Raw genomic sequence first — 72,089 nt, 5'->3', positions numbered from 1 at the left:
TGCATTAATCATTCGACATATTCATTGCAATACTTGTGTTCTTATTTACGTTCTTATTTATATTCTGCTTAGAATCATACGATCCTGATAGAACTTTGTTCTAACACATTCCTCTCGACTCTGTCATCCTGGTTTCTTTGTCAAACTATTGGTGGGTTGACTTGATGAACAGTCCCACTGTAGTTCCCTCTTTCTGACTGTCCATAGTTTTATTCGGACTGTTCAACTGGCATAGTAGGTTCCTCTCGGTTCTGTTGGAGCAGTCGTCTTGTCTCCTCCATCTGACGATCCAACATCATTTGGATCATCACTTGTACTCCGACCATTGTGATGGGCTTTGGAGCATCTGCTACAACAGGTATTTGTTCAATGACTGGTGATTGATTCGTGTTCTCATTTTCATTCTCGGCTCCATTTCGGGCACTCTCCATTTTGATCTATACACTGAATAGGGTGAATTTAGATATTTACTTAGGATAGACGTTTAAATCATCCTTATCCCTCCGAAACATTTACATGTTAGTTCTAATATCGTAGTCATATGTTTAGAATCATAAACACATCAGGTTTTTAGATCCAGTCGGCAACAGACCGTAGATCCGAACCAATAACAGCATATCAGGCACAAAGCATTTAGCACATAAAAGCATTTTAGGCATAATTCCTAAAATAAGCTAGTGCTCACATCTCACAATCCTCGCTTAGCATTCTAATTTTAATCTTGAAATCCAACATATTCCTATTTCGCTTAAACTAATGCTCTGATACCAACTGTGACATCCCCATTTTCACGGACAAAAAAGACCGATTTGTTTATGCTTTGTTTAAAATCAGAGAAGCATTTTAAATAAAAGAGTTGTGGAATTTGTTCCCAAAACAAAATATGATAAAGATTTATCAAAGAATTTATGTATAAATGCATTTCATTAAAAGAATCGGTATGTCATGTACGATACAGATCAAAAGGATAAACAGTACAACATAATCCATACTACATTATTTCGTATTTACAGGCCTATAATCCTTTATCTCTTGTCCAAACATATATGCTCATGGGCCACTACCTGTAATACAAGAAACTAAGTGGGTCAGGCTTGGGAGCCTGGTGAGCACATAGGGTTTTCGACCCACAATAAATAATTATATTATTTTCATCAACCAAACAGACCCAATTACTTATTCCCATTATCCTGACTTTACGTCCCTAAAACATCTAACATAAGGGACCTAGCTTAAGGATTTTCATCGGGGTGACAGTACATGCTTCTTGGGTTCCTCAGCAATTCATGTCAAATAAGGCAACCATGTGCGGGATGGAGTAGTGCTGGTGAGCACACAGTTCAAATAAACACCTACAGGTTGTGAGCCTGCTAGCATTCCACTGGACTGTCTAGAAAAGTCTGTGGTCTTCATCTATACTCCGCTAGATGACTGGATCATCAGTAACATCTATAACGAGGCCTCTCATTATTTTATTTTGTCACACAACAACTATTACATGTACCCATGTTTTAGCCAACACATTTTGTAGATATAAAATACATATACAGTTTAAATCATTTAAAACACGTTTAAAATCATTCATCCAGCATAAATACCAAGTTTACAAATAATATGCACTCACAGCATGTAAGTTATATAAAATACTTCATATCTATGTGTAAGATGAAAGTAACTATGCACTCACCTGATAAGGTGGTAACTCGGTATTCGGACAACGCTTCGTTATCTCAAAACAATTTTCCCTTGACAAAACCTAGTATCAATACGACTAGGGTTTAGTCTAATCGTAACCACGACTAACTAATATGCGCATGCAAAACCCTAATGCTCGGATCTAGGCTTTCTAATTAAACATGCTTTGAATCCAAGACTTCTAATGGCTAATTAGGTTAAATAACAACATTGAAACAGATCTAGAATCATACCTTTGGATTCCTTGTTGATCTTGTTGTCTTGGAGCTTCTAGAGTCACAAATGTCACTCCTCTAATGGCTTACAAACACCAATAGCAAGCAAGATGATTTAGGAGAGGGAGAGGGGAGGAATTTGGCCAGAGGTTCCTTACTTTAGGTTGTCACCTGAATTCCTTATGCCATGGGGTCTATTTATACTTGTGGACTCCTTAAGGATTACAGATAAGTCCCTATCAGATAATCTTCTCTTAAGGCTATCCAAATCCATTCCTAGATAAGCACATGGACGATTTTAGCTATCCTAAAGCTCTTAGAATCCGTCCAAAGTATATCCAAATGGATTCACAGTCTAAAGTTTAACTATCAATCAATTGACAGTTTATACCCTCTTATTTAATTAATCTCTTTAAGTCACCAAATTAATTCCAATTAATCTATGACTTATATTAATCAAATAACCATATATTATTCCTTATAATATTTACTCTCTTTTAACAAATCATCCATCAAGTTGCTATGGTGAAGGCAACCCAAAAGGACCATGCACAACCGGATCAAATACTTGCCTATTATAGTTGCAGCCTTATACACTATTCCAACAGTTGTATGTTGTCATAAAGCCTCTATGATCTCGAGTAAGCCTTAATGATTCGATCGATACCCATCGTTTCTTCCAAATCAGGCTATTTTAACTCACTCGGTCTGGAGCTACCTTACTCTTCTCATTTGAGTAAAGAGTTTCTCTACTCTGTCACGCTTATCTAGCAGAAGGTACATTCGGTTCCTTAACCACCTAGTTATATTCTCCATCTACCTTCGGTTCACTAATGTAACCCTTGAGACTCTCGGTCTTTACCACTGAGGTTTATGGTTACACAACATCTGTGAAAATGATCTTAGATACGATTACCACGTTCTAAGTGAAACCCAAAATTCAACACCAAAAATGAATTGACGGTGAGTGAAATACTTAAGCTTTAACTGGTTACCTAAGGAAATCTCTTTTTGTTTTGCGTGATCTTTTACGAAATCGTCTACAGCTAAGACATTTCTTCCCAAAGAGGTCCAGTTTATTTTTATTTTTTTTGAGATTTCTGCTTCCTATAAGTCATAAACATAGTATATCCCACCTACCTGTTTAATAGATCACATCGGTCTCACAGGTACCTCTACCAATGATAGGTTTTATGTTAAAACTCGATGTTCGGTTGGAGGAAAGCCGCCCAATGCATATGATCAAAAGAAGCCTTTCATTGTTTATTGACAAACAGTTGATCGTATTTTCGGGAAACCGCACAAGCACTTCAAGTCTCTCTTGACTTTGAAGGAAGTGATTCTTGCCCGAAATCCTCTGCTTTCTGTCCTCTAAAAGGACATCACTCACATCAAATACATACTTGTTTTATTTCTATATCTTTCACACTCTTATGCACAAAAATTAATATTTTCCAACATTCTAATTACTGATTGGTATGAGTTTTGGTTATCTGTTGTAACAAAAACACGGGGTAATAGGTAATTTCAAACGGTTCAAAGATAAGATTTGGGCACGTGAATTTGATCCGTTTCAAACCCACACGTGCTTACGTTTTCCTAGGATTAACCACCCTGTCAAATCGCGCTTTTTCAGGCGACGTTTTAGCAAACTCATCATCACGCTTTCTCTCTCCAGGCAACCGTATAAATAGGGGTGATCGCTTTATTTGTCATTTACCAAGTCTCAGATTATCTTTCTCATAAAAAGATTAAACTGTTCATCTTCTTCTTCGTTCATCAATGGCGACCTCATCCTCCGCGCATGATCAAACTGCTACATCTTCCTTGCTTACAATCCGACCCAACCAAAATCTGATAATCGAAATGAGTCCAGTCGCATATGACTCATATATGTTGCATGTGGTGGAGTGTCTGAAATATTCACCTCTGGTAATGGCCCTAACCCTAGTTGAAGCAATTCCGATGTCGCTACTATCTCAAGTGTACTCATCAGTGACGTATAACAAGAATAAGGATCACATCTACTTCAGTATTCACGATATGAAATCCTCGATTTCAAAGACGAAGTTTTGTTCCCTTTTAGGGCTTGCAGTTGATTCGTCCATCATCTCTCCAGACTTCATCACAATAACCCAAATCTTCACAATGTTGTACGATATGGGGTACACCGACGTACTTACATCGATGGCGAAGGTCAAGCAGATATTCTTCGGTGGTATATAACATTTAGACAACATGTTCTGGCCATTATACCAAGGATATTTGAAACGGTGAAGAAGCCCACTGGTGTGAAAAGAGAATAGAGTTTCTGCTCCAAGGATGCAAAGGGGGAGATTGTTGAATATTTTAGTGTTGCGTCTTGGGTTATTTGTTTTGTAATCGGATTGGGCTTATCCATCCGTAGTTATCTAGAATAGTTTCCTTTATCTAGATAAGTTGTTAGGGTTTTGTTATAAATATATGCATGCATGTATGCATATATAATAGATTAGTCGTTCACGTTGATTCTTGTAACCCTAATATTTACCTCTACAGATTGAAGTTCTTAATCGAGCTCTTCTAGGGTATTTTGCATTAATCATTCGACATATTCATTGCAATACTTGTGTTCTTATTTACGTTCTTATTTATATTCTGCTTAGAATCATACGATCCTGATAGAACTTTGTTCTAACACATTCCTCTCGACTCTGTCATCCTGGTTTCTTTGTCAAACTATTGGTGGGTTGACTTGATGAACAGTCCCACTGTAGTTCCCTCTTTCTGACTGTCCATAGTTTTATTCGGACTGTTCAACTGGCATAGTAGGTTCCTCTCGGTTCTGTTGGAGCAGTCGTCTTGTCTCCTCCATCTGACGATCCAACATCATTTGGATCATCACTTGTACTCCGACCATTGTCATGGGCTCTGGAGCATCTGCTACAACAGGTATTTGTTCAATGACTGGTGATTGATTCGTGTTCTCATTTTCATTCTCGGCTCCATTTCGGGTTCTCTCCATTTTGATCTATACACTGAATAGGGTGAATTTAGATATTTACTTAGGATAGACGTTTAAATCATCCTTATCCCTCCGAAACATTTACATGTTAGTTCTAATATCGTAGTCATATGTTTAGAATCATAAACACATCAGGTTTTTAGATCCAGTCGGCAACAGACCGTAGATCCGAACCAATAACAGCATATCAGGCACAAAGCATTTAGCACATAAAAGCATTTTAGGCATAATTCCTAAAATAAGCTAGTGCTCACATCTCACAATCCTCGCTTAGCATTCTAAGTTTAATCTTGAAATCCAACAGATTCCTATTTCGCTTAAACTAATGCTCTGATACCAACTGTGACATCCCCATTTTCACGGACAAAAAAGACCGATTTGTTTATGCTTTGTTTAAAATCAGAGAAGCATTTTAAATAAAAGAGTTGTGGAATTTGTTCCCAAAACAAAATATGATAAAGATTTATCAAAGAATTTATGTATAAATGCATTTCATTAAAAGAATCGGTATGTCATGTACGATACAGATCAAAAGGATAAACAGTACAACATAATCCATACTACATTATTTCGTATTTACAGGCCTATAATCCTTTATCTCTTGTCCAAACATATATGCTCATGGGCCACTACCTGTAATACAAGAAACTAAGTGGGTCAGGCTTGGGAGCCTGGTGAGCACATAGGGTTTTCGACCCACAATAAATAATTATATTATTTTCATCAACCAAACAGACCCAATTACTTATTCCCATTATCCTGACTTTACGTCCCTAAAACATCTAACATAAGGGACCTAGCTTAAGGATTTTCATCGGGGTGACAGTACATGCTTCTTGGGTTCCTCAGCAATTCATGTCAAATAAGGCAACCATGTGCGGGATGGAGTAGTGCTGGTGAGCACACAGTTCAAATAAACACCTACAGGTTGTGAGCCTGCTAGCATTCCACTGGACTGTCTAGAAAAGTCTGTGGTCTTCATCTATACTCCGCTAGATGACTGGATCATCAGTAACATCTATAACGAGGCCTCTCATTATTTTATTTTGTCACACAACAACTATTACATGTACCCATGTTTTAGCCAACACATTTTGTAGATATAAAATACATATACAGTTTAAATCATTTAAAACACGTTTAAAATCATTCATCCAGCATAAATACCAAGTTTACAAATAATATGCACTCACAACATGTAAGTTATATAAAATACTTCATATCTATGTGTAAGATGAAAGTAACTATGCACTCACCTGATAAGGTGGTAACTCGGTATTCGGACAACGCTTCATTATCTCAAAACAATTTTCCCTTGACAAAACCTAGTATCAATACGACTAGGGTTTAGTCTAATCGTAACCACGACTAACTAATAGTCTAGCTATTATTACTATTATATAAGGGTTAAGCAACACTCTTATATAACTCATAATAATTGCCCAAATAATTATTTTAAGTTCATAATAATGTTACTATAATTAAATAAAAACTGTATTAAAAATAGCATAGGCGTAGCTAACTAACAACGTGTTTTCTCGAAAACTGGGCTTTGCTTGGAGCAACGTTTCCGAACTGATAGACCATTTTTCTCGGTACTCCGGGAGCCTCGGGGCTTCCTTCGAGTGTTAGGGGGTTTACCTAGGCTTAAATGGGGTTGGGGGGGGGAGGTAATGAGAGAAAGTAGAGAGAAAAAGGAGTTGTGAAATGTGTGGAAAATCCGAGCAACTTCACACCATTTTAATAGGCTCCAGCCTTGGACGTACGCTGGGCGTAGTCCTCGGCTACTTGAGGCGTAGTTCGGATTAGGTCAGCACTTGGCGAACTTCGGATGGTGCGATGTGGAGGCTTGTGCACCGAGGGAAGCAGCTGTACGTGGCGCGTACCCGAGCTCGTAACGTTGGGCGTACCGAAGGTCAGGTGTCATTCATCCGAAGCAAGGCGTGATCAGCAAGCGACGACCTACATCATGCCACATCATCAATTTCGCATCGGTCTCGCAATTTTCCTTCCTGACTTCAAAGATTTATAACATTCATATACGAGCTCCGTTTTCGACGTTGTTTATATCCACGTGTACGCGGGAACATACTCTACAACTTTTGTTTAGACTCCGTTGGCTGATTTTGACTTTATTTTAAATTTATGTTTTTAATAGGCCGGGAAAAGATTGGTCGGTTAAAATTCTATAACTTCTTCATTATAACATGGATTTCGACATTCTTTATATCCCCAAAATCCTTGTTTCGATCACTACAACTTTATACAAAGATATCGGGTTTATCCCACACTTTAATTTTGACGCTTATTTTTATCCTTTATTTATTATAAATTTATAAATAAGTACTAAGCACATAAATGCACATAATTCATATAATATTCAAATAATTCATCTTTATTACTTCAAAAAAGTTACAATAGTTGACATAAACTATTACATCATCTACTACCGCTTTGCCCTGAAACACAGGCGTTACAGACATAAGTTGAAGCTAATTGTCATCTAGATCTGTGGTTCAACACTTTATTGGCGTATGGACTTATCTCCTTAATTTTGGTATTGATAGGGGTGACTGAGGGGTTTTGATAAATTGGGTCTGTTTAAAATTGTTATTCTTTCTTTCTTAGTCAGCCATATGTTGTACCCTTTGCATGATCGGAAGATCTGACCTGGGACACCGCATATGCACTCATCTGATATTCAATGCTTTTAAGTCAGTATATTGTGTACTACAAATATTTTACTCTCTATATTAGTTATATGTAGTCCCCTTAGTGTGATCGGTAGATTTGAATATATATATATATATATATATATATATATATATATATATATATATATATATATATATATATATATATATATATAGGTTCAAATGTTTCTCACATCTATTGTGTGCTAGAATGCACCAACATGAATTTAGTATTAATTATATCTATATTAAATGTTATCAATCCTTATAACTCATTTTTATGGAAACTAATTAAATTCGTCATTAATGTCAACAACAATATTCTTTCAGAATAAATTTATATCTAGAAAAATGAGAGTGTATTCCAGCAGAATGAGAGTGTATTCTATTAGAATACACTCTCATTCTTGATATTCCATACAACTTTATTATATTTTAAGTGATTAAGTCCTGAAACAAAATACGAACTCATATATAAAAACCTAGATGCGAATTCATTCTGAAAGAATGTTATTGCTGACATTAATGACGGATTTAATTAATTTCCATAAAAAGAGAATTACAATTATGGATATATTATTTAATATAGTTAAAATTATAGAAATCATTTAATATCTATATTTATTTAATTAATAATTATTTAAGTTACTAAATTCCTATTGGTGCATTGTAGCACACAATAAATGATAGAAACACAATAACCTAGCCCTCTCTCTCTCTCTCTCTCTATATATATATATATATATATATATATATATATATATATATATATATATATATATATATATATATATATATATATATATATATGTAAAAATGTGTGTTTAATTTTATTTTATTTTCGTTTTGGTTTTTGAAACGTAAAATCGAAGGAAATTCTTTTTATTAAAATTTGGGTTAGTTTATTAATGGGCCAAAATCGGATTAAGTGGGCCATTTGGGTTTTTCTTGGTCATATATATTTACTAAGTTTTCGGGTGGTTAGGGTTTTCCATTGAAAAACCCCAAACAACCATCATCATCATCATCGACGTTCTTCTCCTTTTTTTTTTTTTTTGAGTTTTTCTGCAAAACCAACTCAATCTTTGTTCTTGTTGAAAATTGTTCGGTGAATCAGGTAGATTTTTTATTTTTGATTATGGCAATGTCATTAAAGCTGTTTTTGGTGTATTCGGTTTCATAGATTCGCATGTTTTGAGTGGATTGTTCGAAGGTTTTTCAAAAATATGATTTGGAATAGGTTCCGATGGGATTTTGGGTTTTCGGTTCAACCCGGATCCAACCGAAATCAGATGCAGGCTTTACCGAAAACAGATTTTTTGGCTGAAATGACCCAGCTTTGACCGAAATCATTTGGTCAACATGTGTTTTGACCGAAATCGATGAGCCTTAACCGAAATCGACTAACATCTTGATTTTAACCGAAAACAACTAAAACTTTGACTTTAATTGAAATCAAATTTCAATCTCCATTTAATTAATTTAAAATTAATTCTTTACTTGGCTAGTTTGGTGCAAATAAATGGTAGAGCAACTAAAATTTGTGGACTCTCACAATATTGCGGGATATCTCATGGACCCACCTGTTGCTCATCAAGAATTCAAGTCCATGATGTTGGGTTTGAACAATTATAGGATTTCTCATGCTAATCCAGTCATCCACAGAGATCTGATTACTAAGTTATAGAAAAATGATTCGATCAACAAGCAGGGAGCAGATGGAGCTGATTCTATTGAATCGATGGTGAAAGGAACACAAGTAATTATTTCTCAGCAAGTTATCCAAGAGGTACTTGAATTTGGTGATGCTTCTGCATTCCCAATTGAGTACCCTGCTGATTAAGTCAAGGAAGTTCTTGAAAATATGTGTTAGGAAGGAACCTATCTTCTCACCATGAAGAAGTTACTACCACCTTACTGGAGGTTCCTGACATTTTCTTTTGTCATTTGCATTTCTGGAAGGAAGGGGGGCTCTGATGAGGTTCCTGGCACATTCTTTTGTCATTTTCATTTCTGGAAGGAAGGGGGGCTCTGATGAGGTTAGTCAGACTGTAACCTTAGCCATTGTCGCTCTAGCTATGGACTGGGATTACTACTTCTCAAAATTCGTTCTTAAAGAGATGAAGAGCAACCTTCAGGGATATAAAAAGGATCTATTTTTAATGTACCTCAGATTATTCTAGATGATCTTGAATGAAAAATAAAGTTTCCTATCAAGGATTAAAGGAGCTAGTTAAGTTTAGAAAGTTTGATGAACTTGAAAACACTCTTTTGCTAGTTCCATAAATGTTGAGATTGCCGATGAACATGTGGTACCTAAACCAAAATTTCAATTTGCCTTTATAGAGGTTTAAGTATCTGATGAAGAAGAAGAAGAAGAGGATCAAGAAAAGGACTTATCAGAGAATTAATTTGAAAATTTAATTCAGCAAATTATTTCATTCACAGAAGAAGATGCTGCTGTTAGGCCTCCTATTGTGTCTGACAGAGAAAGTGATACATTGGTACACTCTTCCTCACCAACCCTTGAATAGATGGATGCACTTATTGCAGAACTTCAGCGAACTGTGAGGAAGCATCCCCAAATAGTTTCAGTTGATACTGAACCTCCATCTGGAAGTAATTTAGAAGACTTCTCCCATGCCCTAGTCCTGATGAAAAAAAAACAAAGATCCAAGACCTAGAGTGCTTATCACAGACCCTATTCAAAATGTATCTACTCCGATTGAGCCTAGTCCTATGGCTCAAAACATTGAAATCCCGTTACCTGAGTCCACTTCTATGGATCAGGATTTTGAAATACCTATTGTTGAACAAGAAGTTTACCTTCAGAAAGGGCTTAAGCTTCTAGAAGCACCTTTGAAGCCCCCGAGCTAGACATTTCAAAAGGCAAAAGCAAGTTGCCCGAGTCTGAATTCGTGGATTTCACCCTGCTTCAACACAGAGTTTTTGATTTGGAACAAAGCATGACATTAGAATGAGTGAGCTTGAAAAGGAGAACTCCATTAAAGATGTAATGATTTCAGAACTTCAAGAAAATGTTGGTGGTCTTACTGCTTTATTCTTTGACCTAAAACAGCTCTTACATCCAACGTTTGGTGATGAATTTTAACTATTAAGCACTGAAGGAGAAAACATTTATGCTTCTTGTTCATGTGCTGCCAATCCAACTTCTCACCTACAAGTGAAAGAGTTGTAAAACCTACTCCAGATGCTAATCTTGATTCATTCCTATTTTCTGGTACTAATTCTACTCAAGAAAGAAGAGAGAAGCAAATGAGGGTCGAATAGCTAAAAGGGAAGTGCTTAGTGATGAAGCATTCAGACCAAAATGCCCAATGTGATCACCATGAGATGTTTTTCAGGGAATCAAGAAAGAAATTCACAGATATATATGGGGATCGCTCTGTCATTATGATGTAGGGGTTTGATGCTGAAAAGAAAATATGGGTAGTGAAGCGGAAAAGCGGACGAATTGAATATTATGAGAAGAAAGTCAACTTCTTGTCCTGGACAAAAGTTGATCTTTCTGAACTCATCCACACACCTTTCCATAATCCAACCAATGATCCCATGGCCTGGTCTTTTAAGAATTTTCTTGAGATTAAAGCTAAAAACAAATTTGAAGGCTTGTAGACTGCTTCGTTGTTTACCAAAAAGACCAAGGATGTCATTGATCCTTGCACTAACAAAACCATGGTGAATGTTACGTGGTCGCCCACAAAGCAGGCTAAAAGGATTCCACTTCCTAAATGTTTACGAGAAGGCACTTTGGATTCAATGCAATTTTGGGTTTATGATGAGGCTACTATGTCAGTGGTGATCAAGCTGAAGAGAAACCAATATCGCATTGTTGATCCCAAAGACTTGTTGAAGTTTGGTGAACGTGATATTCGCACTTTGTCAAACTTTCAAATAATCGTTGAGAATGAATTGTTTGAAACTGTTGCAAAAGCCTTCACTGGAATGGTAACTATAATAATTGACAAGAAGTTGTGGAATGGGGCATTTGATCAGGCATACGTGCATCTCATGGAAAACCCTTGAAGTGAACTAAAAGCAATAAACCAAGGGGGTGATTGTTGTGCTATATTTTCTTGTTTATGCTTTGTTTTTGTATGTAATATATGTTCTCGGTTTTGGACCAAAATCACTAGTGGGCTTAGTGTGTTTTCGGTAGGCTTGTTATGTTTAGGCTTTAGGTTATTGGTCTAGTATAAATGTGGTCCATGTTTAGCTGTTCTAAGCGAGAATGCATGAATGCATTTTTTTGGAGTATTCTAGTGACTTGCGTGTAACATCCGGATTTTACCAGGTATCTTGTAAATCTAATTTTGTTGGGACTCGGCGAGTTGGAGCTCAGACTCGCCGAGTAGGGACGCGGATTTGGATAATGGAGCGCGCCTGGACTCGGCGAGTCCAGGATATGGACTCGGCGAGTCTACGCTGTGTAATGAAACCCTAAAACTCCGGGTTTGAGGCCTATTTAAAGGGCCTTATGGCCGTCATTTGTGCTCACCCAACCCTCAGTGAGTGACCCTTGTGTTCTTGAGCGATTTGTGAAGAGAAAGGAGCAATTCTTGAGCTTGTGTGTGTTATTTAGCAAGAAGAAGGAGACCCTAGGCAAGAGGAAGCAAAGGAGGTTGCTATTTCGTGGATTTGGAGCTTAGAGCATCACTCTAGAGGTATTATCTCGGACCATTTTCTGTTTAGTGAAACATGATGCAATTTAGGGCTTATGATGGTCATTTATGGGATGATTTGATGCCCATTGGTTCCCTCTTTGAGTTGAGGGTATGGATCTGGATCCATAGAGGTCCAGAGAGCCTCACTCATCAAGCTTTATGGGTGACAATGGAGTCTTTGACCTTGTGTTGTAGTATTTGAGTCAAAAACATCATATATGGTCATATAGAGGTTGTATGTGCATCAAGATTGTAACTTTACGTGCTAAATGAGCTTGGAGGGACTGGATCTATGGATTAATGGACTGGATCTGACCTTCAGAGCAAGATTGAGTCAGTGCATGGCACAGACTCGCCGAGTCCGAAGAACAGACTCGGCGAGTAGCATGAATGTTGCCCGACCACACAGTGAGTGGCCTCGCCGAGTTGGGAAGGGTGGACTCAGTGAGTCAAGGGTGAGTCAGAATGGACAGGTGGACTGAGTCAAACTGGACTCGCCGAGTTGTTCTTGAGACTCGGCGAGTTGAGTCGTGGTGGCCCCACAACTCGTGCCAGGTGGAACTCGTCGAGTTGAGTGAATGCTCGACGTGTCAGGGGAGGGTTCCAGGGAAATTGGTGCATACGCTCAGACTCGCCGAGTCGCTATAGCGCACTCGCCGAGTCCGGTCAAAGTTGACCGTTGACCGTTGACCAGCGTCGACCTAGATTGACTTGTTATAGTGTAGTGTGGTCAACCCTAGTTGGGAAAGTGTTAATTAGTGATGTATTGTGCTATAGGGGGGACTACAGCTCGGCAGATCGAGTGATTAGCGATTTCAGGTTTATGATTTACCGAGACACGTGAGGTGAGTCTTCTCACTATACTTTACCTTGAGTAGGTAACCAGAGTTATGTGATAGAGTATTTGTATACTATGTATGTTATGTGTGTACTGCATTATTTCTATGTGATTTATGTGGTGCATGTTTATCGTAGCTAGAACCTGAGGGTTCACAGAGTTTGGGTGCACGGACCCACAGAGTTATAGTCTAGAGTGGCTAGTATGTGTTACATGTGGTATTTTGGGGAACTCACTAAGCCTTGTGCTTACAGTGTTTGATGTTATTGTTTCAGGTACTAGTGACGACCGCGGGTAGGCGCCGGCTTGATCCGTACACACACACACGTTCGGAGTTTGATATTACGATCTTGGGATTTTGTATTGTCATATTTGGGATAATTTAAATGGTTGTTTAATGAATATCAATGGAATTATGTTTTATAAAAATTGAAAAATTTGTTTTGAAATTTACGGTGTTACAAATTGGTATCAGAGCCTTGGTTTGAGGGATTCGGGTACACCTTCGGGGGTATTTGAACTCAAACTGAGGAATTGAAGGGATATTTTCAAAATAAAACCAAAATTTTCTAAGAGTAAAAGTTTTTCTAGGAAGAAACGTGTGTACGATCAGCCAGCGCCCGAATGGTGAATTCCCAAAATACCTTTATATTACGTGATAATTATTATTAATGTGATGTGCTTGCATGCTAGAGTAGGCTAGGTATTGCTGATAGGAATAGAGTGGCCTGTTTTGTGATGCCTTAGCCTAGGGAAGGGTGAGCTGCTATGAGATGCCGAGAGTAATTAGGTAGCAGCTAGGGCTTTGTGTGAGACCTGTTACAAAGTGATTTAAGTATAATAGAGTACTTGGGGATTGGGATCCGAAGAGGACGATTTGGGGTGTGTACCGAGACGGTGCGGACAGTAGTATTGGGCCCGTACTACTGAAAGCACTGGTGCGGTACACAGTCTAAATAAGAATCTTGGGATACCAAGAATCAAGGAGGGGTGGATTGTCGAATGTAAGAGTGTTCGAGTGAATTCTAATTATCGCATGTTGTATTTCAGAGGTTGATCATGGTGAGGACACGTCATATGCCAGAGGATGCTGGAGCTAGTGATGAGGAGATTTGACAGATCATTCATGAGGAGGTGGCTGCGGTCATCAGAGCTGAGATACCAGAGATGTTCGGGTCTATTAAGACCGCGTTGATTGAGACATTTGACGAGCGCTATGCCGCTCTTTCTGAGGCTGCGGTTGCAGCGGCTACCGCAGCGATCGCTGCGGCAAGGCCCCAGGGAGGTGATGCGTCATTGTTCAGGGAGTTCAGCAACACCAAGCCACCAGAGTTTGATGGTACGTAGGATCCGGTGGCAGCTATGAGGTGGATATATGATATGGAGGGATGCTTCTTCACTTGCTCGTCCCCTGAGCATTGGAAGGTTCGGTTTGCGCTGAACCAGCTTCGCTTAGGAGCGAAGGACTGGTGGAAGTTTGTGACTGCGCACTTCACACCGACTGAGCTTTCGGCAGTGACCTGGGAGAGGTTCACTACCATGTTCCGAGATGAGTACGTTCCTCAGGTGGAGAGGGAGCATCTGGCACAGGAGTTTCTGACCCTCAAGCAGGGTACCGAGTCAGTTACAGCGATTACAAGGATGTTTCATGAGAGGGCGATGTTCTGCCCTGAGCACGTGTCCACTGAGCAGGCATGTATGAGCCGTTACCTGAGCATTTTGAGACGGGATATTCGGGAGTTCGCTGCGAACTCCTCGTATCGGACATTTGCCGAGCTTCAGGCAAATGCTCGGAAGAGGGAGATTGAGCTTGAGACTCAGGCCAGGGAGGAGGCGGAGTCTCTGGGGAGGGATCGGCGGCCGGCACAGTCCCAGCCGGCAGCCAAGCGGGCCAAGCCCGCTGATCCCAGACCCGGGAGCCAGAAGGGCCGCACTTGTGGAAAGTGCGGCAAGGGTCACGATGGAGTCTGTCGAGCAGGGTCTTGCTACAAATGTGGCAAGGAGGGGCATATGGCCAAGGACTGCCCCAAGGGATTTGCAGTGTGCTTCCACTGCAACCAGACCGGACACCGGAAGGCAGAGTGTCCGCTGCTGCGCGGAGCATCTCAGGGGTCTGCTCCCGCCGCCATCAGAACTACTGCTACAGAGAGTCGGCCCGTGAAGGCCGAGGCACCGAGGGCTCGGGGGAGAGCCTTTCAGCTGACTGCGGAAGAGGTCCGCGCTGCACCCGACGTTGTGGCTGGTACGTTTCCTTTTATTATTTATTTATGGTATTGAGACATTATGCTTATATTATGCTATGCATAGGTACCTTCCTTGTGAATTCTGTACCTGCTTTAGTGTTATTTGACTCGGGTGCGAGTCGATCTTTTGTATCTTTGGCATTTAGTCAGCGTATCAGTGTTAGTCGTGGGGAATTGAGTCGGCCCCTGCGGGTTTCCATAGCCGCCGACAGAGTGATTTGTGCCACACAGGTCCTCCGGGGATGTGTATTGGAGATTTTTGGGGTTGAGTTCCCGATCGACCTGATTCCTATTGCGATGGGTGATGTTTGTGTTATAGTGGGCATGGACTGGTTGAGCCGATTCGGTGTGGTTATCGATTGTGAGCGACAGCTGGTGACTATACGAGATCCTAGTGGGGGAGTTCTTTCGGTTTACGGCGAGGGTACACGTTCTGGATCAGCCTTTTGTTCGGCTGCTAGGGCGAGGCAGTGTTTACAGCAGGGCTGTAAGGGTTTTGTGGCGTATGTGATGGATACGCGAGTGATCTCCGAGAGACCGAGTTCAGTGGATGAAGTTCCGGTGGTGCGTGAGTTTCCAGATGTCTTTCCCGAAGAGTTACCAGGTGTGCCTCCCGTGAGGCAAGTGGAGTTTGGTATTGATTTGGTTCCGGGAGCCGCGCCTATCGCTAAGGTGCCGTATCGCCTTGCGCCTCCAGAGATGCAAGAGTTATCCTCGCAACTTCAGGAGTTGCTGGGGAAGGGGTTTATTCGGCCGAGTAGCTCGTCGTGGGGAGCACCCATCCTGTTTGTGAAGAAGAAAGATGGCTCGCATCGCATGTGTATTGATTACCGGGAATTGAATAAGCTGACGGTCAAGAACCATTACCCGTTGCCGAGGATCGACGATTTATTCGATCAGTTACAGGGAGCATCTTGGTTCTCCAAGATTGATTTGAGGTCGGGCTATCATCAGGTGAGAGTGCGGGACGAGGACGTCCAGAAGACGGCATTCAGGACGTGTTATGGGCATTATGAGTTTGTGGTGATGCCTTTTGGGCTCACCAATGCCCCGGCCATGTTCATGGACCTCATGAACAGGGTATGTCGGCCGATGTTGGATCGGTCGGTGATTGTGTTCATTGATGATATTCTGGTATATTCGAGATCTAGAGAGCAACACGAGGAGCATTTGAGGGAGGTTCTTGGAGTTTTGAGATCGGAGAAACTTTATGCAAAGTTTTCCAAGTGCGATATCTGGTTGCGGGAGGTCCAGTTTCTGGGACATCTCGTTAACCAGAAGGGGATATTGGTCGATCCGGCCAAGGTTGACGCAGTGATGAGGTGGGAGGTGCCAAGGTCACCTTCTGAGATCCGGAGTTTCCTTGGGTTGGCAGGGTATTATCGGAGGTTTATTAAGGATTTCTCCAAGATTGCGGTTCCACTCACCAGATTGACCCGGAAGGGTGTTACATTTTTATGGGGTCCCGAGCAGCAGACCTCCTTTGAGACGCTTCGCCAGAGGTTGTGTGAAGCTCCGGTATTAGCTCTTCCGGAGGGGATGGAAGGTTTTGTGGTATTCTGTGATGCATCGATTTTAGAACTGGGAGCGGTACTGATGCAGAAGGGACATGTGATAGCTTATGCATCGAGGCAGTTGAAGCCTCACGAGACGAGGTACCCCACACATGATTTGGAGTTGGGGGCAGTGGTGTTCGCCCTCAAGATTTGGCGGCACTACTTGTATGGGGTTCGTTGTACGATTTACACGGACCATAAGAGCTTGAAGTACTTGATGGATCAGCCTAACCTAAATATGCGGCAGAGAAGATGGTTAGATGTGGTCAAGGATTATGATTGCGAGATCTTGTACCACCCGGGCAAGGCTAATGTGGTAGCCGACGCATTGAGCCGCAGGGCGGAGAGTACTCCACTGCGAGATGTATGTTTGAGATTGACCGTGATAGCTCCAGTTCTGGACGCCATTCGTGGGGCTCAGGCTGAGGCTGTGCGTCCGGAGATGCAGAAGAGAGAGCGGGTCGTTGGGTTGGTTTCTGAGTTTATATCGGATAGTCGAGGCCTTATGACTTATCAGGGCCGGATCTGGGTACCGTTTGTGGGCGGTACGCGTACTACCTTGATGGAGGAGGCTCATAGATCGAAATTTTCGATCCATCCCGGGGCTACAAAGATGTATTTGGTCTTAAGGAAGGAGTATTGGTGGCCTTGTATGAAGAGGGATGTCGCATGGTTTGTCGAGAGGTGTTTGACCTGTCGAAGGGTAAAGGCCGAACACCAGAGACCGCATGGCAAGTTGCAGCCATTGGAGGTTCCCGAGTGGAAGTGGGAACAGATCACTATGGATTTCATCACCAAATTGCCGAGGACTGCCAGAGGAGTCGATGCAATTTGGGTGATTGTGGATAGGTTGACAAAGAGCGCTCACTTTCTTGCCATCAGTGAGAGTTCTTCGGCGGAGAAGTTGGCGGAGATTTACGTGAGGGAGGTTGTATCTCGGCATGGGGTGCCGATCTCGATTGTTTCAGACCGCGATGTGCGTTTCACCTCCCGTTTTTGGAAGAAATTTCATGAGGAGTTGGGTACTAAGCTGCATTTTAGTACCGCATACCACCCCCAGACCGACGGTCAGAGTGAGCGGACGATCCAGACACTCGAGGACATGCTTCGAGCATGTGTATTGGACTTTGGGGGTAGTTGGGACACGTATTTGCCTTTGGCGGAGTTTTCCTACAATAACAGCCATCATTCGAGCATCGGTATGCCGCCCTTTGAGCTGTTGTATGGTAGGAGGTGTTGGACTCCCATATGTTGGGGAGAGGTTGGGCAAAGGGTAATGGGCAGTACAGAGATCGTGAATCAGACGACAGAGCAGATACAGCTGGTCAGACAGAGGTTATTGACCGCTCAGAGCCGACAAAAGAGTTACGCGGATAGACGCCGGTCCGAGCTAGAATTTCAGGTCGGCGATTTTGTTCTCCTGAAGGTTTCTCCTTGGAAAGGAGTGATCCGGTTCAGGAAGAGGGGCAAATTGGGGCCCCGGTTTCTAGGTCCGTTTCATGTGATTGCCAGGGTAGGCTATCGGCTGGAGTTACCAGCAGAGTTGGGGCAGATTCACAACACCTTTCATGTATCGCAGTTGAGGAAATGTATAGCCGACGAGTCGGCAGTGGTTCCATTAGAGGATATTCAGGTAGATGCAAGCCTGAATTATGCTGAGAGACCAGTGGCTATTAGGGATCGGAAGATCAAGATTTTGAGGAACAAGGAGGTACCTCTGGTATTGGTTCAGTGGCAACATCGGAAGGGATCAGAAATGACCTGGGAGCCGGAGGGTATGATGCGGGAGCAGCATCCGGAGCTGTTTTAGAGCGAGACTTCGAGGTCGAAGTCTAGTTCTATTGGGGGAGAGTTGTGTGACAACCCTATTTTTCCCAAAAGCAGTGTAAACACTCGAAAGCTAAAAACAACGAAATTAACCTCAAAAATAAAGTGTTCAGACATCTAAGTTGGGATGCATCGAATATTAGATATCATGCCCAGGTTTCCAAAAACATAAAGAACACTCAAAACCGAGTTATATTGAAGAAATTATAACCACTCGTATAATTACGACACGACGTTAAAACATAATTTGATGTAAAAAGTAAAATCTCAATAAAATACATTTTTGCCTTAAAGTATCTAAACAAAAGTCGTAGATCTCGTTGAAAGATGAGCGTGCATAAAAAGATCGCCCAATTTGGACCTCGTATGAAGAAGTTACGAATTTTCAAAGTTTCGTAACAGTAGTAAAGGGCTAAAAACTCGGATTGAAGATCGAGTATTATTTAGCTATCGCCACCTAAACGGAAGTTGAAGGTCTCCTCGGTGGTAATAAAACAATAAAAAGACAAACGAAAACCGACGTCGAATAAAGAACCTATGAAATTTTAACGAACTTTAGGAGTCCCGGTCTATTAAAATTATATCATTTAAAAATAAAGTCAAAACTAGCCGACGGAGTCTAAATGAAAGTTGTAGAGCATAATCTCACCTACGCGTGGATATAAAGACCGCGAAAAACGGAGCTCGTACGCGAAAGTTACGGAATTTAGAAGTTGGAAACAGGGATTACGCCCCGCGTAATCTGGGAGTACGCCCCGCGTACTAGACCCAGGGTCGAGTCCCATCGGCCCGCCCAAACTACGCCTAGCTAGCCAGGAGTCGTAAGCCATGACGCCTTATTACGCCCCGCGTAACCGAAGTACGCCCCGCGTACTCCGGAAGTACGCGCCGCGTACGGGGGTTTTCAGCCCTATAAATAGAGGGCATAAGGCTCGAGTTTTGGCACACCTTCACCATTTCTCAGACATTCTCCCAGCTCCAGAGACCCTTTTCTCACCTCGGTTTCCGCACTCGAGCCCCGACGAAAGATTTACGTTGCAGAAGTTCCCAAAGAGCCCGACAACGCAACTATCCGAGATCGAAACTCTGCTCAACTCTAGCCCCTCTCTTCAAACTTAACGGGTGAGTTCATACCCCTACTTTTCAATTCTTTTACATGTTTTAGGGGGGGAAATACAAGTACATTACACGTTAAAAGTATCGTCTTCTAAACATAAATGCAATTTCTAACTTCGAATATCGATACAAACATCTTATGTATACAAGGGCAATTATATCACTAAGTTATGTCTACGAAATGGAACATACTATCTGAAGAACTATAATGGGTATAGTTAGCAAGTCAATCCTACATCTTTATACAATTTGAAAAAGGAAACACGTTCAAAAAGGAGTAAAGTCATTTCATTGTAAATCTATTTATACCAGATAAATGTGAGACATTTAAACTTCAACGTACATTTTTGTATGCATTTCAAGTCCTGTATTATATACCATAATCTCTTGGAGGGAGAGCGTGATACTTGTGTATAGATCTATACGGGATTGACAATCCCGCACCTAAACTACTAGCTATAGTTAGACCGGCAGGTCTGGGGTGACAAATGTCATAACACTGCAACACTTGAAGAATGTTGTTACAGGCCGTCAGTGTCAATAGTATGGTTATAAAACTCACATAAAAAGTATAAAACAAGATTGATTTACAAGGTTCATATGTGCATCGCAGTATTTCTACATTATATTTTCATACTAAATTATTGTTATCAATTGTTTATAAAAGTTACTAACACATTCCAACTTTGGAACCTTTTACATTTTACAAGAAAATATTGGATTTTCTAAAGAACTCGTTTACCAAATTACTACCAAAAGGAATATACTTTTCAACTCGGAACACTCATGAACTCACCAACTTAAATGTTGACACTTTTCAAAACCACTTGTATTTCACAGGGAATCAGTGATACAGGTAAACTACCAGCTTTTGGAAGAAGGAACACAAAGGATGATTTTATCATTAAACATTTATTCATCATATTGTAATATTCTTTTGATAACATGTATAACGCAACAATACACGTTTTCATTGTTATATATATGATGGTTGTGTTACTTTCTTTGCAATATTCAATCGTTGTGATACTACGTGAAGTCATCCACCCCCGAATGTTTCCGCCATTCTGGTTTGGGGGTGTGACAGATTGGTATCAGAGCATTGTTTATAGTGAACTAAGTATATCTAACCACATAAGATATACAAACTATAAATACAACGGGAACCAAAAACCCTCTGATAACAACATTTTCATAGAAATATATTTTTTTAAAATATATACATTTTTACCGCACGTATCAGTCTCGCATCATGACAAGTTTTTCTAAAAAGTAGTATGACAAGTTGCAATACCACGATTGAGCCTTGGGGTATGTAATCAAATTAAGAATAAATATAGCCTGATCAACTATATTTATCCTGGATTTGACCAATATACGTCGAGGAATGGTCGTAGTAGTCAACAAGCCAAAAAACTTATAAAATCTAAATTCGCTAAATTAAAATAATATAAGTCTATTATTAAACGATAAAACATTGCGCTCAGTAAAGATATAAATAGGCTTAGGAATTCGTTAATTAGAAATTCTTTTCTTATAAAAATCTCATACCTCTATCCCAGTACAGACAAATGGCCGGATTTCCTTTACCGGGAGACCCCTACTACCTAAATCAAGGTAACGGCGGCTGGATAGAAGAAGACCCGGAGGAAGACCCAGAGGAAATCGAAGAAGAAATCGAAGAAGAGGTCGAAGAAGAATTCGAAATTGAAGTCGGAGAGGAATACGAAGTCGACGAGGAGATCATGGAAATTTCTAGCGGAACAGATTCCGAACCAGAAGTAATTGACCCTCCCATCCCACATCCTCCAGTGATCAGGCCACATCAACCGGGACCCATTCCCATATGGGGAAGCCACCTCTACTACTAGAGCCGTCAGCAAGGCGTGCGTCCTCCATTTGGCATGTGTCGGGATTTTTACAACGTCAGTGGAGGAGGCTCAGCTGATCGAGCACTTCCCGTTGTCGTGAACGCTATAGCTAACCAGAACTACCAGGCAGACCAACAAGCAACCAGAATTCGAGAGATCAATGCTGCTACCCAAGGTAACGCCTCCAACATCAGCCGTTTGGACGGACTACATGAGAATCTCCAAATCTACACAGGGACACTACAGAACCAAATGATAACAGCTCTAGATGATATAAGAGAGATGAAAGAACAACAAGCGGAATTCGAGAGGCGACTGATGGGAGTCAAACGGTCAGATGCCGAATCCAGCTCCAAACGCCACAAGTAGAGTTTGTTCAAGCTCCAACAAATTTTGATATAGACTAGGACCGCGGATAAAAGTTTTCTCTTATTTCCTTTTGTATCTGTAAAACGGAGACCTCTTAAATAGGTAAAATTTTCCTAGAAGCCTAAAGAAACACACCTTAGGTGTGATATATATATATATATATATATATATATATATATATATATATATATATATATATATATATATATATATGCAGTGCCTCTTTATATACCTCTCGAAATTAATTAAATTGTTATATCTAATTTGAAACCAAAAACTAAAGTCAAAACAAATTACAAGATACGACTAACCCTCAATTACACGATTGTCAAGACATTAGAAACTTATAGTATTCATTCTTATTTTCTCTACCAGAACATGCCTCCTCGTAGAACAACACGCAGAAACTCAACTCCAGCACCACCTCCACCACCTCCTCTAACTATAGATGCAGCTATGTTCCAAACTGCTGTAACGGCCGCTGTAACCGCGGAGATGGCTCAAATGAGCAACAATGGGTCGGGAGGTGGAATAATTAGCTTTACCAACGGCCCAAGCCAAGGTCGTACTGGAGTCTGCACTTACAAAGACTTCACTAATGGAAAACCTATTCCCTTTTATGGAACTGGAGGAGTGTTGGCTCTGTCCCAATGGATAGAGAAGACGGAAGCCGTATTTGAAATTTGCGCATGCCCGGAAGAAAGCAAAGTAAAATTTGCTGCCTATACATTCTCTGAACGCGCCTTGACATGGTGGAACGGCCACATCAAGACACTAACCCTGGTGGTGGCGAACTCCATGGGTTGGGAGAATTTGAAGCGAATGCTCCTACGGGAATACTGCCCAAGGGGCGAAATTCAGAAGCTGGAACAAGAATTGTGGAACCTTTCGATGAAAGGATCAGACATCGCAGGCTACACCAATAGGTTCAGCGATTTGATAACGCTTTGTCCTGGGATGTTAATTCTAGAAAGCCAAAAAGTGGAGAGATACATCTGGGGATTATCACCCCAACTGCGAGGAAGTGTGCTAGCTTCAAAGCCCATGACCTTCGACAGAGCCAAAGAACTGGCGCAATCTCTTGTGGATCATGGCGTCTGCCAAGGAGTCACGACTATCGCAACTGAACCAACCAAAGGGAACAATGACAACAATAACAACAGCAAGAAGAAATACTGGAACAAGAGGAAGGGACTAACCTCTCAAGAACCTTCAAAGAGACAAATGGTGGCGGTTCATGCTGCTACTACTCCCAGCACAACTCCTACAACTTCGACGCCAACAAGACAATATGCAGGGAACTTGCCAAAGTGCAGCAAATGCAACTACCATCACCACGGAAATTGCCGCGAAATGTACTGTAAGAACTGTGACAGGAAAGGGCACACAGCCCGTTTCTGTAAGGCACCAGCGCGGCCATTCACTCAAGTTCCTAGTACTGGGGTAAGTCAAGCCTGTTATGGATGTGGAGAAACCGGGCATTTCAAGAGGGATTGCCCCAAGACGAGGAATGTTGGTGGTATTGGGAGAGTGCTGGCGATAGGTCAAAATGAAGCAATAACTGATCCAACAGTAGTTACGGGTACGTTTCTCCTCAACAACATTTATGCATGCATACTATTTGATTGCGGTGCGGAGAGAAGTTTTGTGAGCCATAAATTCAAACATCTACTTAACCAGAGACCCCAACCACTTAATAAAATATTCACGGTAGAAATGGCTAATGGAAAAACAGAAAGCACAAGTGATATGTACGTCGAGTGCACATTAAATTTAAACGAACATTTATTTCCAATCGACCTTATGCCCATTTCGATAAGAAGTTTTGATATAATCATCGGTATGGACTGGCTGAGTCTTCACCATGCCGACATTCTTTGCCATGAAAAGGCCATTCGTCTCAATCTTCCCAACGGTCAAAATCTCATCATATATGGAGACAAACCTAGTGCAAAATTACAAATCATCTCCTGTATTACAGCACGAAAATATCTTCGCAAGAAATACCATGCCTTTCTAGCCCACGTAGTAGACCAGAAGAAAGAACCAAAGAACATTAAAGATATTCCAGAAGTCTGCAACTTCCCAGACATTTTCCCAGAAGATCTCCCAGGAATCCCACCAGAACGTCAAGTCGAATTCAGAATCGACTTGATTCCCGGAGCCACCCCAGTAGCAAAGTCAAGCAACTGACAACACACTTACTGGGCCAGAAATCATACGGGAAACTACGGAGAAGATTGTTCAAATCCGAGAACATCTAAAGGCATCAAGGGATACACAAAAGAGTTATGCAGATAAGAGACGAAAACCCTTGGAATTCCAAGTTGGAGACCGTGTCCTACTAAAAGTCTCGCCTTGGAAAGGATTGATACGCTTCGGAAAACGTGGGAAACTGAACCCCAGATACATCGGACCATTCGAGATCCTTGCAAGGATCGGTCCAGTGGCTTACAAACTTAGACTACCTCAGGAACTCCACAATGTACACCCTACCTTTCATGTATCGAACCTGAAGAAATGCTTATCCGACGAGACCCTTGTCGTCCCTCTAGACGAAATCGCAATAAACGAAAACCTCCAATTTGTAGAGGAACCGGTAAAGATCATGGATCGGGAAGTCAAAAGGACTAAACAAAGCCGCATACCTATCGTAAAGGTCCGCTGGAACGCCAAGCGAGGACCTGAATACACCTGGGAACGAGAGGATCAAATGAAACAAAAGTACCCGCACCTTTTTCCTAAATTTTAATATTGATCTTAGATTAAATTTCGGGACGAAATTCCCTTAACAGGGGGATGATGTGACAACCCTATTTTTCCCAAAAGCAGTGTAAACACTCGAAAGCTAAAAACAACGAAATTAACCTCAAAAATAAAGTGTTCAGACATCTAAGTTGGGATGCATCGAATATTAGATATCATGCCCAGGTTTCCAAAAACATAAAGAACACTCAAAACCGAGTTATATTGAAGAAATTATAACCACTCGTATAATTACGACACGACGTTAAAACATAATTTGATGTAAAAAGTGAAATCTCAATAAAATACATTTTTGCCTTAAAGTATCTAAACAAAAGTCGTAGATCTCGTTGAAAGATGAGCGTGCATAAAAAGATCGCCCAATTTGGACCTCGTATGAAGAAGTTACGAATTTTCAGAGTTTCGTAACAGTAGTAAAGGGCTAAAAACTCGGATTGAAGATCGAGTATTATTTAGCTATCGCCACCTAAACGGAAGTTGAAGGTCTCCTCGGTGGTAATAAAACAATAAAAAGACAAACGAAAACCGACGTCGAATAAAGAACCTATGAAATTTTAACGAACTTTAGGAGTCCCGGCCTATTAAAATTATATCATTTAAAAATAAAGTCAAAAATAGCCGACGGAGTCTAAATGAAAGTTGTAGAGCATAATCTCACCTACGCGTGGATATAAAGACCGCGAAAAACGGAGCTAGTACGCGAAAGTTACGGAATTTAGAAGTTGGAAACAGGGATTACGCCCCGCGTAATCTGGGAGTACGCCCCGCGTACTAGACCCAGGGTCGAGTCCCATCGGCCCGCCCAAACTACGCCTAGCTAGCCAGGAGTCGTAAGCCATGACGCCTTATTACTCCCCGCGTAACCGAAGTACGCCCCGCGTACTGACTACGCCCCGCGTACTCCGGAAGTACGCGCCGCGTACGGGGGTTTTCAGCCCTATAAATAGAGGGCATAAGGCTCGAGTTTTGGCACACCTTCACCATTTCTCAGACATTCTCCCAGCTCCAGAGACCCTTTTCTCACCTCGGTTTCCGCACTCGAGCCCCGACGAAAGATTTACGTTGCAGAAGTTCCCAAAGAGCCCGACGACGCAACTATCCGAGATCGAAACTCTGCTCAACTCTAGCCCCTCTCTTCAAACTTAACGGGTGAGTTCATACCCCTACTTTTCAATTCTTTTACATGTTTTAGGGGGGGAAGTACAAGTACATTACACGTTAAAAGTATCGTCTTCTAAACATAAATGCAATTTCTAACTTCGAATATCGATACAAACATCTTATGTATACAAGGGCAATTATATCACTAAGTTATGTCTACGAAATGGAACATACTATCTGAAGAACTATAATGGGTATAGTTAGCAAGTCAATCCTACATCTTTATACAATTTGAAAAAGGAAACACGTTCAAAAAGGAGTAAAGTCATTTCATTGTAAATCTATTTATACCAGGTAAATGTGAGACATTTAAACTTCAACGTACATTTTTGTATGCATTTCAAGTCCTGTATTATATACCATAATCTCTTGGAGGGAGAGCGTGATACTTGTGTATAGATCTATACGGGATTGACAATCCCGCACCTAAACTACTAGCTATAGTTAGACCGGCAGGTATGGGGTGACAAATGTCATAACACTGCAACACTTGAAGAATGTTGTTACAGGCCGTCAGTGTCAATAGTATGGTTATAAAACTCACATAAAAAGTATAAAACAAGATTGATTTACAAGGTTCATATGTGCATCGCAGTATTTCTACATTATATTTTCATACTAAATTATTGTTATCAATTGTTTATAAAAGTTACTAACACATTCCAACTTTGGAACCTTTTACATTTTACAAGAAAATATTGGATTTTCTAAAGAACTCGTTTACCAAATTACTACCAAAAGGAATATACTTTTCAACTCGGAACACTCATGAACTCACCAACTTAAATGTTGACACTTTTCAAAACCACTTGTATTTCTCAGGGAATCAGTGATACAGGTAAACTACCAGCTTTTGGAAGAAGGAACACAAAGGATGATTTTATCATTAAACATTTATTCATCATATTGTAATATTCTTTTGATAACATGTATAACGCAACAATACACATTTTCATTGTTATATATATGATGGTTGTGTTACTTTCTTTGCAATATTCAATCGTTGTGATACTACGTGAAGTCATCCACCCCCGAATGTTTCCGCCATTCTGGTTTGGGGGTGTGACAAGTTGTAACATCCGGATTTTACCAGGTATCTTGTAAATATAATTTTGTTGGGACTCGGCGAGTTGGAGCTCAGACTCGCCGAGTAGGAACGCGGATTTGGACAATAGAGCGCGCCTGGACTAGGCGAGTCCAGGATATGGACTCGGCGAGTCTGCGCTGTGTAATGAAACCCTAAATCTCCGGGTTTGAGGCCTATTTAAAGGGCCTTATGGCCGTCATTTGTGCTCACCCAACCCTCAGTGAGTGACCCTTGTGTTCTTGAGCGATTTGTGAAGAGAAAGGAGCAATTCTTGAGCTTGTGTGTGTTATTTAGCAAGAAGAAGGAGACCCTAGGCAAGAGGAAGCAAAGGAGGTTGCTATTTCGTGGATTTGGAGCTTAGAGCATCACTCTAGAGGTATTATCTCGGACCATTTTCTGTTTAGTGAAGCATGATGCAATTTAGGGCTTATGATGGTCATTTATGGGATGATTTGATGCCCATTGGCTCCCTCTTTGAGTTGAGGGTATGGATATGGATCCATAGAGGTCCAGAGAGCCTCACTCATCAAGCTTTATGGGTGACAATGGAGTCTTTGACCTTTTGTTGTAGTATTTGAGTCAAAAACATCATATATGGTCATATAGAGGTTGTATGTGCATCAAGATTGTAACTTTACGTGCTAAATGAGCTTGGAGGGACTGGATCTATGGATTAATGGACTGGATCTGACCTTTAGAGCAAGATTGAGTCAGTGCATGGCACGGACTCGCCGAGTCCGAAGAACAGACTCGGCGAGTAGCATGAATGTTGCCCGACCACACAGTGAGTGGCCTCGCCGAGTTGGGAAGGGTGGACTCAGTGAGTCAAGGGGGAGTCAGAATGGACAGGTGGACTGAGTCAAACTGGACTCGCCGAGTTGTTCTTGAGACTCGGCGAGTTGAGTCGTGGTGGCCCCACAACTCGTGCCAGGTGGAACTCATCGAGTTGAGTGAATGCTCGACGTGTCAGGGGAGGGTTCCAGGGAAATTGCTGCATACGCTCAAACTCGCCAAGTCCGGTCAAAGTTAACCGTTGACCGTTGACCAGCGTCGACCTAGATTGACTTGTTATAGTGTGGTCAACCCTAGTTGGGAAAGTGTTAATTAGTGATGTATTGTGCTATAGGGGGGACTACAGCTCGGCAGATCGAGTGATTAGCGATTTCAGGTTTACGATTTACCGAGACACGTGAGGTGAGTCTTCTCACTATACTTTACCTTGAGTAGGTAACCAGAGTTGTGTGATAGAGTATTTGTATGCTATGTATGTTATGTGTTGTACTGCATTATTTCTATGTGATTTATGTGGTGCATGTTTATCAGAGCTAGAACCTGAGGGTTCACAGAGTTTGGGTGCACGGACCCACAGAGTTATAGCCTAGAGTGGCTAGTATGTGTTACATGTGGTATTTTGGGGAACTCACTAAGCCTTGTGCTTACAGTGTTTGATGTTATTGTTTCAGGTACTAGTGACGACCGCGGGAAGGCACCGGCTTGATCCGTACACACACACACACGTTCGGAGTTTGATATTACGATCTTGGGATTTTGTATTGTCATATTTGGGATAATTTAAATGGTTGTTTAATGAATATCAATGGAATTATGTTTTATAAAAATTGAAAATTTTGTTTTGAAATTTACGGTGTTACATTGCGGTTGAAAGGAGATTGAATGTACATGACAATTGACCAATAGAATTGTGTGCATTTATTGAAACGTGCTCATTGATTCAACTAATTGTCTATTTCACATGTTTGTTTGATTAAGATTCCGCATTAACTAAAACAATTGCAATTGATACCTTGCAAGATCCGAGTTTAGGGACTTACATTGGATAACATGAGAACTATTGGTCTAAGGCCTTATTGTGATGTTCTCATATGATTCTTCAATCTCAGGTGGATCATATGTTCAAATGTGTATATGATCCCTTACACACGATGTGGTATTGTCTTTGACCAAGTTGAACGTTGACTTTTCATCAGTTTTTACCTGGGGTCAAACTTGGAGGATTTGGGTCATTTATTGAAGATTTATCTATCTTGGTGTTAGTCAGTTTGTTGGATTGAGCAACATAAGGTGTGTGAGTGTTATTGTATATTCAGTTCTTAAGTTCATCTGAAATTCTTACTTTGTCACGTATCCTATTGTATATCTTTTGCATGGTAGGATAGAGGTACTGTTATAGTATAAGTAAGCTAGTGGCCTAGGGTGAGGTCTTGTTATGCCTTATAGTTAGAGCAGTTTGTGCTTTAGTATGCTAGACTGGTAGGGTTTTCAGTGTTGATCATATGATTCTGTTTCGAGGTATGTTTGGCAGGGTAACTAGGGAAGGATTGTGCCAAAGTAATGTGTTATGTTAGTTAGGCATGTGTTTATGTTAAGTTGTTATGTTGAAGTGCTAGAGTTGGTCTTATGTAGTCTTAGTTGGATAGCATGAGAAATGTTGGTCTAAAGACTGCTTTTGATGTTCTCATTTGATTGTTCGCTCTCGGATGGATCATCTATTTGATTGTCAATCTGATCCTTGATTACATATGACTTTATGCTGTATATGCAAGACCTCAATTGTGAATTCCGACGTTGCCGGGTAACGATGCCACCAAAATAACGACGACTCCGATAGTGGTGCCTTTTGATTATTAGCTACGAGAAAATAGGGACAACACATTAGTGACAACAAGTGGTTGTTAGGCCGTCTCCAATGGTCATTTAATGGAGAGTTTAATGGGAAAAAAAACATATGTGGCAGTTGAATGGATATAGAAACCATTGTGGAGTGGGTTGATTGAATGAGGGGTTTAATCCCCATTCAACCGTGGTATGGTTTTTCTTATGTTTATTTTTTTCCCTCAATTTATTATATAAGCTTATTCTTTCTTTTTTTTTCTCATTTTGTTGTAAACACTTTATTTTTTGTTTTTCTTTCTCAATAGAAAGTAATATTTAATATTTTTTTTACAATAAACAATATATATATATATATATATATATATATATATATATATATATATATATATATATATATATATATATATATATATATCATACTTTATTTTATTTTATATTCAATAATTTAATTTATTAAGTTACTTCATATTTTTTATTCTAAACAATAAAAAAAATATATAAATCTTAAAAACATTTTAAAAAGATAACATCTTATTTATTATAATACAACATAGTGATATTACATATTAATAAAACGTTCCCAAATATGCTCCATTAAATCATGTCGAAGAGCATGATGTACGACATTATCGTGTAGTTCAGAGTTTCTTTGAATTTGATATTGAACTTCTTTGATAGGTCCTCGATTCACACGTATAGGAGGATCAACATCATCTGACCAATTACTAATTGCATTTCCTTCATTTTCTACGATCATATTATGTAATATAATGCATGTGTACATATATCCTTTATGTTTTTAAGTTGCCACGATCTTGCTGGACCTCGTACAATTGCCCAACGAGATTGAAGAACACCAAATGCTCTCTCCACATCCTTTCTTGCATCCTCTTACATTTCTTTAAACTTGATCCTTTTTGGGTCGACCGGATGTGGAAAACTTTTAACCATTGTAGCCCATTCTGGATATATACCATCTTCAAGATAATATCCTTTTGTGTATGTTCTTCCATTAACAGTAAAATTGCATTCAGGAGCATAACCTTGTAATACATCATTGAATAACGGTGACTGGTTAAGTACATTAATGTCATTGTTAGACCTGGCAACCCCGAAATATGCATGCCATATCCAAAGGTCTTGTGATGCAACTGCTTCCAACATAATTGTTGGACAACCTTGATCACCTCGAGTATATTGACCTTGCCATGCAACCGGGCAATTTTTCCAAGGCCAATGCATGCAATCAATACTTCCAAGCATACCAGGAAACCCATGCTTTTCTGAATGTTTTTGTAGTAAATTTTGGATGTCATTAGCATTTGGTTTTCTCAAATAATGGCTTGAATAAACCTCAATCACGCATCGACAAAAGTTTTATAGACATTCGATTGAAGTTGATTCACCAATTCGTATGTATTCATCAAAGAGGTCACCAGTTGTGCCATATGCCAACTGGCGTATGGCAGCAGTGCATTTTTGCAAAGGGGAAAGACCATTGTTTCCTAAGGCATCTTTTCTTTGTTGAAAATAAATAGAATGGTTAGAGATACCGTTAACTATTTGAACAAATAGTTCTCGCCTCATTCAAAATCTTCGTCTAAACGTTTGAGGTGGGAAAACAGGATGCTCATCGAAATAGTCTTTCCAAAGACGTTTATGCCCTTCTTCACGATTTCTATCTGTATATCTTCGACTTTGCCCAGGACGTCTTGAACTTTCAGCATCTGATTGTTCTGCTTCCAAGCATTTTAGCTCCATATGTAGTTGAAATGTAGAATTACTTGTGAGATGGTTGATTATTAATTCAGAAGCAGAATCGTCTGAGGATGATGATGACATCGTATAAGAAAGATATAAGAAATAGTTTGAATTGGTAGGTATGAAATAATAAAAACGTTGTATTCTTTTATAGCAAAAATATAGAGTCAAATGAAATTCAAATTAAAGTAAAATGAAATCCAAACTATATTCGAATGAAATTGAAATTAAAGTAAAATGAAATTGAAATTAAGGTGAAATGAAATCCAAATTAAAGTTAAATGAAATTGAAATTGTTGTCAAATGAAATTGAAATTAAAGTGGAATGAAATCCAAATTAAAGTTAAATAAAATTGAAACTGGAGTCAAATGAAATTGAAATTAAAGTGGAATGAAATCCAAATTAAAGTTAAATAAAATTGAAATTGGAGTCAAATGAAATTGAAATTAAAGTGGAATGAAATCCAAATTAAAGGCAAATGCATACAAGATGTTCAACTCTATAAATAAAGACGAACATATTATATTCTCATTCACACCTACCAACCATCTGATACACCAATCATGAATCCGAATTACTATACACACTTGTTATCTTCTTTTGATCCCGAAAATCCAAACAATCATCCACAACATCCAAACCCAAATCCAAACAATCATCTACAATATCCATATCCAAGTCCAAACAATTATCCGCAATATCCATACCCAAATCCAAATAATCATTCACAACATTCATACCAAAATGCATACCCAGATTCTACCAGCCCGGATCCTCCCCATATTCCAGAAAATGAGCCAACACCAGCAGAAACTCCTACCAACAAATGACAAAAAAATAAAAAAACCTACTGGAGCAAAGAAGAAGAAATGTTGTTGGCAAAAGCTTGGCTACAAATTTCAGTAGATAGCATTACTGGAAGTCAACAACGTGATAAAGAGTTCTGGAGACGAATTACTGCATACTATGAAAAAAGCAACACGTCGAACGTTGCAAGAACTCAAGCCAACCTCAAAACGCATTGGCATTACATGAACCCATTTGCAGTTGCATTTAATCAAATGTATATAGTGTTGAAAAGTCAACACCTCAGTGGATGGTCTGAGGATGATCTCAAACGTGCAACTTTTGAGCATTATCATGCTAGATATGGTGATGATATTAGGCACGAACATATTTGTAATATCGTTAAAAATGAACAGAAATGGAAAGGTTCAAGCACTGCATCTGGGGCATCTATGTCTTCATCAAATACATAATCTTTCATTAACCTGGATAATGATGAAGTTACAACTCGTCCAATTGGTATGAATGCAGCAAAAAAAACAGCAAAAGGGAAAGCTACCAATTCCACTTCGTCATCTGGTAATAGGCTTGATGAAATACTTGAAAAACATATAGAAGAAAATAAAAAGACTTTTGAACGCTATCAAAACTCTTTGGATATGAAAAATGCATTGAAAGAAAGAAAGATGAAGATTAAAGAAGAAAAGGTAAAGAATGATGAAATTTCAATTATTTTCATGGATCCCACTACCATGTCGGAAGATGGACGTGAAATTTGGAGAAATCATTGTGACAAGATTAAGATAAAATACAATATGAAGTAAAATTTGTATTTTAGATATCGTACTTTTTATTTAGTATATTATTTGTAACTTTTAATTTCTAAATTGTAATCTTTAATTAATATTTAGTAATTGTAACTTTGAAGTTCTAATTAATGTAATATTCTACTTTTATTTATTAATATTATTTATAAAAAAAATTAAAATGATGATGTGGAAATCCATTCAACTCTTAAGAGTTTAATGGAATGTAGAATTTAATAGGTTAAATGGTATAGTTAGTGGAATACTGATGTGACAATCCACTTAAGAGTTCAATGTATTAAATTTTGTATCTTTGGCACTGACAATTGTCTCCTAAATGCTGCTTTTCGTTGTAGTGATATGTCAGTAAATTGGCTAATATAAAAATGAGAAAAAGATATATTTCATAACACAAGAAATAAGGCAGGAGAGAGTCAATTTTATATAATGATATACACCGCATTTACATTATTTTCAATGAACGCGCATGCCCACACAAACACACAGATAGACTATTACATGCATGTAAACATCCATATATACATCCATCTGTGTGTGACTACATTATAGATAAATACGATTCCAGTAATAATAATGCTAAGAGCGCTTGATGCTAATTTTTTGCTTTCAGGAACGACCCATGTAAAATGTGCTGCTTGATGATTGGGTTGGGATGATGGAAGCGACACCATCTGAATAAGACATGGGAGAAGACATGTAAGATGCCACAGGCATCTTTGAGGGGAGTATGGGGAGTGAAGCTTCGCAGTTCAGTACCTGAATAATTTGCCTCATGGAGGGACGAACGACCATGTCAGGGTGCACACACCACAGCCCAATCATCATCAAACGCTTGGTTTCTTCTCCCTCATAATCTGACCCTAGTCTTGGATCGACTGCTTCTAAAAGAGTTCCAGCCCCATAGAGCTCCCAAACCCAATCTACTAATCGTATTTGGTTTTCTTGAGCCTTGTACACGATGGGTTTTCTCCCACAAGCTATTTCTAAAGCAACGACTCCAAAGCTGAACACATCTGATTCTCTGGTTGCCTTACCGGTTACTACGCATTCAGGAGCCATGTAACCTAAGGTTCCAGCCAATAACGTTGTCTGTGAACCTTTCTCGTGGTCAACCAACTTAGCTAACCCAAAATCACCAAGCTTTGCATTCAAATTTGAATCTAACATCACGTTACTCGATTTGATATCTCTATGCAAAACACATTGCTCCCATTCTTCATGTAGATACAACAAAGCAGAAGCCAAGCCTTGGGCAATTTTATACCTTGTTCCCCATGCCAACAAGCTTTTCCCCTTGAAGAGATGCATATCTAAGCTTCCGTTCTCCATGAACTCATAAACAAGCAATAATTCACCTTTCTCATGACACCAACCTGTGAGTTGAACTAGATTCCTGTGCCTCAATCTGCTGATAATCCTCACTTCTGAAGCATACTCCTTGATCCCTTGTTTAGAACTCTTCGACACCCTTTTGACTGCAACATGCATGCTCAAATCTTGCAAGAAACCTCGGTAAACCCCACCAAAACCTCCTTCACCAAGTTTCTGATCCTCTGCGAAGTCACTGGTTGACCGAGCTAATTGTTGGTAACTAAAGTTTTTCGGCCCAGTACCCATTTCAAATTCGTTGTCCATCCCAACGTTAAATCCTTGTTTCCCTTCCCTTCTTTTCTTCCTTCTCCACACACAAAAAGCAAGCACAACCAGAAAACTAATCAGCACAAATAATCCAACCATCGAGCTCACCAGAGCTGCTGTTCTGGTTTTCCCCTTCATAGCCTTTGGGCTCCAACTAGGTGGTTGCACGTTGTTTGCATTATATTGTAACTCAGAACTATTGAATGCCCAAGATTTCACAGAATTATTCTGGAAAGCATCTCCAGTTGCAGCAGAAAACCCGAAAATGACCCATTCGGGTAACACGCTCCTGAGATCAATTATGTGATGAAATTGTTGACGTACAACTGTATTATTTTGAAAACCAGTGAAGGAAACACTAAGATTTTTTGAAACAGAATCATACGTAATCCAAGCTTGACAGGCTCTCCCACCGGTTATATTACTGAACCATTTTTGAGACGTATTAGACACAAGAGAGTTACAGTTGATACCTACATGATCACCTATCAAATCATAGCTAGAGTTTCTTGGATCCCATTCTGGGTTTGAAAATGTATCAAACTCCACTGCAACAAATGGGCTCTTCGTGTGTTCTAAGCCATTGATGGGAAGCCCCATGGACCCACCGGCCAATATCACGGAATTGTTCTCGGCAAGGAAGAATGTGAGACCATCACCCTACTCTGGATCCGAGTTTGAATTAATTGAAAAGGAGAAATTGCTAGTGAAGCTTACTAGTTCACGAGAGGTGTTATCCCAGAGATGAAGCTGTTTAAAGTATGTTGCTCGTCCTGCTCTACCGTTCCTATCCGGGCCACTTACTTGGATTCCATCATCCGAGATATATCCAGCACCTGCCATCGTTATTTCCTTGAACTGGTTTTGTAGACCAATATTTGTCAAATTGAATGTGATTGTAGCTGCATAAGGGATGAGGAGCAGAAGGAAGTATGCTAAGATGAGCATGATTTTGGAAACTTGGTAAAAGGTACAGCTGAAAAACTTGTAGTCCATCGCAATTAACATGAATGACTGTAATCTTATACCTATGTTCCCTCGTCAACACGGCAACTTCCAAATAAATTATTCTAATATTGTTTGAGGAGCTCACAAGCTTGTCATCTAGTTACAAGGACGGCAATTAGGTAATCTTTTGTTCACGACCAGACTTGGCCAACTTTCATGCTGTATGAGTTCTATATTTCAAATTTTAAACCAATTATGTTATTAAGCTGTTTTTTTCATACGATAGTCATTATTAGAATAAGAATTAGAATATACAAATAAACAATTTTTTTATAATAAAATTATTTCTATGAAATTAGTAAAAAATATATATGAAAAGCAATATATATATATATATATATATATATATATATATATATATATATATATATATATATATATATATATATATATATATACACACACACTACAAGAAAAAACATTTACAACAATGATACCTATAGAGACGACACGTCGTCTTTATAGGGTTGACCAAAAAATTTTGACCTGGTAATCTATAGAGACGACGTGTTGTTGCAATAGGTTATGCGGATAGTTGGCGGTTTTGTGAAAAGATATAGCTACGACTTGTTGAGAATTTTGGCGGGATAATGAAAACATATGGGGACAACAAGTTAGGCGGTAATTTTTGTTGAATTATATTCTTTCTTTTTAGACACTACTATCTCCTCCCCTTCCCCGGGCCACTGATGTCATCATCCCTTCATCATTTCCATTTTAACCAAATTTTTTCCTGAGAAAATCTGCTATTGATATTTTTCGAACCTAACCTTCCAGTCTTACTCCACATGTAACGATCGATCAGTAAGTTTTCACTTCATCTGCACACGCTTATACAGTTCTAACTACACACACATATACATATTCTTCTAAGTTTATATTTCGAAGTAGAATGTAGAACGGAAGCTTGATTGCGGTTAATTTGTTGATTATTTTAGTATTTTGTAGAGCATATTTAGCCAATACTGAATTCAACTTATTAGAAAGTAGACATTGGATGATCAAAATGTTTGTTATTCGAACACGAATGATCTTTCATCTGTACATAATTATTTCGAATTTATATAGACATTTATACAAATGTCGTTCAATCGATACATATACAAAAATTCGAAGTGGAATGTACGATGATAGCTTGATAATTGATTAGCTTTGAGTAGGACATGGTAGTGGTGTTCTGTAGGGTGTATAATGAAATTTGAAGTCGAGCTATAAAGAATTGACTTGAAATTTGACATGTGGAATCTATCTGCATATCGACATTCACACATGCCGAAAAAAGTGGTTGTTTTTGTATAGACATTGAGAAAGAGTCTATGTATACTATACTTGAGCTTAAATTCTGAATGGATATATGCTTATTTTGTGTATTTTGTGATTGTGTGTTTTTGTTTTTTTTGAAGTGAAATTTGCATATGTTACAGTAGTAGAGTTTTTAGGTACTTCTGAGTTCTAATCCAGTTTGTTTCTTTAATATTTTTTGGTGGCAAATTTAAGGTCATTAAGAGATTCGACTGTGACTTATGCTTCAAATTAACTGCACATAATATACAAATTAGACTTTGGATTACTTAAATTTGGATTATTAAGCCCACATATGGCATGCATGTTTGGTTCTTTTCTGAGTATGTGTGAGATCAATTTGACTTAACAAGTGAATGATGACACAAAAAGAAGAGTTAGAAAGTGAAAAAGTGAGGTGAATATGGATATTTCATGTAGTTTTCCAATCCATGGCAGTGAAGCTAAAGATTACAGTAATCTTTTACATGTAAGTGGACTTTCTATTTTATTATTCAACAAAAAGATCACTAGAAACCTGAATATTACCATTTACCATGAAATTTTATAGTGGCAAATCTGAGTATCTGTTTTAATCTTAATGAACGAACCATAGATTTGTATAATTGTATTCAGCAAGAATACTTCGGGGATTGAGAATTGTAGTTTGTCTTGGGTTATCATTTTCAGAGGATATTGAGACAACAATTCATAAACATGCTTCATCCTTATTGTATTTAAGCCATGTATTTTTTTCATATTTTTTTAATTTTTTTATTACAATTGTTTTAGGTTGTCATATATGCTTGTTTATTCACACCAGGATCATGATGGAGGCTGATTATATGCTGTCATATGGAGTTGCCAAATCTTCAATCTGTCTTCTTCACAAATATCACATTCTTGAGATTTTGTTACCATTTCAGGTAATAATTCAAGAACACTGTAATATCTGCATTGTTGTTATATAAGAATGTAGTTAAAGTTTTAAAACATGTTTGGATTGTAGGTCGTATACATTTCTAGGCAGCCTTCTGCATCTAAGCAAAGTAGCATGATGTTAATGGTATTTAAAATTGTACTTTGTTTTTTGCCCCTTTTTCATCATAACAGCTTCATATGTGTGTTCACGTGCTAATTTGTGTTAAAAATAACATTTTAACCTCACTTGTGCATCAAGGATTAAAATCTTTTAAAAGGTCACACAGATCAACAAATCTTCCCCACAAACCCCTATTATAGATACTGGTGACCCATCATCTAAATATGAACATAGTTTTCTGTTTTTAGACAATTAATAATTGAGTTGTTGTTAGCCATAAGTGTGCAAAATGGTCATTTTCACAAATTTAACACTTTGGCTTTTGAGTTTGAGTATGAAAGAAAAGAAGGGCAAAATGGTCAATTTGGAAAATGAATAGTTCAGAAAAAAGAAATAATCATGAAAGAGAAAAGGACAAACATGTCATAATTAAAAAATTTGTAGACGGGTTGTTAGATTTGAATGGGATGAAAAAATAGATGAAAAGATCAATTAGAAAAGGGCAAAATGGTCATTCTTTTTCAAGTTTAACAGTCAAGTTGAGGGAGGTAAAATGAAGGTGATGTTTCTTTCTTTTCAATTATTACAAGGATTAATAAAATAAATTGTTAGCAAAACAATCTTTCAGTTATTGTTGCAATATTTTCCAAATGTTAGGAAGCTGCCCTAAAATTTGGAATGCTGACAAGCGAAGAATTTGATGCAAAGTTTGGTAAATATGAATTAGTACAGATTTAAAACATGTAATGTTTGAGAATCTTCATTAAATTTTTACCCTTTTAAAACATGTAATAAAATCATTTAGCATGATTTGTTGCCCTTAAATTTATTGTTATAGCTATTTTGTAAATATACTGCTTTAGCTATTTTGGGACTGTGTAGACTGGGAAAATAAACAGAAAAAAAAAAGCAGGGTGTAAATCTGTGGACATACCTATAGAGATGACATGTTGTCTCTATAGGTGAATGTATAGGGACGCCAAATCGTCTCTATAGGTGAACTACTACCACGATTTGCTGTTTCTATAGGTTGGGACTTGTCGTGTATAACTTTATCTATAGAGATGACATGTTGTCTCTATAGATGTTTCTACGGAGACGAGAAGTCCTCTCTATAGCTTTATCTATGCTAATTGGGAACGTATAGCGACGAACCCTTTAGAGATGATATGCCGTTTCTATTGGTAAGCTATTGCGACGATATTTATAGCGAAGATAAAAAGACATCTATTGCGACGGGGCTATGAGGATGAACACTATAGGGACGACTTGTCGTCACCAACATCTATAGGGACGACTTTAGTACCTATAGAGACGACATTTGTCGTCCCTATAGGTCTCATTTCTTGTATATATATATATATATATATAGTCAAGATCAAATAAGAATGAAATTTTTGATAGGAAGGTAAGAAGTTTTTTTTCTACATGTTTTTTTCACGAACAAACAAAATGAATCATTAGATGATTCATTTGTAAGATGATGTACAAGAAAAAATTCTCAAAAAAACATCTCGATGATTCATTTATATAATCATTTTGTTGATATTCATTAAAATTGTCATAAAAATGAATTTTTTCTTAATTTACTTAAAAATGAAGCATAAAAATGTTTTTTTTGGGAATTTTCTCTTGTGAATCATCTTACAAATGAATCATCCGGTGATTCATTTATTTTGTTTGTCAAAAAAATATGTAGAAGAAAACTTCGTTCCTTCCTACCAAAAAATATTTCTTAACGGATCTATATATATATATATATATATATATATATATATATATATATATATATATATATATATATATATATATATATATATATATATATATATGGGAAAGTGAATGTACCCTTAAAGATATATAAGCTTATGTACTAAAACCTACCATAACACGTCGTTTTGTTTGATGTATTCATTATAATGTTCTTAAACTTCAACCTGTAACTTGATTTACTTTCAAGATTTTCAAAATTTCACTATTATCTTATTCTTACATCAAATCTTTATGCCTTACACCTACTAGACTATATATATATATATATATATATATATATATATATATATATATATATATATATATATATATATATATTATAGTTAAACATGAAAATTATATAACAGTAAGATAAATATAAAATTTATAAAATTTTTGGAATTAAATCAAGTTAGAAGTTGAATTAGAAAAACATTGGACAATTACAATGTGTATATATGATACAAACAACATAATATGATGAGTTTGAGTACCTAAGCTTATATATACCCTTAAAGGTATATTCACTTTTCCATATATATATATATATATATATATATATATATATATATATATATATATATATATATATATATATATATATATATATATATATATATATATATATATATATATATGGGAAAGTGAATGTACCCTTAAAGATATATAAGCTTATGTATTAAAACGTACCATAACACGTCGTTTTGTTTGATGTATTCATTATAATGTTCTTAAACTTCAACCTGTAACTTGATTTACTTTCAAGATTTTCAAAATTTCACTATTATCTTATTCTTACATCAGATCTTTATGTCTTACACCTACTAGATTATATATAAATATATATATATATATATATATATATATATATATATATATATATATATATATATATATATATATATATATATATGGGAAAGTGAATGTACCCTTAAAGATATATAAGCTTATGAATTAAAACCTACCTTAACACGTCGTTTTGTTTGATGTATTCATTATAATGTTCTTAAACTTCAACCTGTATCTTGATTTACTTTCAAGATTTTCAAAATTTCACTATTATCTTATTGTTACATCAGATCTTTATGCCTTACACCTACTAGACTATATATATATATATATATATATATATATATATATATATATATATATATATATATATATATATATATATATATTATAGTTAAAAATGAGAATTATATAAAAGTGAGATAAATGTAAAGTTTATAAAACTTTTGGAATTAAATCAAGTTAGAAGTTGAATTAGAAAAACATTGGACAATTACAATGTGTATATATGCTACAAACAACATAATATGATGAGTTTGAGTACCTAAGCTTATATATACCCTTAAGGGTATATTCACTTTTCCATATATATATATATATATATATATATATATATATATATATATATATATATATATATATATATATATATATATATATATATATATATATATATATATATGTATATATATATATAGACACACACACACACACATAGTGGTGGGTTCCGTTGAGATTAAAAATAAAATAGAGATCCTGAAATTTAACCTCAGCCACGTATTTCATATTTGCCGTTCTAAACCTCCGACGTATCGGCGCAACAGGTATGATATAATCATAAATGATTATACAGTGCCGCCCGTTCCTTTCTCCTCCACCACCATCCCCGCCACCATAACCGCCACCGCCACCACCACTACACCACCTCTTTTAGTATCCGACCCCACCACTGTCACTTTCGTTACTTATACGACCGCCACCTCTGTCACCACTACATCTGCTGTCACTAACTGTCATAATGATTTATGATTACTGAATCTGTGAACATACATATATGATTATACCCCTCTGTCATATAATTATTTATGATTAGCCATGCGCCGTTGTTGCTTGTACGCTGGAGCAGTAGAGTGACAAATGAAAAAAATACGTGGTTGAGGTTGAATCTTAAGATATCTATTTTTTTTAATCTCAAGTGAACTGTCCTCTATATATATATATATATATATATATATATATATATATATATATATATATATATATATATATATATATATATATATATATATATATATATATATATATATATAATGAATGATTTGCCAGAAATTAGTTATACATTTATAAAATAATTGATCATTCACTTATGTATATGACTTAAGACGACATTTTGTTAAAACGTGACATCAAATACAAGTTTTGGAGTCATGATGTGTCATGAGGAAGCCATAACGAGTTTTTTAGAACCTTGGTTATATCTTTCATGGTTACCTAACATTTATACTAGCATCAAAAATGTCCATCCATGTACTAAATCAATAACATTATGCATGTAAGTGCAAAGTAATAAGAATTTACAGTGAACTAATAATAATAAAGAGAGAAATGAGCTAAGTTGACATTATAGATAGAAAATTGTTTATTCCAATTAAAGGTAAATAAGACTATAAATATGAATGCTATCTGAGTTAACGTAAATGAATGGCTAAACAGAAGGCCCAGTATAAAATGAATCCAAATAGCATTGAAACAAGACACTGAGAGTTTTTCATCAATTAAAAAAAACAAGAAGTTGAGTGTGCCTTAGAAAAAATTCATGTCAAGCAACCTAATAATATACACTCTAGTAGTGGTGAACAATCTTCATCTAAGCAGCAATATCAAACAATTATCAAGAAGAGCAGTGGAACCAAATAACGTGCATGAAAGTATCCAAAACCAAACAATCTTCACGAAAGCAACCAAAATCAAACGATTTGCACGAAAGCAAAAAAAAAATAATAATAAATAAAAAATAAAAAATAACTTGTATATAAGCAGCCAAAAAAATAATCAGCCTACGTGAAAGTAGCTAAAACAAAACAATCTGCGTTAACGATGTTAAAGCAAACAAACCCTAAAGATACTAGCGAAAGCATCACAACAAAGAAAACTCAATATGCATATATGGATTGTAGTAAACTAATATACTCATCCCTCCTTTTTCTTTCCATTCCTCAAACTCACAATGCTTGCCCAACAAGCAACGAGAGTTTGCTAAACAATAACAAAACCGGAACAATAGCAAAACCCAACGAAAAAAAAGTAAATTAGAGACACAAAGCAAAACTAGAACACAAGGAGAAATGACCAAACAAATACAAACCTGAATCAAATACTCTTTTCACTAACACAAAAAATCAATGCCATAACTGGAAAACAAACAAAGAGGTTGAACCGAGACAAGAAACACTAGAATAATACCAAATCAAATACTATGAGTTCTGATGCGGATCCCATCAACACTAGCAGAAACGGAGGCAAAAACGACAACTAAAGTTACTAGAACAAAGATTGTTGCAAACAAGACATCTCTTTCTTTCAAAACATTAAACCAAAGAACAAGAATTTTTTTATTAAATAGTAGTAAGGAAGCATACCATCTATATTTTTCTCGTAATATTAAACTTAAATAGAAAAAACATTAAAACCCTTAAAAACCATGATTATAACAACATGGTAAGAAGAAAACATAAGAATTGCTCTTAACATGAAACGACTTTATTGCAAAAGTAAAAAAAAAAAAAAAAAAACAAGAAGCTTTTAAAATTAAAGAGAAAAGAACAAGAATTGAATTGGAAACATTAAGAATAACAAGAGTAGGAAACTGTAACACCTGTTACCAACATGGATCAGGTTAGGGATCAATGACATCAGACGCCTGATTTTTGGGAAAAACAACATAGTGATTGGAGCACCACGATGTGGCGTATCTTATGCATGATCGTGTGTTTAGTTCGTTGCTATGACGTGGCAAGGAAGGTTGTGGCGTGGTAGCTGTGGCGGCCCAAACCGATGATTTTTAACGTTTTCTTCATATTTATGCACGTAATCAAAGGATCAGGGCATCCTTTTCAACCTACGACCCTTTCAAACAAAACCCTAGCCTTGTTGAAGTGATTCTTGCTGTATTAGTGGTGATTCTTGAAGTTTCAAGCTTTGGATTGCATTTTTGGAAGATAGAATCGTGTGCTTGCAAGTTGGAAGAGTGCATCACTTCAATTCTTATAGCTCATGCATATTTTGGAGCTTTGGAAAGTATAAATGTAACACCTAATTTATTGAGGAACAATTGTTGGGAGTATTCCCATTTTGAGGATTGGGCATAATGTGTTGGAGGAATCATTACTGTAGCATCCAGATTACCAGGTATATTATTTTATTCCTTTATTTTTGGAGGTTGGGAGGGGACTCGGCGAGTTGGTTCTTAGACTCACCGAGTATGGTCGCAGATTCTTATCCGGGTTCACAGCTGGACTCGGCGAGTTCATGAGTGGACTCGACGAGTCCACCCTATTTAATGAAACCCTAATTTCCTGGGTTTGGGACCTATTTAAAGGGTCTTAGGGCTGTTATTTGCGGCTACCAAACCCCAGAGAGAAACCCTAAGAGATCTAGAGCGTTTGTGAGGAAGGAGAGGCCAATTTTGATCATTTTGTTGGTGTGTTTGCAAGAAGGAGGTGACCAAGGCAAGAGGAGGCTGAAGGAGGAGCGATTCTGGTGATTTCAGAGTTCAAAGACTTCATCTTGAGGTATTTATTCGACCCTTCTTAAGATTTGGTGTTGATTCTTAGAGTTAGGGTTTTCTAACCCCTTTAGAGGATGGATATGTGGAGCAATTGGTACCTTCTCAAGTTTATGCTTTGGATCTGGACTCAAAGAGGTCCAGAGACCTTAACCCTTGGAGCTTTATGAGTTATTTTGGAACCCATGAACTTAGGATGTTATTTTTGGGGCTAAATCACCAAGTGAGACCATCTAGATGTTATATAAGTGTCAAGGTTTGAACTTTACATGATTATCATGCTTGGGAAGGTCAGATCTATGGATTAAAGGAAAATATTTGACCTCAGGAGGTCAACGGAGTTTGTGCATGGCATGAACTCGACGAGTCCATAGATCAGACTCGGCGAGTAGGGTTAGGGTTTCCCGTAAATCACTCAGTGAGTAGACTTGCCGAGTTGGGGAAATAACTCAGTGAGTCAAAGGGGGATTAGAGGACTGGAGTTCAAGGCGGAACTCATCGAGTTGGTCTTGAGACTCATCGAGTTGAGTCGGGGTGGCCCCGCGATTCATGCTAGGTGTGACTCGTTGAGCAAGGGGAGGAACTCGACGTGCCAAGTAGGACTAAAGAGTTAGTGGACACGTGTAGACTCACCGAGTTGCCCAAGTGCACTCGACGAGTCGATCAATGTTTAACCGTTGACTTTTGTTGAGTTTTAGGGTTTAGTCAAAAATGGAGTCGTTGAGCCAAGAGAGGGGTAAAATGGTATTTTACCCTTCTGAGGATGCCAAGAGAGAGTTGAGTCTAGTCTTGAGAGTTATATTTATGAGAGTATTTACCTTATGTGATCAGGCGGAGGCTAGACCATATTTCTACCGAGTCAGAGATTTACCGAGATATCTGAGGTGAGTCTTCTCACTATACCTTACCTTGAGTGGTAACAGAGTTATGTGACAGAGTTATTGTATGCTATTTATGTGATGTGTTGCACTGCATTATTTCTATATGATTTATGCCGCGTGTATATCAGAGTATATCAGAGTTAGAACCGGAAGGTTCACAGAGCTAGGACCAGAGGGTCCACAGAGTTAGATGTGACAGTGTATTTGTATGCTATTTATGTGTTGGGATTTATTATTTCTATGTGATTTATGCCATGTGTATATCAGAGTATATCAGAGTTAGAACTGGAAGGTTCATAGAGCTAGGACCAGAGTCTCCACAGAGGTAGGGCTTAAGGGCCCGTAGAGTTATAGCCTCGAGTGGCTTGTACGTGTTATGTGTGGTATTTTGGGGAACTCACTAAGCTTCATGCTTACAATGTTTTGTGTTACGTGTTACAGGTTTTCTCAGGATCACGGGACGACACCGGCTCGATTGTAAAGACCAGAGGAAGAGTTTGTTTTGAGAATCCTGGTTTATTAATTGATCGAATAAAAGAGCCATGTATCGTAATTAAAAAAAAGGAGATTTTTATGAAAAGTGTTAAAGAGATAAACTATTTTAAATGAAAATTTTGTTTTGAAAATTTGGGTGTTACAAGTTGGTATCAGAGCCTTGGTTTGAGGGATTCGGATGCACCTTCGAGTAAGTCTGGACTCAAACTGAGGAAGTAAGAAAAGTTTTCAAAGAAATGATTTTCTAAAAGTGAATAAGAGTTCAAAGACAAAGCGAGAAAGAGCAGTGTGTACAATCAGTCAGAGCCCGAACGGTGATTTCCCAAAATACCCCTACTTTTGTGTTATGAGATATTTATGATACATTTTATGAGATATTATGCATGCTAGAGACAGGTTAGGTATTTCATATCTTAGGACTAGAGTGGTCTGATTTGCGATGCCTTAGCCTAGGAGTTGCTATTATATGTGATGCGCTTTTGAGTATGAGTGAGAGTATTCAGTTGGAATCCTTCTACGGGATTTGAGTAGAGGAGTAATCTAGGAGAGACGCCTAGATGAGTATCGTGGTTCTTATCGAGAGAATAGTTAGAACCCGCGAGGTGTAGAGTTGCAGAGTTTGGTGGTACTTTGGAGAATGAGCAGAGCAAGAAGAGCTATCACCTAGAGTGAGTTTTATGTATTCTTCGATGCCCAAATGCTGCTTGATTCATGCTTCGTGGAACTCCCGATGATGGGAATCAACTACTGAGTGAATATGATGATATTCAGGTGGTAGATGGCTGACATCATTAGGAGTTCTTCAGCAGCTAATGGCAGAGAAGTGGGAGGACCAAGGAAGAGCCTAGGGTGTAACCTTAGTCAGATGAGTACGCTGGCGGGGTAGAGCATTTCACTAAGGAGCAACCACGCATGACAGAATTAGTGAATGAGAAGGTTGAGCAGCTACTTAGGAGCTCTGGGATGGTCCATGTGGAAAGTATGGGTAGATGTGGCAGGTAGTATGGGCCCATATTACCGAAAGTAGAGGACCCATACTCGATACAGGGAGTATTCTGAAGGTTCTAAAGAGCAGATTGAGGAGTGATGTTATTGTTCGAGTACCATACATCGGGGCATATTGAGGAGTGATGTTATGGTCTGCGTACCATACATCCGTATAGATTGAGGAATAATGTTATGGTTCGAGAGCAGATTGAGTAGTGATGTTATGGTTCGAGTACCATACATCAGAGCAGATTGGGAAGTGATGCCATGGTTTGAGTACCATGCATGTTAGAAGATTGAGGGGTGATGTTATAGATTGAGTACCATATATTGTAGCCGATTGAGGAAAGATGTCATGGGATGAGTACCATGGTTCTTAGCAAATGATGCTTGCGATTCTCCGGTTGTCCGGTCAGGATAGATTGGCGGAGTTTGGATGCGATGGGGTTTTAGGCCTAAGGGCCATGAATGAGTCCAAACAGGCATCCCTTGAGAGGGAGGTCGAGAGCATTTAAGAGTATTATTGGTGAGATGTTAGATGTAGTCGCAAGACTCAGGTATAAGTAGAGAAGTCACTTATGGGGGATTGCGGTCTGAGTGAGCAATCAGTCGATGGAGGAGATGTCACCTTCTGTAACCTAATGGGTGCTATTTATGTTTCTTATGAGACACAAGAGAAACGTGAGATTTCAGTTCGGGGTTTAGGAGTAAACCCTATGGGTTGACATTGATGTCGGTTTTTCCACCAGTAGAAGTATAGCAGGCAGCAGGTCTGCCGCGAGGAAGTGATCTACCCTGAGCAGGTAGTCAGTGGGGACTGAGGTGGTCAAGGACCACATTACACCCTAATTGGGTATAATAGGGCGTGTGGTAGCGATATCAGCGGGTAATCCAAACGAGTATATAAGAGCGGTGGCTATTCTGTCTATGATGGATATTGAATATGGTAGTGGAGTCCCTATTCTCGTGATGATTCACGTTTTGGAACGGGGGTTGAGAAGTCGAAGGTGAGTAGTATGATGATTTGTTGTTTCAGTCTAAGAGTCAGTGATAGTACTGGACAGTTGAGATGTTCGGTAATGGGATGGTATGAGGCTCCGGACGGCTAAGGGGAGTCGTGATGAGAAATTCTTGAGGTATTCATCATAGATTTAGGGTATTTGAGGTTCCATGATCCCTACGTGGGGAGATCATTGGGCATTGTGTGTGGCACCTTCCAAGCATAGGTGCGATGTTTCTGTTGGAACCGTCTGTGAGGTGGATTGTTGATGCGTCAATTGGTGATGATTCGAATCCTAAGTGGGGGAGAACCGGGTATTTTATTGGGGGAAACCAGAGATTTGTGCAAGAGCGGTTAGGGGTTGGATACAGAGACCTGCGACTCAAATTCATGAGACCAAGGTCATTGGTGATCAAGGAGAGGTGCAAAGTGAGATAATGCATGTGGTGTGTGTCTGAGAAAGGATGAGTGTCTCCACAGCAGGTGGACGATGGTCAGGAATCTGGTGGTAGTCAAGGTCGTTTCGAGTGGAAGGCTCGTAATGAGGGTATGGGCAGTTGAGGACTTCTGGGTGGAAGTATGGATATAAGATTATCGAGCAGCCATCTTCCGGATCGGTATGTGTATTTTTGCTTGGATTTTGAGCAGTAGGGGAAAGGGTTTCGGAGGATCATTAGCGTGTTCTAAAGCGTTAGCGCTTTCTTTGTATTCCAATTGAGTGTCTGGATACACTAAAGTTGCGCATTGGGTAAAATGAAGAATTATTTATGGGGTTCAGAGGAAATGTATTGTTGTATCTGTATGGTGTTGGGAGTAGGAGATCAGTGGTTGAGGCAGGACATTGTGATGTTTTGTAATGGTTATCCGTAATACACAGGTATGATGTTCCGATTTCGGAGTTATTTGGAATTTTGAGTTTGAGACGACTAGTGGTGTATCATGTATCTAAAGTTCCAGTGGGAGCCCTTTGGGTATTAGCATCAAGAGGGATTAATTAAGAAAGTGGATCTCGGTAGAGGTAGGTATTTTGTTATAGCGGTTACCGCCAGTGTTTGTGATGCATATGTGGGACAAGGGTGTGTAGCTATCTATGATAGTCTACGGAGCATGGGCTAGTGGACGTAGTGTGGCATTGTGATGAGAATGAGAGTATGGGGTGAAGCTACGCGGAGCCGTAGTATTTATTAGTCAGAGGGAGTTGTGATGCTATGGGGAGCCGTAGTACTCACAAGTTAGAGAGAAGGAGGTGTGGTACTGCGGGGAGCCGTAGTACTCACTAGTTAGTTGATGGTGTGTTCTCCGATCAGTGTATGATGCAGAATAGTTTTAGGCGTGAGTAGCCCTAGTATTGTGTTTTGGAGCTTGGTGGTTGAACTAGGGGTGAGACTGGGGTCTCCGTCTCTGTCGGGAATCGTTATATTTTGTTTTGATTTGTGATTGTCGCAACATGAGGAGGTTGGAAAAGTGGTGTTGCATGGGGCACAGGCCGGGCCATGAGAAGAGTATCTTATTGGGTAGCGAGGTTTCAACTTTGGGTTGGACCAAACTCTCAAGTTGAATTTGGCATTGATGGTGCATGGGTAAACGAGATGAAATTCTGGAATTCTGAGGTGATTTCTTGGATGAGGGTATTATTGTCGTCCGATGTCTAAAACCTGTATAGGTCAGTAATCGAGTACGAGAGATATCGCGAGATGCACATGAGATATGCGCAACAGACATTAGAGGTCGGTGTTGAGTCGATCTTCGGTTGGATTGTTTTTTTCGTATGAGGTAATGAGAATTTTGTGACTTGTGTGTCATTGGGCCGAGATAGTTAACATGAGAAGGAAGTTAGTGAGACATTCTGAATCATGTCATGGGTAACCATGGAAGTTCAACTATGGGGTTGAGGTTCTATGAGTTTTCCTATAACAACAACCATCATTCGAGCATCTGTATGCCACCCTTTGAGCTGTTGTATGGGAGGAGGTGTCAGAACCCCAATTGCTGGGGAGAGGTAGGGCAACGTGTGATGGGTAGTACAGATATTGTGCTTCAGACGACCGAGCAGATTCAGAAAGTCAGACAGAGGTTGTTGACTGTTTAGAGTTGCCAGAAGAGTTATGCGGGCAGGCGCCGGCCCGAGCTCGAATTTCAGGTCGGCGATTTCGTGCTCCTGAAGGTCTCTCCTTGGAAAGGAATGATCCGATTCAGGAAGAGGGGCAAGTTGGGGCCCGATATATTGGTCCTTTTAGGGTGATCGCGAGAGTAGGCAGGGTAGCCTACCATTTGAAGTTACCTGCAGAGCTGGGTCAGATTCATGACACTTTCCACGTGTCGCAGTTGAGAAAGTGTCTAGTTGACGAGTCGGTAGTGGTGCCATTAGAAGATATTCAGGTGGATGCGAGCCTGAACTATATTGAGAGAGTGGTGGCGATTAGGGATCGGAAGATCAAGGTTTTGAGGAACAAGGAAGTGCCTCTGGTGCAGGTCCTGTGGCAGCGTTGGAAAGGGTCAGAGTTGACTTGGGAGCAGGAGCTTGGGATGCGGGGGAGGCATCCAAGGTTGTTTGCAGAGTAAGACTTCGAGGACGAAGTCTAATTCTAGTGGGGGAGAATTCTAACATTCGGATTCCCATGTATATTATTTTATTCCTTTATTTTTGTAGGTTGGGAGGAGGCTCGGCGAGTTGGTGCTTAGACTCGCCGAGTATGGTCGCGGATTCTTATCAGGGTTCACAGCTGGACTCGGCGAGTTCATGAGTGGACTCGGCGAGTCCACGCTGTTTAATGAAACCCCAATTTCCTGGGTTTAGGACCTATTTAAAGGCCCTTAGGGCTATCATTTGTGGCTACCAAACCCCAGAGAGAAACCCTAATAGATCTAGAGAGTTTGTGACTAAGGAGAGGCCACTTTTGATCATTTTGTTGGTGTGTTTGCAAGAAGGAGGTGACCAAGGCAAGAGGAGGCTGAAGGAGGAGCGATTCTGGTGATTTCAAAGTTCAGAGATTTCATCTTGAGGTATTTATTTGAACCTTCTTCAGATTTGGTGTTGATTCTTAGAGTTAGGGTTTTCTAACCCCTTTAGAGGATGGATATGTGGAGCAATTGGTGCCTTCTCGAGTTTATGCTTTGGATCTGGACTCAAAGAGGTCCAGAGACCTTAACCCTTGGAGCTTTATGAGTTATTTTGGGAGCCATGAACTTAGGATGTTATTTTTGGGGCTAAATCACCAAGTGAGACCATCTACATGTTATATGAGTGTCAATGTCTGAACTTTACGTGATTATCATGCTTGGGAAGGTCAGATCTATGGAATAAAGGAACAGATCTGACCTCAGGAGGTCAATGGAGTTTGTGCATGGCATGAACTCGCCGAGTCCAAAGATCAGACTCGGCGAGTAGGTTTAGGGTTTTTCATAAATCACTCAGTGAGTAGACTTGCCGAGTTGGGGAAATAACTCAGTGACTCAGAGGGGGATTAGAGGACTAGAGTTCAAGGTGGAACTCACCGAGTTGTTTTTGAGACTCGGCAAGTTGAGTCGGGGTGGCCCCGCGATTCATGCCAGGTGTGACTCGTCGAGCAAGGGGAGGAATTCGTCGAGTCGCCCAAGTGCACTCGACAAGTCGGTCAATGTTTGACCGTTGACTTTTGTTGAGTTTTAGGGTTTGGTCAACAATAGGGTCGTTGAGCCAAGAGAGGGGTAAAATGGTCTTTTACCCTTCTGAGGATGCCAATAGAGAGTTGAGTCTAGTCTCGAGAGTTCTATTTACGAGAGTATTTACCTTATGTGATCAGGCGGAGGCTAGACCATATTTCTACCGAGTCAAAGATTTACCGAGATATCTCAGGTGAGTCTTCTCACTATACCTTACCTTGAGGGGTAACAGAGTTATGTGACAGAGTTATTGTATGCTATTTATGTGATGTGTTGCACTGCATTATTCTATATGATTTATGTCGTGTGTATATAAGAGTATATCAGAGTTAGAACCGAAAGGTTCACAGAGCTAGGACCAGAGGGTTCACAGAGTTAGATGTGACAGTGTATTTGTATGTTATTTATGTGTTGGGATTTATTATTTCTATGTGATTTATGCCATGTGTATATCAGAGTATATCAGAGTTAGAACAGGAAGGTTCACAGAGCTAGGACCAGAGTGTCCACAGAGTTAGGGCTTAAGGGCCCGCAGAGTTATAGCCTCGAGTGGCAAGTACGTGTTATGCGTGGTATTTTGGGGAACTCACTAAGCTTCGTGCTGCAGTGTTTTGTGTTATGTTTTACAGGTTTTCTCAGGATCATGGGATGGCACTTGCTCGATTGTACACACCAGAGGAAGAGTTTTTTTTTAGAATCCTTGTTTATTAATTGATTGAATAAAATAGCCATGTATCTTAATTAAAACAAAAAGGAGATTTTTATGAAAAGTGTTAAAGAGATAAACTATTTTAAATGAAACATTCGTTTTGAAAATTTGGGTGTTACAATTACGGTGTGTCTAGATAAGAAGAAGTGCGGATTTCATTAAAGTTAACACGTCATCTCGACGACTAGAAGAAGGAAGAAGGTAGAGGAAGGAATCAAAGATCGAGAAAGAAACTCCCCATTCTTCAGCTTGAGACTCCTTTGGACCATTGTAAGATTCAAAGACTCGATTTTTTATCATTCCAAGTTGTTAGATCTTAAGCTTTGCCCTTTTTTCCTATTGTTCTTGAGTGATGGAATGGTTAGGCCATATAAATTTTGCAATGTTATGGATCCCCAGGTCAATAGGAGTAAGTAATGTTTTGGATATGGATTATAACCAAGTTTTGATTTTATGCATAAAGATGAAGTCATAAATCCCCATTTTAACCTATTATTGGTTCAATACATGCATCGGATATGTATTTCTATAAAGCACCAACCTTTGGGATGGTTTTGGTGTTTGAATCTCTTCTAGAAAGATTAGATTATGGAATTTACGGATTAAGAGCTCATTGGTTAAGCCCTTCATTTTAAGCCTTATGGATAGGGTTTTAGACATCTTTGGGTAGTCCCAATAGGTAAAGTTGGAAAATTTATCCTTCTAGATCACATTTTGGTCTAGATCTGAGATTGGAGATCTTGGAATCAAAGGAAGCAACTTAATGTATTAAGTTGTCGGATCTCAGGCAAACACGGCATGTTTGTATGTCAACAAGGCATGTTGGCTGGCGTTTTCTCGACTATTTGGATCCTGGTGGAACACGGCGTGGCCAAGGGGGAACACAGCATGTTGGAGTCAACATGGACTTTTAACTTTGACTTCTAACTTTGACCATGTTTGGCCTAGGGGTCTTGGGTATTTTTGGATTGTCGTTTGAAGATTGGTCATTTGGTTAGATAGGTGGTTGTTAGAGTTAGGATTCAGAGTTGGGACCACATCAGTTACAGATCAGATCGAATGCACCAATGTCGCCCATGGTTTGTTATGTAGGGTGCTATATGTATGTGTGATTCTTGCATGAGTATATACTTGTATGCTTACTTGGTAGGGACCGATGGTTATTATGTAGGGTGCTAGATGTATGTGTGATTCATAATAACTTTAGTTAACTAGTAAGCAAATATGTTAAGTCACATATTATGGGAACTAAATAATTTTCGAAGGTTAGGTTTCAAAGCTGTTGTGCAGCTCTTGTCTGAGTCCTAACCGTTTTAGTGTAAGACCTCACATTCTAAGAATTATCTAGTTTTAGTAATATGTAGTAGTATTTATGAGGTAGTTAGAGGAAGTTGTCGGGGGTTCCTTCTATAGCTGATGGTGGAGAGTGGTGTGGTCATTACCGTAAGAAAGCCTAGGAAGAAATTTAGGGTTGGGATCCTTGTAATGATAAAGGATGTAAGTGTGGATTTCAAGCGATTGGGTGGATTGGCTGGATATGTGATGCATAGTAGTCTAGAGGGATGGGATGCTATGCCATATTTGGAATCTTCTTGAAAGGAAGTGAGATTTTGATGTCCTACATTTGGCTATGAATTGGAGTGTTAATGCGTGAATGTTTCTTGCTTTGTTCTTTGTGGAACTCTTAGGTGATGGGATTTAGCTGCTATCTGAATACTTTAACTCACATGTCACAAGGGTTGAATAATCTCAGAGTAATGGATTTAACTCAATTATGCAGCTCTCGTCTGAGTCTTAACCTTTGTAGGGATGAATCTTTTACTTAAAGGATTATCTGAGCTTCGTTACATGTAGTTGTGTTTGCGAAGTAGCTAACTGGCATCATGAGGAGTTTTTCAACACCTGATGGCAGGGTGACGTCGGGAACCCAGGAAAGCTTAGGAAATGCATTAGTTGGTTTTGATGTTGTTTCACGAGTGCTAAATGGAAAGGCATTTACCAAATCCCAAGAAAAGGTCCAAGGTATCTACACGTGCAACATCTTCTTCGAGACAAACTTTTTCTAAACCCAGCAGTTCATGTGTCAGATCTTACCAACCTCGGACCAGTCACGAATCAACCACACCCTTCCGACCGCTGACCAAACAAAGTGCCAAAGCAAAAGACAAAATTTTAGCATGTCAATGTCAATGTAATTGTCAGAAAAACTTTTCTAATGTCAAAACTGATACTTTTCAGAAACCTCGTAACTTTTCAAAAAGGCACTACACTCCAAAAATTCACAAACACCTAGGACTAGGATTAAAAGTTGACACGAAACCAGTCCCTGCAACCTCTTTTCATGCATCAATCAGAAGCTCATCTATTATCCCAGGCTCCAAACTAGTTTGGATGCCTAAACTAACCGTATAATTCTCAGGCCTTGTGCAAGGAGGAACAAGAAGAAGAATGGTTAATTGACAGTGCCTGCTCCTTGCACATGACAGGAAGGTTAGAATACCTTCAAGATTTCAGGCCAATTTGCAACGGTGGAAATGTCACTTTTGGGAACAATGCTCATGGAATAATCCGAGGTTACGGTGTTCTCACTACGAGAAACTTCTCTATTCTAAAGGTTGCTTACGTAAAAGGCCTTAAACACAATCTCATCAGTGTTGGTCAACTATATAAAGCGGGCCATCATGTTGAATTCGATGACCAATTTTTCTATGTAATGACAAGCGATAGAAGCACTTGTCTGATCAAGTCCAGATCCAAAGGTACTATGTACCCTCTGGATGTGTCTCTGATCATAGGCAAACCACAATTATCATTTCTCTCAAAAGTTGTATCCGAAGTCAGCTGGCTATGGCACCGCTAGCTCGCATATCTTAACTTTAGATACATCAACAACTTGGTCACCAGAGAACTAGTCAGTGGTCTTCCAATCCTCAAGTTCAGCAATGATACTCTATGTCCTGCATGTGAATGTGGAAAGAAGTTCAAGGCAAGTCATCCCACGGTGATTGATTCCTCAATCTCCGAACCATTGGAACTATTACATATTGATCTCTGCGGTCCATCTACCGTAGCCAGTATTCATCACAAAAAATATATACTGGTTATTGTGGATGAATTCACATGTTTCACATGGGTCTTCTTTCTTCGACTCAAGTCAGAAACACCATAGGTGTTAACCAACTTCATCAAGGAAATCGAACTTCAGATCAAATTACCAATCAAACGTATCCGAAGTGATAATGGAACTGAGTTTACAAATCATCTTCTAAATAGTTTCTTGGTTTCCAAAGGGATTACACACAACTTCTCAGCTCCTTACACACCACAACAAAATAGCATAGTAGAACAAAGGAACCGCACTCTAGTAGAAGCTGCCAGATCCATGCTAAATTTTGCAAACCTTCCTCTTTACTTCTGGGCCGAAGCAGTGGCCACAACCTGTTTTGTTAAAAATCGAAGCATTGTGTGCAAACGTCTCAACAAAACACCCTATGAAGGTCTTAACAACCATAAGCCAAGTGTTTGATTCTTTCATATTTTTAGGTGTAGATGCTTCGTAATCAACAACAGAGATCATCTTAATAAATTTGCACCGAAGTTTGATGAAGGCATCTTCCTTGGCTACTACACTAACAAGGTCACTTATCGGGTTCTCATTAGATGCACAAGGTTGATAAGTGAAAACTTCAATGTAAAGTTTGATGACCATCACATCCGTAACTCAGCTCCATCAATTGAAACCACATCAATTCTAGAAAGTGATATTCCTGCATCTTCGGGTGCATTAAATCTAGTTGAAGTGAACTATGACGATCTCTTTGATCCAGTAGATATAACCAAGCTATCCGAAGTTCTCGTGTCTCTAGAAGCTCAACAACAACATGCGGATGTATTTGGTCCCGTTGCGTCCGAAGAAGTATCAATAAATTCTCCCACCACGCCGATTGAGGTGGAAAATTCAACTCCGAACTAAACAACAACCATCGAGGTTCCAGTACTAGAAGACGCAACTCCAATCTGCAGAGAGGTTCAACCATCAAACATTTCTTCGGATTTGGATGACGAAAACATAGAAAACATTGATGCAAGAATAGATTCAAGAATTTTTACCCATCCATCCGCAATCTAGGGGGAACCCTTGCAGGTCCTTGGCAATCTCCCTTCCACACTCTAGGGGGAACCCTCGCCATCTGCCCAAAATAACTCTGATCATGCCTTCCCAGTTCAAGATAATTCAGCAGGATGTTCTCAAATCCAGGGGGACTACTGTCTCCAACCACAGAGTCTTTTGACATTGAAGAAATTCCCTCCACCGCAACTGCTGATCATCTTCAACCTCGTCTACACGTATAGACAAAAAACCATCCACCAGGTCAAATTATTGGCAACCCGTCCACATGAATCCTGACTCGATCATCCAAGGACTTATCTGATCACTACCACTAGGGAACGTTTTTATTTCCTCAGTCAAACCTCGATGAATCAAAGAAGCGCTACTCAAACCAGACTGGATATCTGCAATGCAAGAATAGCTAGAAGAGTTTAAAAGAAACAAAGTATGGCAGCTCGTTCCAAAACCACAGGACCACACCATTGTTGGCACAAGATGGGTGTACAAGAATAAGTTATATGAATCTGGTGTGGTTGTTAGGAACAAGGCAAGACTAGTTGCCAAAGGCTATAGTCAACTTGAAGGCATTGACTATGATGAAACTTATGCTCTGGTAGCACGAATGGAAGCCATCCGGATCTTCTTGGCATACACAGCACACAAAAACATAAAAGTTCATCAAATGGATGTAAAAAATTCTTTCTTAATGGGGAATTAAAAGAAGAGGTTTATCTTCAGCAACCACCAGGTTTCGAAAGCATTGAATTCTCAGACCACTGCTACAAGCTTGAAAAAGTAGTCTACGGTCTAAAACAAGCCCCTAGAGCATGGTATGAGACTCTATATGAATTTCTTGTTTCTTTAGGTTACAAAAAAGGAGTGATGGATCCCACATTATTTCGATAAGCAAATGGTGATCATCTAATGGTTGTACAAATATATGTGGACGATATCATTTTTGGCTGAACTGATCAAAAGATGGTGGATGAATTTGCTAAGCTCATGACCAACAAGTTCCAAATGAGCATGAATAGAGAGATTAATTTCTTTCTAGGACTTCAAGTGAAACAAGTCCCTCAAGGGATATTCATTCATCAAGAAAAATACACCTCAGAACTATTGAAGAAATATTGAATGGATAATTGTTCCTCGGCTAAGGTTCGCATGGCCTTTGGTTATAAGATATATGCTGATCCCTCAGGTGAATAAGTTGATCACAAGTCTTATAGAGGTATTATTGGATCTCTGATGTACCTCACTGCTAGCCGACCAGACATAGTCTTTGCAACGGGTGTATGTGCAAGGTACCAGGCTCATCTTAAAGTCTGTTATATGACCACAACCAAACAAATCCTATGGTACTTAAAGGGAAGCAAATATCTAGGATTATGGTACCCCGTAGGGAATGATTTCAGTCTTCAAGCATTCACAGATACAGATCATGTCGGATGAAAACTTGATCGTAAGAGCACCTCAGGAGGATGTCAATTTCTAGGTGGAAAACTAGTCAGTTGGACCTCAAGGAAGCAAAATTATGTGTCATTATCTACCGCAGAAGCTGAATATGTAGCCGCAACCAGATGATGTTCTCAAGTCTTATGGATGAAAACACAACTATTGGACTATGGATACAAAATGTTGAGGATACCAATCTATTGTGACTCTGAAAGTGCTATAGCGATCTCTCACAATCCTATTCAGCACTCCAAGACCAAGCATATTGAACTACGGTATCACTTCATCAAAGACCACATCCTGAAAGGTAACATTGAATTAATTTTTGTCCCTACTCATGAAGAAATTGCTGATGTTTTCACAAAGGCACTTGACTCTACAAAATTGAATAGTTTCTTACAAATGTATGGAATGATGAACCTGGACCCACAATTCTTTTTGAATTAACAAGTAGCACAAACCATCCTTGGTCTCCATTACGGTACTATTTGAAGTTAAATATGATAGATGGTTTTGTTATATTCTATATACCGCAACCATATATCATACTTATACTTCAATGGACTTTCTTGTATGTTATTACTAATCATTGTTCATGTGTTCCTCTCAGTTCTTCTACCGCAGTCATCCATCCGATGGCATTTGATCCATGCACAATGAAGTTTCAATCCACAGTTACCATAACTAATTATCTCTTTACTAAAAAAAGGTGTGTAATTTAATGATACTTCATTAAATAGAGAAAGCAAAAAAAGGACATTTAATTTAAAAAAAACATTCCTTGTGCATCTATATCATTCTTTTTGAATTAACCTAGTGTTAGACCTATTTTAGGTATGATGACAAAAAGAAGATTTTCCAAAATCATATCGATTTTAATCTGTCACTTCCTATTACCCTAAAACATCAAATCAGTTCCAACTTCCCTGCTAACCAATAGATTGCTCTCTCTTCCTGACCACACGTTCTCCAAACGTGGTTATCAATCTGACATTTCATTAAATGCAAACCCCCTTTTTGGTTAATCTAAAAATACATATTTAATCTTTATTAATTTGTGGCTGAGATTAACGCTCGTATTTCGAAATAAACACCCAAAAATTTTACCCAAATTCACTTAGGGCAAAAAAATTTCCCGCTCCCTTAAACAACTATAAAACCCCTTTCTTCTCCACAAAGAACAGTTTACGCTTTCTGAATCATACACCTTTTATCCTGCGCTCTACTTTTCTTCCTTCCAAGCTTCTATTAAAACTCAACAATTGTGAAATCCGGTGTATCCAAGAAACCTTCCAAGGCATCTGGATCTGTGAACCCCACTGGTTCAGACTCTGCTTCATGACATACAACTCCAACGATTGCATCAAGCAACTTCAGAGCCGTGTTTTCAAGAACATTCTTTCTACAATGCCCCCACAAAACTGATAATCAAGTTCCTGTCCAATCACCCACTGTTTGGACCTTTCGATTCATTCACAGACATTGTTCCTCTCTCAACCCTCTTCAAGTGTGCTTTTTCAGCATATCGACCACTCGAGAATCTTCAAGAAGTGCATCTCAATCAAGTCGACGATTCGTTGGTCATCATGACCAAGGATAAATTTCTCAATGCCATAAACCTCCTTGTTCATCCATCCATCAAGATCTTCACTCCATCAATGGCGGATATACTTGCTGCATTCTACAAAATACGATACCAGAAGAAAATCAAAAGAGTTGGTGAATTCAAGAAAAACCAATTGCTTGCGGTCTGGAAATTCGTTTGTCACTTCATCATCTGCAGTCTATCCGACAGAACCATAGGCACGGACAACATGGGACTCAAGCTTCTAAAACTAGTATGGAGCATATTCATAGGTCATGATGTCAACTACGGTCAGATCCTATGGGATGATTTTCTGCAATATGTTCCAAAGGAAAGCCCACGAGAGAACCCTAAAGAGCTCACCTATACAAGGTTTTGGTCTCTTTGCATCTCCGACCTCCATGCGGATGCAAGAATTAGCATGGGCAACGACATAAATTTCTTTGTCACCAAGGATCTTAAAAGGTACAATCCTTCATCTGATCAAACTGTTTTTGGACCAATAAGAAGACTACCCACTCACATTCTTTCTACCCTCGGTCTTCAGACTGTTGATGTCACATATCACATTGAGGCTACGGAAGGTATTACCCCATACCTTCCCACCTCGCCTCCTCCAACCTAATCCGCAATTCTTGATCCCACTAGTACCTCAGTCCCATCTTCCACAACTCTTTCCAAAATTTCCTCCTAAAGACGCAAGCAACTAGTCACTGCTCATCAAGGCCACTACAACACCAAGAAACAAGTCACCCCTAAGAAAAAGGATTCTCCCAAACAAATCAATCCATCCAAGAAAATAAAAGTTACTCCACCAGTGATCACAATTGTTGAACCAAGCTAACATCAGGCTCTCTCTTCCTCTACCAGTGATGTGGTTAAGGATGATCAACCCATTACAGTCCTCAAGAAAATAAAAATGATCCCACAGACCAAATGTTTGACCGGACTAATACCTCAGCCACTCAACAGGCTCTAGTAGTCCTTGGGTGCCCGCACACCCATTCGACACCACCATCGAATTTCTTTCAAACTCAAAAAGTGAGTTTGCTCCCGCCCTAAGGTCTTTAGGGCTTCCCGTTTTCATTTCTTTTCCCCTGAGGAGTTGCACTCCATCCTTTTGTCTGTCACCCAAACACTTCAAACACCATCCAAACCGCAAGGCGATTCTTCACCCTTTTCCAGAACTGAGTCGAGGTCAGACTTGAATTTAGGTCAAGGAGACCAAGGAAGCTCAGAAAATCCTACTCTGCTTACATCAGTAACAGGTGGTTTAGGCACGGTGAGCACAAATGTGCAAGGATCCATGAACTCGAGAGACACTCGGTGCGATTCCAAGGAATTGATGAAATATATCTAAATGACTCATGGATTAAGTATCAGCCATCTAATGAGGCTGAAGCCAATAAATATGCCGCTTTCCGTAGGGAATTCCAAGCAAGGAAGGCACAACAAACAAAGCTACTTCAACAGAAACAACAAGAAATGCATACCGTAGCAAAGTATTGGGCAGATGCAATCAACAATGCTAATATCGTAGCTACTATTTGCAAGGTTCAAGACCTAATGGAGAACATGGTTGATACCATCCGCAAGGCACAAGAGGTGACTACTCATCAGACTCCTTCAAAACCTCCTCCATCTCCAACTGCCAGAGACTCACAAGATGCAGGCACTGAAATCGAAGTCAGTTCAGCTCCCACCTTCAGTTTTAACGATGTTGATCTTCAAAAGGTCAATCAGCCAAGTCCTTCAGATGATGACCTCATGATGTACGTTAAAGAGGAATCGAGTGGCTCTCAACACTCAACTTCCAAGCCGATGGAGAAAAAAAAGAAGAAGAAGATGGCCATCTCAAGAAAAGAATTTCTCAATCTTCAATCCAAGGTTGACCAAATTTTGGCCGCAGTCAAGTCTACTTAACCGCAGTCTGAAGACAATCCCGTGCCACAGTCCTTAATCGAAAGGATTGAACGTCTTAAAACAAGGGAAAGATTGGCTGCTGAGAGAATTTCTCTCAAGGTTGAAATAGGGATACAATCCCTTGATAACAACTGTCAAGCGAATCACAAAGAGTTTATGGCTGTTGCGGAAGGCCTCGTCTCTGAGGTATCCGCAATCAAAGACAACTTATAGAAAACCATTACGGACCAATCTACACTTTCTCAGAAACTAATATATGAGACTCACACTGCCTATGAGCTTACTATTTCAGTCCTTCATGCAACCATCAACAGACTCTGATGATTGTTATCCGCAAACTTCCATGGTCCTGAAATTCTTCAACTGACCAAGGAGATTCGTCGGCCGCTCTTTAACACCACCATCCCTGACAATCAACAACTGGTTGATGTTCTTAAAGCCCAATTCAAGGAAGTGTGTGCCAAAGTCGATGGAATTAAACAATGGCTTGAGGAGTCTCCAGGTCTGAACTCCTCAATAAGGGGAAGTAAAGAAGTCCATTGAGAAGAAGAACACGATGAAGAAGAATGTCAATCCATCAATGTTTCTCAGAAAATTCCTTCACCGCAACTATCTCATCATAGGAATCCAAGTCATAAATCTCCTCCACCGCAACAAAAAATTGTTCCTTCACCTAAACGACCTGAAATTTCTCCTCATTTCTAGTATCTTGTTGAGTATATGTCATCTCCAAGCTCAAATGACTTCCCCATCACTAAACAGAAGAAAGCTGACTAGATAATAGCTAAATTTGCCGAGGTTTTATGGAGAGAATGCGGTTTTGACACTGTTATGGATGAATCCTTGATATATTCTTGGGTCAATCACCACCACAGACTGTTGGATGATGACTACAAACCATACCTCACATATGCCGAACCTCCTCCAGATGGCTACTGGGATGTTCCTATCTTCCCAAATGCTAGATACTTCATAGTATTTGAGGAATTTGACTGGAGCCTTCTTATAACACCCCGACGCTCAGGTAGTACTTTAAATTAAGTATTTTTGGATTTTGGTCCTACTCGACGAGTTGGTTGCCCTACTCATCGAGTAGCAGCGGGTTGGATCGTGAATTAAGTGATCTACACGGCGAGTCCTTTGTAGGACTCGGCGAGTGGGAGCTGGAAAGTAAAACCCTAATTCCCGGTGTTTGCACCCCTATTTAAAGAAGCTCAAGCCTCCCTTAGTTCCTTTGCAGCCCCTTTGCATCTCTAACTCGTGTGTGAGAGTGTGTGCCATTGTGTGTTGAAGCTTTGAGAGAAGAATTTTAGTGTAGGAGTTTGGGGAAAACAAGTGATTGAGGCAAGGAGCTAGGAGGAGACCCGAATTATACTTTTGTAGACATCTCTTGGGAAGGTATTTAACCATTAACCTCAGTTATATCAGTTTAAGACCTCATCTTTGAATGAGTTTTAGGGTTTTATAAGGGTATCAAGTTGGTATGGCAATCCATGGACTAGATCTGAAGTTGTAACTTCAGATCTGGACCGTCTTTGAATTATTCAAGCATAAAGTTCCAGTTTAAGCTATGATTAAGGTTCCCTTGGTCCATGAACACCCATTAAAAGTTTGGTTTTGACATTAAGAGCTTGTAAAGCAATGCATGCACATAAAGTTTGCAACTTTACGTGATAAGCAGGCTCAAGGAAGTTAGATTTTCCATTTGGGGCCTTGTCATGGCTTAAAGACGTTTGCATGTTAAAATAACTAAAGCGACTCGGCGAGTCGCAAAGCCAACTCAGCGAGTCATATGAAGATCTGCATTAAACTCGACGAGTTGGTTGAACAACTCGGTGAGTTAGATGAAGGAAGCCGTGAACTCGACGAGTTGGTTGAACAACTCGGCGAGTTGGATAAAGATGGTCATGAAACTCGGCGAGTCGTATGGGTTTTAGCCAAGGATACATTTGTGTGTATACCCGTTGAGTTGCAAGGAGGAAACCCGAAGGGTGGCCTTAAGGTTTGATCGGGATTCGAAGGAACTCAACGAGTCACCCCGATGACTCGGCGAGTTGGAGTGTGCTTTAAGGACTCGGTGAGTAGCCAGGTGTACTTGGCGAGTTGATGTCAACATGGACTGCTGACCTTGACCGAGGATTTTGACCATGATCAGGATTTGACTAGTGGGTTATGAAGTGCCTTATAGGGCTAAGGACTTATGAGTATATTGTGTCATGGTTATAGGTGGTGGAGCCTGTAACGAGTGATCCGATAGTTGGAGCTACCTTTTGAGTCGACATCTGCGAGGTGAGTTATCCTCACTATATCGATAGGGTCTGCGGCACCAAGGTCGACCCTTTAGTTGTTATTGTTACAATATGCTACATGTGATATGATTTGTTTGATCGGAAATAGGGGAGACAGTATGTTATGCATTTATGATTCGTAGGGATTGGTATGTTAGTGACCTGTTAGGTTGGTGCTCTAGTTACGAGAGAATTCTATGATTGATGATCAGTGAGATAGATATGGTTGGTGTTTATATATGCCTGTTTAAGATAGTATGCGCACATGGTTATTTGCTTGTGGGTTGGGTTGAGGCGGTCCTGCTTTGTGTTGAAGGCCAGCATATCCTATGAGCGGTCCGGGGAGACTGTAGGCCCACATGGCGGACCAGTCATACCGAAGGCTCAGGATAGATTCAGATAGACTGTAGGCCCAGTAGGGCGGACCATTCAGGCCGATGGCCTAGTATGCTTGTTGATTGAATGATTATTATTGACATGGTTTCTGTCAGTTCGGTTTTGGTATTTTGGGGGTAGCTCACTAAGCCCTCGGGCTTACAGCTTTCAGTTTATTGTTTCAGGTACTTCAGGAGATCGAGAGAAGGCAAAGGCGTGACCATACTGCTCCTCATCCTTATGATCTGTTTTGGGACACTCTGATGATAAATGATTTGGAAATGTTTTGTAATAACGATTACTATTTGCCTCTTTTGTTAAAATTAAAACTTTAAATTTTGTGTAAATTTCATGGATTTTACAAGTTGGTATCAGAGCTAGGTTTGAGCGAATTGGAGTAACACTTGTGTGAATCCAGTCTCAAATCAAGGAGATTTTTGGAAAGCAAAATTTTAAAATGATTTTCAAGATAAGGATGGAGGATGCAGAGAGTACGATCCGTGGGGGCTTGTAAGTAAGCCCCAAAATACCATACATTTATTTGATATTCTGATATGATTAGAACAACATGCTAGTGCTTGGCTAGGGATCTTCAGTAATCGCATTTTTGTAGAATGCCTGTAAGTAAGCCCCTAGAGTTTTGGGTTTTGGTTTCCTGGCATTATATTGTTTATCTGATATTTTGGGTATGTTTGCAGCATGGTGGTGACGAGACGCTTTGCTGATGGATCCCGGTCGGGATCTGGGTCTGGATCGGGGATAGGAGATGGAGGGTCAGAGGTGCCGATAACACCTGAGCCCGTAGTTCAGATTGGGACTAAGGAGCTGGATGCCAGGATCCGGGAGATCCTGCATGACGAGGTTGCTGCGGATTTTCAAGCACAGCTTCTAGAGATGTTTGGGTCGATTAACACTGCGATGGTTGAGTACTTTAATGAGCGATATGCAGCTCTAGCAGAGACAACTGCCACTGCAGCCACTTCGGCTGTAACTGCGGTTGGGGTTGGAGGAGGAGCCAGTAGGGATTTCCAGTACCAGGACTTCGATAATACGAAGCCCCCGACATTTAATGGTTCAGATGATGCTATTCGGGCTATGAGGTGATTATCTGACGTGGAGGGATGTTTCTTCACGTGCTCTTGTCCTGCTGACCAGAAGTTCAGATGTGCCCTGAACCTGCTGAGGCTTGGGGCGAATGACTGGTAGAGATTGATGATAGTTTCATATTTGGATGATTAGCGGACTGCTATTACTTGGGAGTAGTTCAGGGATATGTTTTGCACCCGCTACGTTCCTCGTGTTGAGCGGGAGTGGCTTGCTCAGGAGTTCTTGAATTTGAGATAGGATGGAGAGTCAGTGATGGAGATTACCGGATGTTCACGGAGAAGGATATGTTCTGTCCAGAGTTTGCGTCGGAGCAATCCCAGATGACTCGTTATCTGAGTATGCTCAAGACGGATATATGAAAGTTTGTGGCTACACAACGTTGTGATACCCTCCTGGATCTTCAGGAAGTCGCGAGGTGGTGTGAGTTGGAGATAGAGCTGCAGCTCAAGGAGCAACCTCAGGCACCGGCCCAGCCACAACCGGCGTCTAAGCGGTCTAAGACCGCTGATACTCGATCTGGGGGTCAATAGAGCCGCACTTGTGGAAAGTGCGGTAGGGTTCATTCAAGGGTTTGTCAAGCAGGAGAAGGATGCCACAAATGTGGCAAGGAGGGGAACTATACCATGGACTGCCGTCAATCCGCCCCTCCACCAGACATGAAGATTTGTTACCATTATCATCAAGTTGGTCATTTGAAGACCAATTGTCCGCAGCTCGCCGCTAAGTCGGTGCAGGGATCTACTCCAATTGCTGGGAAGATTGGTGATGGGAGGCCAGTTAAGGTGGAGCCTCCGAAGGCTCAGGGATGCGACTTCTAGCTTACGGTCGAGGAGCCTAAGACTGTACCAGATGTGGTTGCTGGTACGTTTCTTTTCTCTTCCTTAATTATTGTATTGTTTTGTGCTTATTGATTGTACGTGTGATTAGGTACGTTGTTAGTAAATTCTTTTCCTGCTTCGGTTCTATTTGACTCAGGGGAGACTAGATCATTCGTATCTCAGGCTTTTAGTAGAGGGTTTAGGGTGCCGATGGATGATGTCGAGTGGCCGTTGCAGGCCTCGATCGCCAACGAGCACGAAGTTTCCGCTTCTTCGGTCTACCGAGGATGCGAGTTGGAGATTTTCGAGGTGTCCTTCCCGATAGATTTGATTCCTATTCCCATGGGGGATGTATGCGTGATTATAGGGATGGATTGGCTAGCCGTTTTGGCGCCATGATTGACTGTGAGAGGCAGCGGGTGGTAGTTTGAACCCCAAGTGGGGGAGAACTTGTAGTATATAGAGAGGGCACTAGGTTGGGATCAAGGTTCTGTTCGGCAACCAGGGCCCAACAGTATATTCAGCACGGGTGTGCCGGTTAATTAGCATATGTGAGAGATACGCAGGAAATGGAGCAGCTCTCAGTTTCAGAGGTCCCGATGGTGAGAGAGTTTGCTGATGTGTTCACGGAAGAGTTACCCGGAGTGCCTTTGGAGAGGCAGGTTGTGTTTAGGATTGACCTAGTGCCAGGTGCGGCCCCTATCACCAAGGCGTCGTACCGTTTTGGCACCGAATGAGATGCAGGAGCTGTCATCTCAGTTGCAGGAACTGCTGGGTAAGCAGTTTATTCGTCCGAGTAGTTCGCCCTAGGGAGCGCCGATCCTTTTTGTCAGGAAGAAGGACGATTTGCACAGCATGTGCATTGACTATAGGGAGCTGAACAAGTTAACGGCGAAGAACCGATATCTGCTCCTGAGGATAGACGATCTGTTTGATCAGCTGCAGGGTGCATCTTGGTTTTCCAAGATTGACTTGAGATCAAGATATCACCAGGTCAGGGTGAGGGAGGAAGACGTGGAGAAGACCGCATTTCAAACTCGTTATGGTCACTACGAGTTGGTGGTGATGCCGTTTGGCCTCACTAACGCACCGGCATGTTCATGGATTTGATGAACCGAGTCTGCAGAATGATGCTCGATCGCTCAGTCATTGTATTCATAGATGACATCTTGGTATATTCCAAGACCCGGGAGCAGCATGAGGAGCATCTCAGAGAGTTGCTGGAGGTTTTGTGGTGAGAACGGTTGTACGCCAAGTTCCCGAAATGCGAGTTTTGGTTACGAGAGGTCCAGTTCCTCGGACATCTCGTTCACCAGGAGGGGATTCTGGTCGATCCAGCCAAGGTAGAGGCGGTTATGCAGTGGGAGGTTCCAAAATCTACCTCAGACATCAGGAGTTTCTTTGGTTTAGCAGGGTATTACCGAACAATCTTTCGTGATTTCTCCAAGATTATCGTACCTCTCACTCGTCTAACGAGGAAATGGGTGGATTTCCGATGGGGGCCTTACTAGCAGAGGGCGTTTGAGACCCTGCGACAGTGTTTATGCGAGGCGCCAGTGTTGACACTCCCCGGGGGAGTTGAGGATTTGGTGGTATTTTGTGATGCATCCATCACAGGATTGGGAGCATTCCTTATGCAGAGGGGACGAGTGATAGCTTATTCATCGAGGCAGTTGAAGCCGCATGAGACGGGATACCCTACACACGATCTTGAGTTGGGAGCGATGGTCTTTGCTCTTAAGATTTGGAGGCACTATCTGTACGGAGTCCGTTGTACGGTATACACGGATCACAAGAGTTTGAGGCACATCATGGACCAGCCAAACCTGAACATGAGGCAGCGCAGGTGGCTGGATGTGGTTAAGGACTATGATTGCGAGATCCTTTACCATCCTGGTAAAGCGAACGTGGTTGCGGATGCTTTGAGCCGCATGTCTGCTGGGTCATCTACCCCAGCTAGATGTATGAGGATAGCGGTGGATTCCCCGCTGGTAGGTTTGGTAAGAGATGCTCAGATCGATGGTATGAAACCGGAGAACTAGAAGTTGGAGAGGATTAAGGGCGAAAGCGCCCGGTTTGTTCAGGATAACTGCGGGCTATGGACCCGACATGGTCGGGTTTGGTTCTGATGACCGGAGGAGTTAGGCAGACAGTGATGGAGGAGGCTCATAAGTCTCGTTTTTCTATTCACCCGAGGGCCACCAAGATGTACTGTGATTTGAGTTCGAGTTATTGGTGGCCTGGTATGAAGTTAGATATCGCTTGGTACGTTGAGAGTTACTTGACCTGTAGGATGGTCAAAGCCAAGCACCAGAGGCCGCATAGTAAGCTGCAACCTCTGGAGATTCCCATGTGGAAATGGGAACGGATCGTGATGGATTTCATCACGAAGTTTACAAGGACAGCAAAGGGATTCGACGCTATATGGGTCATTGTGGATCGATTGACCAAAAGTGATCAAGTCCTAGCTAGACGGGAGATTTTGTCGGTTGAGAAGTTGGTCGACCTGTATGTCCGCGAGATTGTCTCTTACCACGGAGTCCCGGTTTCCATTGTTTCGGATCGGGATGTCAGGTTTACTTCACGATTTTGGCAGAAGTTCCACGAGGAACTGGGTACGAGGTTGCACTTCAGTACGGCGTTCCATCCACAGACAGATGGGCAGAGTGAGCAGACCATCTAGACCCTCGAGGATATGTTGAGGGCATGTGTCATTGATTTCAGTGGGAGTTGGGATTCCCACTTACCTCTTGTGGAGTTCGCCTACAACAGCAGCTACCATTCCAGTATTAGCGCCCCGCCTTTCGAGCTATTGTATGGGTGGAAGTGTAGGATCCCAATCTATTGGGCGAGGTTGGACACAGGGTGATGGGTCGGATAGAGGTAGTTCTGCAAACCACCGAGATGATACAGTAGATTAGACAACGACTGCAAACTGCTCAAATTCGGCAGAAAAGTTATGCGGACCGGCGCCGATCGAAGCTGGAATTTCAGGAGGGTGACATGGTTCTCCTGAAGGTCTCACCCTGGAAGGGTGTGATCCGTTTCAGGAAGAGGGGAAAGCTGGGTCCCCGCTATATTGGGTCATTCAGGGTTGTTAACAGGGTGGGCAAGGTGGCTTATAGGTTAGAGCTCCCAGAAGAGCTTAACCGGATCCACAACACGTTTCATATTTCATAATTGCGAAAGTGCGTGATGGACCAGGAGGCAATAGTGTCGTTGGATGACACTCAGGTCGATGAGCGCTTGGACTATGTGGAAAGGCCTATGGCGATTTTGGAAAGGAAGAACAAGATTATGCGGAACAAGGAGATACTCTTGGTAAAGGTTCAATGGGAACATCAGAAGGGATTCAAGTGGACGTGGGAGCTAGAGGCGGAGATGTGCGAGCAATATCCGGCATTGTTTACCCCAGCGGACTTCGAGGATGAAGTCTAGTTCAAGTGGGGGAGAGTTGTAACGCCCTGACGCTTAGGTAAAACTTTAAATAAAGTATTTTTGGATTTTGGCCCTACTCGATGAGTTAGTTGCCCTACTCGTCGAGTAGCAGCGGGTTGGATCGCGAATTAAGTGATCTACTCGGCGAGTCGTTTGTGGGACTCGGCGAGTAGGAGCTGGAAACTAAAACCCTAATTCCCGGGGTTTGCACCCTTATTTAAAGAAGCTGAAGCCTCCCTTAGTTCCTTTGCAGCCCCTTTGCATATCTAACTCGTGTGTGTGTGTGTGTGTGTCATTATGTGTTGAAGCTTCGAGAGAAGAATTTTGGTGTAGGCGTTTGGGGAAAACAAGTGATTGAGGCAAGGAGCTGGGAGGAGACCCGAATTCTACTTCTGTAGACATCTCTTAGGAAGTTATTTAACCATTACTCTCAGTTATTTCAGTTTAAGACCTCATCTTTGAATGAGTTTTGGGGTTTTATAAGGGTATCAAGTTGGTATGGAAATCCATGGACTATATCTGAAGTTTTAACTTCAGATCTAGACCCTCTTTGAATTATTCAAGCATAAAGTTCCAACTTAAGCTAAGATTAAGGTTCCCTTGGTCCATGAACACCCATTAAAAGTTTGGTTTTGACATTAAGAGCTTGTAAAGCAATGCATGCACGTAAAGTTTGCAACTTTATGTGATAAGCAGGCTTAAAGAAGTAATATTTGCCATTTGGGGCGTTGTCATGGCTTAAAGATGTCAGCATGATAAAATGAGTGAAGGGACTCAGCAAGTCGCAAAGCCGACTCGGAGAGTCATATGAAGATATGCATTAAACTCGACGAGTTGGATGAACATCCCGACGAGTCAGATGAAGGAAGTTGTGAACTCGACGAGTTGGTAGAACAACTCAGCGAGTTGGATGAAGATGGTCATGACACTCGACGAGTCGAAGAACAACTCGGCAAGTCGTATGGATTTTAGCCAAGGATACATTTGCGTGTATACCCGTCGAGTTGCAAGGAGGAAACCCGACGGGTGGCCTTAAGTTTTGATCGGGATTCGAAGGAACTCGACGAGTCACCCCGATGACTCGGCGAGTTGGAATGTGCTTCAAGGACTCGGCGAGTAGCCGGGTGTACTCGGCGAGTTGAGGTCAACATGGACTGCTGACCTTGACCGAGGACTTTGACCTTGATCATGATTTGACTAGTGGGTTATAGACTGCCTTATAGGGCTATGGACTTATGAGTATATTGTGCCATGGTTATAGGCGGTGGAGCCTGGGACGAGTGATCCGATAGTTGGAGCTACTTTCCGAGTTGACATCTGCAATGTGAGTTATGCTCACTTTATCAATAGGGTCTGCGGCACCAAGGTCGACCCTTTAGTTGTTATTGTTACAATATGCTACAGTGATATGATCTGTTTGATATGAATTAGGGGAGACGGTATGTTATGTGTTTATGATCCGTAGGGATTGGTATGTTAGTGACCTGTTAGGTCGGTGCTCTAGTTACGAGAGAATTCTATGATTCATGATCAATGAGATAGATATGCTTGATGTTTGTATATGCATGTTTAAGACAGTATGCGCACATGGTTATTTGCTTGTGGGTTGGGTTGAGGCGGTCTTGCTTTGTACTGAAGGCCAACATACCCAATGAGCGCTCCTCATCCTTATGATCTATTTTAGGACACTCTGATAATAAATGATTTGGAAATGTTTTGTAATAACGATTTCTATTTGTTTCTTTTGTTACAATTAAAATTTTAAATTTGGTGTAAATTTCATGGCTGTTACACTTCTTGATCACAAAAGACTGCCAATGGAGTTCGAAAGCCTAAACCGGTTCTATGCAAAGCGTGCCTCCTCCATTGAGAAGATATGGTCCAACAACAGACCATCAACAGTCAAGAACTTTAAACTTCGCAAATTCATGAAGGCTGACTTTGTGCAATACACACTCACTAGAAGGAATCAGGACTATGTTCACACCCAAGCTGACTTTCCCTGCATGAACCCAGAAGAAGTCTTTCTGATAGCAAAGGTGTTCCATAACAAGTGTGAAAAGCATCCAAAGTTGAAGATAACACTTGAAAGGGCAAGTATTTTTCTAAAAGAAACTGTGTGTGATTCATAATGATCGATGCGGATATCCACCCAGTCATTGCCAAAAAGTTTGATCTACCTCTACTTGATCCCGCGCCGATGCCAACCGAAGGTTATGAGGAAAGATCCCTTGGTGCTACAGACTTTCCTCGACTTGGAGTCATCTTCAAGAGGAAGACTGATCAAGTCAAATACTTCATTCCCATGGTCTCCATGAACCGCCTCACGAAGAAAGAACTTGAAATCTATCGAACCGCAGTGGAAAAATCGAAACATACAATTGTCGAAGTCAAGTTCTAGATTTTAAGAAGGATCACTTGGTTGGAGAATGTCAGGAAGTTTTGGTGGATCCTGATCAAGTTCCTTAAACTTGACAAGTGAAGAAAATTAGAGGTAACTTAGGGGGAAATTGTTGACACATGATGTGACCCTCTTAAATTTGTCTATCGCAGTCTACATGCATCCGCAGTCAAGCTTCTTCAATGATCACATCCGAAGTCATCTAAAGCTACCATAGTCATTTTTCTGTACTTACTTTACTTTTATCTATCTCAGTAATACAATCTATTGTCCAGTATGCCTTGCATTGCTACTCTTAGAGAGTGAATCACTTGAACTTCTTGAGTCTCTATATATAGAGCTCACGCCTTATCAATCAAGACAACTCTCTCTTTACTCATCTCTAAATCTGAATTATCTTCAAATTCATTACGCATCTCATATCTTTCTTACTAAAAATCCTCTC

At 40.1% G+C, this 72,089-nt stretch overlaps 1 protein-coding gene and 2 pseudogenes across 1 annotated transcript; 1 reads left to right on the top strand and 2 right to left on the bottom strand.

Annotated features, from left to right (window-relative positions):
* Positions 1-30,319: 30,319 nt before the first annotated feature.
* On the bottom strand, positions 30,320-31,576 carry LOC145017027 (protein ANTAGONIST OF LIKE HETEROCHROMATIN PROTEIN 1-like; annotated as a pseudogene).
* An 815-nt stretch (positions 31,577-32,391) lies between these two features.
* Positions 32,392-33,132, top strand: LOC145017026 (glutathione S-transferase T3-like). Its single transcript, XM_078975138.1, has 2 exons — positions 32,392-32,734; positions 32,810-33,132. The coding sequence occupies exons 1-2, from the start codon at positions 32,392-32,394 to the stop codon at positions 33,130-33,132; spliced, it is 666 nt and encodes a 221-aa protein (XP_078831264.1).
* A 437-nt stretch (positions 33,133-33,569) lies between these two features.
* Positions 33,570-35,728, bottom strand: LOC145015709 (L-type lectin-domain containing receptor kinase IX.1 pseudogene; annotated as a pseudogene).
* Between the last annotated feature and the right edge of the window lie 36,361 nt (positions 35,729-72,089).

This window comes from Lactuca saligna, chromosome 9 (genome assembly GCF_052625555.1).
Source record: "Lactuca saligna cultivar CGN05327 chromosome 9, ASM5262555v1, whole genome shotgun sequence".
In the NCBI taxonomy this organism is placed as follows: Eukaryota; Viridiplantae; Streptophyta; class Magnoliopsida; order Asterales; family Asteraceae; genus Lactuca; species Lactuca saligna.
Note: the sequence above shows the minus strand (reverse complement) of the source record. Positions and strands in the feature narration are given on the sequence as shown.

Coding starts and splice junctions, on each gene's coding strand:
- LOC145017026 (XM_078975138.1), top strand. CDS start 32,392: ATGTTGTTGGCAAAAGCTTGGCTACAAATTTCAGTAGATAGCATTACT. Junction 32,735..32,809: donor AAATGAACAGAAATGGAAAG/GTTCAAGCACTG, acceptor ATAATGATGAAG/TTACAACTCGTCCAATTGGT.